This window comes from Scomber scombrus, chromosome 9, assembly GCF_963691925.1.
Source record: "Scomber scombrus chromosome 9, fScoSco1.1, whole genome shotgun sequence".
NCBI classification, from domain to species: domain Eukaryota; kingdom Metazoa; phylum Chordata; class Actinopteri; order Scombriformes; family Scombridae; genus Scomber; species Scomber scombrus.
Genome location: NC_084978.1, coordinates 17,128,073 through 17,200,161, shown reverse-complemented (window position 1 = coordinate 17,200,161; position 72,089 = coordinate 17,128,073). Strand labels below are relative to the sequence as shown.

General features: G+C 41.2%; 1 protein-coding gene across 1 annotated transcript; it reads right to left on the bottom strand.

Moving 5' to 3' along the window:
- Positions 1 to 20,758: 20,758 nt before the first annotated feature.
- On the bottom strand, positions 20,759 to 42,036 carry LOC133985559 (protein diaphanous homolog 1; the record flags this gene model as incomplete). Its single annotated transcript, XM_062425226.1, has 10 exons — positions 20,759 to 23,246; positions 32,967 to 33,056; positions 37,298 to 37,430; positions 37,932 to 38,097; positions 38,268 to 38,391; positions 38,645 to 38,774; positions 40,295 to 40,534; positions 40,935 to 41,036; positions 41,514 to 41,608; positions 41,925 to 42,036. Coding segments are annotated over 10 exons (1,377 nt in total), but the record flags the coding sequence as incomplete, so codon positions are not given.
- Positions 42,037 to 72,089: the final 30,053 nt, after the last annotated feature.

The following is a 72,089-nucleotide window of genomic DNA, read 5'->3' as shown; positions in this document are numbered from 1 at the left end:
CATGGAAGCCAACTAACTTCAGTGTAAATAAATGAATTAAAGATAACTTTAGATAAGTAAACAAGTGACACACGTAGACTAGTTAACTTGTGATATGTGTTGCGCATATTTTTGTGTTCATTTTTTCTCTTCTATCTTTTATCACCCTGTAAAGAAACAAAACAAAAAAAAAATGGAAATGTTTCTATCCTTCTGTAACCTCTTAATGTTCTTTTGCGGTGATTTTATCTCGTGCATTTGTGAAAGAATGCCTCTCATTCTCTTTCTGTCCATATGAACAAATGATTATAAATATTATATATGTGTAAGTCCGTCCGCTGCTGAATTAATACTACTCTATCCTGCTGTATTATCTTTCTTATCAAATGCTTAGCCCCCACGCTATACCCCTGTGTTACTCTTATTTTTATGCTAATATTTATATTGCTGTTTTATTTTCTCTTGAACACTGACATTTCAAATAAAAAGATCCTGAAATCATTTAAAATTGCTTGTGTTTGCTGTTTCTTTTATGTTCATGTGTTTCTATTTAATATCTTACACAGTATGCTGCTTTTCAGTAAGTTAACCTTGTGCATGATTTACATTTCTAAGACTATTCATTCATTAGACTCACCTTCAATATTTAAATACTGTAAGATCTAGTGTGCTGTGTATTAAAAATCTTTCCTGGGGCTTTCTGCTCTATGTGATCCACATTCCGCAGAGCTTTAGCACTCAACCTCAAGCTTTGCTGGATATGTTCAAGTAGTCCTTCGTGGCTGTTAGATGAAAAGGAGGGGGAAATGACATTATATGACTCTAAAAATACTATTTCTCCTCACATATATGTTCAGAATTAACAGACCAAGCCTGATTTTAACTATTCCCTTAAGACTTGCTACATGATGACCATGAATTGATCACTTTATTGTCATGCTCCTTCTGTTGATAAAATGATCCAAAACAATATGCAGTAAAATTTATAAAATGTTATTGTACGTAAGTCATTGCAGGAAGATTTATTTTGTTTTTGAGTAAAAGAGCAACAACAACAAAAAGTATATTGTTTATTTATATTTATGATCACTTTCATTTTGATGATGGAAACCTGGCACAGTTAAGACCTGAAAGACATAACATTCACTGTTGTTTACGTCATGCAAACAGGTCAACCAATGTGTCCTCATAGTGACAATTAATACAATTGAATCAACATATTTGGCATAAATCTGGCTCCAAATCTTTTGGCTGGGCAATCAAATCAAATAAAAAAGGGGTTTTAATTGCACAATATCTGGCATTATATAATGTGTGATGTCTGTCCGATACAGAGGACAAATGAATGGCACTAAGGTTTTGGGTAAACTATTAAACATGTCTATATCCATAAAGCTAATTCTCAACCTAAACTCATCACCACATCATACTAGAGCCACATGTTATTTATCTTTCCTCTAAGAGATCCTGGGGCCACTGCAGGGAACATAGTAGCCTACTCCAGCTCTTTATGCCTTTCACCATCTCTTACACAATAACATATAACCCTATAAATAGCCCATGAGACGTCACCAACCAAAACAAAAGGAGCAGACTTTAACGCACTGCTGCAGATGTTGGGGGATGGAAGGAGGGACAGAGAAGCTGGAGAGATGGCGACTAGTGCTTCATGTATCTGACAGCCAATGTAATTTCTGTAAGTTAAGGTGACTATTGCCTAAGGGGGCGAAGCTGATGCAAGACCAACAGCTATGAGACATTTAAGAGAATATCTGAAAAAGTTAATTTAAAATGTTCTAGTTTTAAAACACAATACTTTCCCCTTATTATACATAGATTCCTTCATTTTGGTAAAAAAAAAAAAATCTAATCATTATCATTGTACAATTTAATCACACACATACAAGCATATCAACATCAAACACTGCAGATTCACATACGCAAAATGGCTGACTCTTCTCACCCCATTCTCTCCTTGTATTATGTGGTTGCCATGGCGACAGTTAGCCCCTGCCTGGATGCTTTTCTCTGTTCTACACGTCTTCATTACAAATCTACGCAGTGGGCATTATTGGCTCTGCTCAGGACCTGGCTGAGCTGAGAGACCTGCAGAAGACAAACATATTCAGCCATTAGTCATAGCTGGCAACACTGTGAGAAGCATATGCAGGAAACATGGCAGAGCAGAGAGAAGAATATCCCACACACGCAGACACAAGTGGATGAGTCAGACATAATAAAGCACAGTGGGTTTGTCCCAGTTTGATTCACTGGAAGTCTACATTTTGCTTCCATTAGAGAGCTTTCCTAACAAAGAAAGGAAGTTGATGTGTTATTCATATGAGTACAATATGCATCACATACAGCTTGGAAATAGCTTTAAAGCTACTTAATCAGCTGATATTTGTCATCCTGTGACTCACAGAGACGCCCGCTGTCCTCAGTGTCCCCATGTTTCATCCATTTCCCTGAGGGGAGACCCAGCAGAATAGGGAGATTGTTCTTTTATTGCCCCTTTTACACCCCCCACCCTATCTCGCTTAATTAAGCACATTCCTGCTGATTATACACACTGAGATATACACAATACAGCAACACACACTCACACACAGGCAAGAAAACATCAAATCAGTGATGTATAGCGGGCCTGTCCAAAGAAGGGAAACTGTAGATGACCGGAACTTCACAATGGACTGCCTGTGTGAGGTAATAACATTAGTCAGACAGCCAGGACACAAGACAGAATAACCGGCATCGTCACATCCTGAATGTGACACATGTGCATGTAAGCAGGGATGTGGCAACCCACAGACACACAGGGTCAGTCAGTGAAGAAGGCACTCTCTCATACAAACACAGAAACGTATTGAAAAGCACATTTCTTGAATTTACTCGTAACCAAATTCTAATCTGATTTCATTCTCATCAGAAAACTGGGGCAGAAGGAAGAGCAGACACAGTGTGTGAGCTGCCAGGCAGTCTCAGTGAGAGGAAACAAGAATCACATTTCAGGCAGAGGAGGATCACATCTGAGCCTTTTAAGGAAAGAGCAGGATGTGATGTAGGCTGCTTGTGGCGGGACAGGAAGTGAGTTTCCGCGCCTTTTCCAATTTTTTCCCCTGTCAGAAGTCCAGCAAAAGGAAGAAACCCTCCCTCCTCCTCATCCTCCACCACTCACTTCCTTCCCTGCCCCCTCCCTCCCTCCTTCTCCCATCCTGCAGCTGTCTCTGAGCAGCAGCATGTTGGGTCACCACATGTTGGAGGACAGAGCAAGGCTCTGTGGAAATGCACACTCGCAACACAGCAGGGATAAAGACCAGCTTATCCGGACTTAACCAGGGAAGAACTCTGGGATGAAATATATACATTTATGCCACAGTAGACTTAACCAGGACCTAAATCCAAATGACACACTTATTGGAGATTGCATATGAAAGTGTCAGAGACCAAAGACAGAAACAGCAGTGGGTTAATGTGATTTCTCCTCAAGCAGAGCAGAGAGAGACAGGAAGTGACTCCACTGCTTTTTGGATGGATACTCCTTATAAAAAATTAACAGGGAAAGAAAGGAATTGGGTCTTTTTTTCCTCTGTTGGCTCACTCAGCTAGCTCCAAAAATACACTCTGACTGTCCTGCACGACAACAAACAAAGTAATATCCACTGATAGGCTGAGAAAAGTATAAACACAATTCATGTGCTAGTTGCTAAAAAAGAAATGAATGGTTTTACATTATTAATCTTTATCCCATAGGTTTACTAAACACACTATATTTACCATGTTTCTTACATAATTTCCAAACACCCTGTTGTCATTTATTATTTCAGCAGAGTGGAATGTGCCCAACAGGCAGAGTTAATGCAGGAGTTCAGAGATCTTTGGCTGAAAGAAGAGGAGGAGGCCATTGAGCAGGAGCACTGGAGCACTGGAGCCTGAACGTTGCTAAGGCTAACACTACCCTGATTTAAAGAGACACAGTAATGTGCTGGCTGTGGGCTCAACTAAATCACAGAGATGGAGCTGTGGCAATGTGGAAGAACACAATGCTTCCTTTCAAAGCAGCAAACCATTTTTTCTGTTCATCTGAAAAGCCCCCTCTCTACTCTTTCTTTCTCTAGCTCTCTCTGTCGCTCTTTCGCCTCATCTCCTCTGCCAAGAGCTCTCGCGCCTGTTTTCTCAGCTGGGAGGATGGAAATCAGACAGGGGGTAGACTGGGAGACAGGAGTGAGTATGGTTTTAGGGTGACAGAGAAAGCATGGTTGTTATGATTTTTTCACAGAGAAGATAGAAGGAGAGAAGTGTCCTTGCATTGGTCTGCAAGGTGTCATTTTACTAGGACACAAGTCAAGGGTCAAGTGCATAAAACAAAGATACGGTGAGGTCATGTATTCTGCCCATAGGTAGTGCACAGAGGATCAAAACATGAGGGACATTGCAACTGACTGTAATTTGGTTTATATTCACTCAGCAAGATAGAACAATGTGTTTTTTAAGGGGATCAAAGTCTTCCATCTGGTGCACTGTGGTTTGAGGGCATCCTCTACCCCCACTCTGTCTATACAGTCTCTCCAACACACACACGCAACCATAACCCCAATCCCTCTTTTACAAGCTGTACACCCAATAAGCACCCCCACCCCCCATCCTGCACTCTCACACATACAGCTACCACACCCCCGGCATAGTGCAGAGTATCTAATCCATTTCCTCCACCGCTGGGTTGTCATGGAAACACAAAATTCCCCATCTGAGTGACGAGAGAAGGAATGGAGCAAAGAGGGAGCAGGGAGAGAGGCTGAGAGAGAAAATATGGAAGGATGCAACCAAGAAATTAAAAAAATATATTTCTGCTTGTATTACACCACATTTTCATACTTTACGGCTCCCTGGAACTCTAGTGTGTGTGTGTGTGTGTGTGTGTGTGTGTGTGTGTGTGTGTGTGTGTGTGTGTGTGTGTGTGTGTGTGTGTATGTGTGTGTGTGTGTGTGTGTGTGTGTGTGTGTGTGTGTGTGTGTGTGTGTGTGTGTGTGTGTGTGTACACGCTTTGTGTGCATATATTAAATGTTGTACATTCCAGGACATTAGTTTGGGAAGTAAGTTTGTGTGTTCTCATTGGCCTACCTCGCTGTGAATGTGCAGCGCCCTCAGACATGCAGACATTGACACAGAGGCATGTCGACAACTCAGCGCCATGGTGACAGGTGTTGCCGCGGAAATGGTGCAGCTGCTGCATGGATATTTCAGGCTAATAAGTGTGCACTGACAAACTCCTTTCCCCTCCCCAATGCTTCACTCTGTTCCCTGAACCAACACTCCCCTGCCTGATACTGGAGGCTGGAATGCAAACTCCAAAGCCCATCCCGAGCATACAAGTGTGTTTATAATGTGTTATTACTGCTGTTTGATAAGGGAACCAGCTGGGAACCCAGCTGGGAACCCTAACCCTAACTCTAACCCTAACCCAAGTGGTAACAAGTGTATTTGGGAAATACACTTGTTACCAAGAGATAGATCCCCCTGTAATGTTTGCTTGAGTATGGAGGCTTGAGGAGGCCTAGCTTAGCACAAGGATAAAAAAAGGTGGAATTTAGCTAGCCAGCTGTTCAAAGTTTAAAAATCCACCTACCAGCAGCTCTAGAGTTGATAAAGTAACATGTTATATCTTGTTTCTTTCATCTATACACAAACAGTAATGTAAAAATGACAAGTGGGGCTAGCTGATTTCCCCTACATGCAGTTCCAATGCTAAGCTAAGGTTATCATTTCTTGGCTCTAATTTATACAGCATTCCATGTCATGGATGGGAAAGATAAGATAAGATGTATCTTTATTTATCCCCCTCGAGAGAAATTCAAATTGACACAAACAGTATAGTGGAAAAACCTAAGGGTGAAAGTGATAAAATAAAAAAATAATAAAAAAACATGTTTATGGCTTGCAAGTGTTCACATCATCAGACAACTCAAGACGATTGTATGATTACAGTGAGTGCTGAGTGAACTTTAAAATGCTGTGCATTAACACAGCAATATATCCAATATAGTAGCAGTTGTGTTTCCAGATGGAGTCCACACACAAAACTTGGAATTACATCAGAAAGTTGCATATTTGGGAGGCACTAGGGAATAACAAGCAAGGCCTTAACAGTATCTGAAATCAGACAAGGGGGACCATGGGAACATTTTAAAAGCTATATCTCACATTTCGACAGTGGTCTGAATGTTGTGTCAGTGGGATACGAGGGACAGGTTTTAAACCCATCAACAGTGGAGGACATTAATAAAGCTAAGAACTTGGGAGACCATGGGAAATAAACTCAAAGTATACTAAAGATTTAAACTGATCACTGCAAAGGATAAAAACGTAGAGGGAAAGACATACGCATTCCTACAGCAGAAGACCCATTTCTACATCTACTAAATAAACTAAATGCATTTTAAATTAGCGACAAGGGGATCCACATGAATCTGTATGGCACATAACTTTAAGCCAGTGATGAGAACATAGAGAACATGAACCACATTTGTGCCACTTTATTTGCCTTTTTGACGCAGTGCAGTCAATTGTGCACAATTAAACTTCTCGAGTCGGTACACCGTTTCAGTTAGAAATCTGCATGAATCATGACTAGCTTGTTTGCATGAGTGTGTGCATCAACAGCACACTGAGGAAACAACCCTCCAAGAGGATTAATTAGAAACTACTGCAGGATATTCTGAGAAATGGGGAGAAAAAAGGAAGGGGAAAAGAAGGGAAACAAGCTCCAGTGCCCTAATTTACTGCTCTCATGGCACGTCACCCACCCACCCTCCCGTCATCTCTTTTTGTTCTCCCCCTCCCATCACCTTCTCTGCATTTCTGTCAGCATACAAAACTCATTTACATGCTCAAAATCCTGTCATTTCATTGTCCCTTCATCCATTTCACCCTTTTCCTTATCTTTATTTCAGTAGCCCAGATAACCAGACTGTCTCTGCCCTAGATAAAATGGAGGTCTGTCAGTCTCCTTTTGTGACCCCTCCTTTTCTCCATCCATCCCTTCCAAGCCTTCCTCCCTCTCCCCCTTTAGTGACCTCTGTATTTCCATTGGAGGCGGAGGTGGAGGTCCAGAGAGCGAGGCAGCAGCTTTCTGTGTCACTCGTCTGTCCGTGTCCATAAATCTCAAATATTCATGTGCCTGTTCCGCAACGGCGCAACAGCAGATGATGTCGGCCGGCAACAGACTCACAGTTTCCATGGCAACCTCCACCATCCACCCCCTCCCTTCTCTGGGTGGTAGAGAGGCATGGCTGTGGCCGTGATCACCTCCCTGGCAACATGTAACAAAAAGAGGGAGACCAACGAGACATGTTGGCATCACAGGCAGATCACTAGGAGGTGAACAAAAAATGTAAGTGAAGCAGGGGGAGGAAAGGGAGAATACTACAAATAATGAATGTCGATTAGAGAGAGAGAGGTTAGACAAAAGGAAAAAAAATAGGTTTGGCGAATGTACATCAGACAAAAGGCAAAGGATGGAAACAGGGGACAACATCAACAGGATTCTCCCTGTCCTCCTGCCCTCCCTGACAGCCTCTCTCCTGGTGTCCTCCTCTGTGTCAATTCTTTGTCCTCTCCCCTCAATAAAGAAGCAGCCCAGCACAGGGACTGTAAGCTGCTTACTATAATACAGCTGTACAATGGCTTCTAATACTCCACTTTTACCCCCCACCCACCATGTCTGTCTGCAAAATGAATTGTAATGCAGCACACTGCCCCCTATCTCCTTGTATTTCTTTAAACTGGAAGTCACAGCACTTCACCCTTCCTTTCTGCAGAACTACGTCTCTGGAATAGATTCTAATGGGGCACTTGACCCATCTGTCCTTTACGTTAGCAGTATAGGGCTGTGACTCATCCTGCCTGCACTGTCCAGCTATAATTGTCCACCAATCTCCTTGTTTACAGGCCTGATCTTTTCTTCTCATCGCCTTTGCTGCAATCATTATTTCAAGCCTGACTGAGCATCATCCACAGTGTTTATTACCTTCTGTTTAAGATGCACTGCCTCTTCAGTGGCAGCTACATGCTCACAACTGTGTTGTCTTTGTCTGCTGTATGTGGGTCATCTCTATCACTGCATGTATCTATCCTTTTTCTCCCCAATCCCTAATTTTCCTATAGTAATGCACACCTTGAAAGCTTGAAGCCCAGCATATTATGAGAAACAACAAGCATTAGGGAATACAGGGGTGGAAAACATGAAAGAGAGAAGGGAATGCATAGAGGAGAGGAGGCTGAAAAACAGAGAAAAAGGGAAGGAAAGGATGAGAGAAGAGAAAGAGACATGACAGAGAAAACAGTGAGTAACAGCAGAGAGAAAGGTCAGGAAAGCAGACAGGACAGACAGACTGGCGGGAAAAAAAGAAAAATCAAGGGAAAAATGGGTATGGGTACTGTTTTTTGCCAGCAGAAGGTAAGTGTAACCATAGTTACCAGGCAAAGGAGTGATGTCATCGCCTCTATAATAGGTGCTTGGCATGGTGGGGGTATTTTGGGGGTGTTGCAGTGTGAGTCTTTCTTCACCCTCAGCAGTTTATTGTCTCACATCAGGAGAAAAATGGTGACTATCCTGTGAGTGAGTTTGTCTATTTGGAAATATTTGTGTCCTATAGCCATTAGAGATGATACAACATGATCACTGGCAATCCTACAGACATGTACAGTGTGCCAACTGCATTATCATTATCTTGCAGTTTTCACTCATCTTTCACACAGACTAAGCAACTGAAGCCAGAATGTCTGCCCCACTATCAGTGAGGAAATAAATCTACAATGAATGATTATTACAGTAATTATTAAATCATTAAGTCTTCACGCCTCTTCAGATTGCTTGTTTGGTCCAAGCACGAGTCCAATATGGAAAATGTATTAAATTTCAAGGATGAAGGATCAATATCACAGATCAAGGATAATATACTCAATCATTATATTAAACAGAAAATCAGCAAATCCTCACATTTGAGAACCTGGAACCAGTAAATGTTTAGATTTTTTTTGCATGGCAGATTTCTTCAATAATGGTTGATTATCAAAACAGTTTTGATGATTTATTAATTTTCTGTGGATAAACTGAGAAATTAATCAATATATCTTTTTAGCAATAAAACCTGCCAAAAGAGGAGTATGCGTGTGACTGTTTTGGCTTTCAGATCACAAGGGTAGACATGACAAACATCAGCACAAATTTTTATATAATTACATCATTAGCAAGAATGTGAGACTATCAATAATAAAGTCACTTGAAAGAATCAAAACCCATTTCTGAGAGCTTTAAATGTCTGCATCTATTAGAATCTGCCCTGTTTAACCTCTATATGTCACTGTGGGAGTAGACTAGGTATCTTCACCACATATTCACCCTATTGAGATGGGGGGATATTTTATATAGGACAGAGACAAACACACACACACACACAAATGAAGAAATGAATACAGGACACGCTTGCTCAACCTCATACACACACACATACATGCCACACCCAGAAATGTAATGCCCCCAGAGGAAATCAGACTGCTGCAGGCTCATCTAATGTAGGTCAATTGACTGACAGTTCCCCTACCTCCATCTATGTGTATGGACATATAGGGGGCAGGAGGGCAGGGCGCACGCACACACACACACACACACACACACACACACACACACACACACACACACACACACACACACACACACACACACACACACACACACACACACACACACACACCAAATGAAAAAGCAATCATTCAGAATAAACTGAACCATGTAAAAGACAAAAAAAACATACACGTGTGCACGAATGCACACATATACATATAGGAAACAGTAAACAACAAAGAATGATCTCAAATGGGTCAGGGGCTTAGACCCTTGTGATTACAGCCTGACTAGTCCAGACAGACAACAGCCTCGAGGGTTTCCACGTGAGCATCACTTCAACTTCTGCACATCAGTGATATCTGCCATTACTGCCCGACCACACCCCTCCCGCCTCACACTGAGGTCCAAAGTATCTTGAAAAAAAGATAAAACATTAAAGTTTTGACCCATCAATAAAGACTATTTATCTATCTGAAGCATTATAATATCTGGATCTTGAAGAACAAATGGAAGCAACTTATTTATGTATACATTTATGCAGGAACAGAATCACTGCCATTGTTTTGTTTACCACAATTACTCAGTATCAGTGACCAAAGATCTCCAGAGAGCCAACTTTCCAGCATAAACCTCAACAGCATCGCCCATCTTTTGTTGGATTAGGTGTATTTATTTCCATCTGAGTCACATGCTGCTAAATAAATCTTTATAAAAAGTGTAGGACAGAATGCTCAAACCAAATATTTTGACAGTGCTGACAGATCATTACAGAAATATTCAGACTGTTTGTCTTAGTGAGTCCACACATAGTATGTGTTTGTAAACCTATGACACCTCAAATCGGTCATCTGTGGTCACACAAAAACATTGTCAGGGCTGCTAACAACATTAGGAATGGTGGCTCACACAGGACTTCTCTAAAGTGCAAGGTTCTGACATTAATTGTGGCTACAAGTTGTCAACTATAAGCTGTGTGTGGGTTATAAAATATCATGTTTTTTGATGCAGAGTGTGCTGATGTGTACTGATATCAACATCTCCCCAAGAGCATTTATGTTTCAACTACAAATAAGCTATTGATGCCTCTGACATTAGAATTAGTTTACCATATGTGAGGAATCTACTGAGTGTAGGCATTCCTGACAGTCTGTCTGTGTGAGAGAGTGAAGAGAAAGAGCTATGGGCATGCATGTGGCTGTATGACCCCCGGTGCTTATTGATATTCTGTTTGCATCTGCCTCTAGCACAGCCTGCAGCACATAGACACTCCTCCCTCTCTCTCTCTCTCTCTCTCTCTCTCTCATATTTGGGGAAGAAATCCATTCCCAGAGAGACAATGATCCAATGGGATGAGCTGTGACATAGCCGATTAGGGATAGAAAAGGCACAAAAATATGAAAATTGTGGGCAGTGACAGGATTTTATGTGTGTTTATGTAGGTTCAGGGTTGTTGGGTGTTGCATGCCTCAAGAACTGAAGGGAATCTCTGCAATATCACAAATGATGACATAAATAAGCCTGCTGGTGCGTAAACGCAGGTTCCATGTGATGTTTCTAATATTTTCATCAGGCAAGTTGATGGCAGAAGAGCTTCCTTGCTATTGCTAATAATGACAACATACAAAAAGATTAAAATAAAGAGGAAACAAATGATGAGTATGACAGAAAAGTGGAAGAGGGACAGGGGACAAATTGCAAGAGTAAAGCAACCAAGAAAGGTAAGGAAGAGGCAGAAAATGAGAGCTGGCCTCAATGTTTTAGTCTCTCTTGGTTAATATATAAAGCACTGTCACACTTTTCTACATTTGCACAGAAAGCCACAGAGAGGCCTGTTTTAGATAATGCACAATTATCTTTACAAAAGCTCCATCTGCTCTTTAATGGGATTAAATGCTTAGGTTGTCTGTTTAAGGTGGATGTCTTCAAATCTTAGACACACACACACGCACACACAGTCCTTTTCACAACCCATATAACAGTAACATACATTCATTCTGATATGTTGGACATACTGACTTTGTCTGTTATGTGCACATAAAATATGTCTGTGCTTGTTTACTCAACATGGACATCATATTGTTTCAGTGCAAGACATGATTCACTTCCACATGAACAAACACACAAATGAGACACAAACAGTGGACAAAAGGGCAGAAAATTCAGATGACAGGTAGATATAGGATGGAAAGATAATCAGAAAAACAGGGATGGAAGGATGTGGAGAGCCAGGAAGAAGAGGATAAAGCAAGAAAGAAAAAGCTGACAATGATAAAGTGTTTATAAAAAGGTCAGGAATGCAGACACTCAAAGACAGAAAATGAATCATATATGGCAGACAGTGTAAAGGAAATTGCATATATGGAGAGAAACAGACTGATACAGGCAGCCAGTGTTTTTATCACGGCAGCCTGGTGCTTTTGGGTGACATATGTGCAGCAGTGTGATGATGGAGATGTCATTCAGTGGTGTGACGGCACAGCCAATCGGTTGACACTCACTGACCAATGTTAATTGTCTGCTAATTGTGTGTAACATGGAGAGTGTCATACAAGCAGCCGAGTAATTTGATAACATGAAGATATGATGACCGAGGCAGAGAGACTGATGGAAGCGGTCAGATACACTTTAACACACCAAGACACAGCCATGTGAATTTACACACTAACTTGCATGCAAATTCAGCATGATGCAAATAAACACACAAATTCACAGACACACCATCAACAAATATTCAAATATGCGTGCACAGTCACACACGTACTACATCAGTTAAAGCTCTTTTCTTGCACTCGTCAGCAGTCACTCAAACCCTGTTTCTCTGGAATGGTGCTTAAATGCCACAGTAGTGTGTATTTCTCTACTGAACCAGCAGGAAAGTTGAGAAACAGCCAGTCTAAACAAATGAAGTGAGGCTTTAATCCACAGTTCTCTGAAACGGAGACTGAGAAAAAGAGAGGCTTCAGAGTGTACAGCCAAGTTAAAGACAAATGAAACATTTATTTCAGCACCCTGGCAGTGCTACTAACAGCCAAAAATGCACACACACACACACACACACACACACACACACACACACACACACACACACACACACACACACACACACACCAAATGGGTCAGAAGAAACGGACGAGTCTGGTGAAGAAGAGATGAGGAAAGAGCAGCAGGCAGAATAAATACAGAAAATGAAAGGGAATGTTGTGTGTGTGTGAATTCATTGTTTTGTTTTCTTTCTAGCTGAGGTCACATCTTCAACATTCCCTCCCTCTCTCCCTCCCCCTCCACCTCCCCCTCCGCTCCAGAAGGCAGAGAGGTGGCAGATATGCTCCGAGGTTCACTTTGCTACCTGGAGACCGACAGCCTCCCTCGGCCAGCCAATCAGTGGCTGTGAAAAACAGCCTCCTGCACTTCCATTGGTCCACCACTCCCCAGAACTCATTCTGCTATCAATGGCCATGTCATTGTGTCGTCTAGCAGTGCTGAAGCCAATTATACTGCCCCCTTTCTTTGTTCAGACCTTTTTTCTCCAGCAGCACCCCCTTTACACATATAAGGGTGTGCGCACACACACACACATATATACATACACACATGCATCCCAGCTTCACAGAATGTCACAACAGGAGACTCAGGGAGTCTGGGAATCAGACGGAGCTGATCCTCATAGTAATGAGACATCATTGTAGATCCCATCACAGTCCATCCTATAGCCTTAGCCTGACTTTATCTACATCAAAACAATCTTAAACATTTAGATTCTAATAAATGCATAAAACATTTATATTTTACCTAAACCAAATGAAAAGTTCATTATATTTTTAAATGTTACTCTCAAACTTTAAACATATTATGCTGTTTGTTCTGATAAAGCAACATTTCAAATGAATTGCTTGATTTCTGTCCAATGGAAACTGACTGAGGCAATTTGCCATTGACACCTGTTGACTCAGACGCAAACATTTGAATGCAGCAGAGTGTACTAAAGAGTTATGCAATGTGTTTTAATTTTGGTTATCCAAACTAGTAAACATGGGGATGCACAGTCAATCTGAATCTTTAAACATTTGAGGCTAAAACAGTTTAGTCCTGAGGAAAAACTGTAACCACGAGGATACAAAATAGCTTAACAAACAATATGGCCAAATACACTCAAGTGTCTAATGTCAACTTCATGTAATTTTGCCCATCTTGCTCTCGGACGCTGATATATTAACTTTGACATTTCAGCTTCTGTGCAGTTCAACATTGAAGCTGAGGTAGAAAACAGAGCTTTCTTTGCTTTCTTTGGTTTCTTACAACTTGCTCTGGCTGACAAACAGGATGCGCTCACATGTTTCCAGAGCCAAGTGTGGTGTGTAAACACAGTCACAAGCATGACTGGAACATAAGCAAACATTTCAGACACACCCATGTAAGAGCACACCTACAGGCTACACAAATGTGCCAAACAAACACAACAAATGTTCAAAACACACATACATGCATGCACACACACAAATATATATATACACACAGAGCCAAGTCATCATTCTTCATTTCTTTCATTCACTACCTTCTCCACTGTTTGTTTCATTTGCAACTCTCATTTCCTCCCTGCATCATCCTCATCATCTTATCCGGATGTACCTGTCAGCTCCTCTTACAATACAAACACCAGAATCATTTAATTAAGAGAGAAATATTATCCAAAGAGGACATACTGTAAAAAGGTTGTGTTTCCTGTTTCCTGACAGAATTGTGTTAATCTTTGTATGGAAGGAAACGTTTAGTGCAGAAATATGAGATAAGTTTTTTTTTAATAAACTACAAACAACTGTGTTTATAGAAAGGTGGGAAAACAGATGAATGATAGTTAAAACTCTCCAGTTAAAATGAACATCCCACATTTTATCCCAGGATTGAATATGGGTAGAAATTAAGAGTTTTGCTGGATGATGTTTATGAAATCTGCTGCTGCCTAAATGCCTGCTGTGACTGGATAGAACTCTGACCATATTCATTGGTTCATATGGTTTCTGTTGCACTGTACATTTAACGTTACTGCTTACTGCTACTGTCATAATCAGACAGTTTCTTCTGAATTTATTAGTTCGTTTTTTTATGATTCTGTTCATACTATACATACAGTTATACTGACAACTGCTTTACATTTTGTGTATTGTTTTTTTATCTATCAATGTTACATCCCTTCTCTCTATCACTACCCATTAGACTATTGTTTATTTTTATATACATTACCAGTCAAAAGTTTAAACACTCAAGGATTCCCTTAATTATTGTTTACTATTTTCTAAATTGCAGAATACATCAAAACTATAAGAGAACACATATGGACACACACCTCGAAATCGTCACCTGAAATGCTTTTCAAACAGTCTTGAAGGAGTTCCCACACATGCAAACGATGGTCCCACTAAGCGCAGATCGGATGAGATGAGTAGCTGCAGTTTGTTGTGGTAGTCACGATGGTTAAATGTGCCTTGAATTCTGAATAAATTGCCAAGCGTATCACCAGCATAGCATCACACCTCCTCCTCTGTGCTTCACGGAGGGAACCACACATGCAGATACCATCCGTTCACCATTTCTGTATCTCACAAAGAGTTGGAACCAAAAATCTTAAATTTGGACTCATCAGACCAAAGTACAGATTTCCACTGCTCTAATGTTCATTCTTCCTATTTCTTGGCCCAAGCAATTCTCTTCTTCTTATTGGTTTTCCTCAGTATTGGTTCTTTTGCAGCAACTCAACCATGAGGGCCTGATTCACCCGGTCTCCTCTGAACAGCTGATGTTGAGAAGTGCCTGAACTCTGAGAGGCATTGATGCAGGCTCCAATCTAAGGTGCCGTTAATTAAAATTCCTAAGGCTAGTAACTCTAGTGAACTAATCCTGTGCAGCAGAGATAACTTTTGGTCTTCCATTCCTGGGGCGGTCCTCATGAGAGCGAGTTTCATCATATTTCTTGACATTTTCTAGATTGATTGACCTTCATGTCCTAAATTTATGATGGACTGTTGTTTATTTTACTTAGTTTAGTAGTTCCTGCTATAATATGGATTATTACAGTACTCAAATATGATTATTTACTGTATACCAACACTACCTCGGCTCAACACGACTGATCTCAAATTATGTCTCAAATACATTTAGGCGGCAAGAAATCCCACTAATTAACTCTTGACAAGGCACACAGGATAATGAAAACCATTCCAGGTGACAACCTCCTGAAGCTGGTTAAAATACTATCAAGAGTGTGCAAAGCTGTTGACACTTTTTTGTTGCTACATACACTACCGTTCAAAAGTTTGGGGTCACATTGAAATGTCCTTATTTTTGAAGGAAAAGCACTTTACTTTTCAATGAAGATAACTTTAAACTAGTCTTAACTTTAAAGAAATACACTCTATACATTGCTAATGTGGTAAATGACTACTCTAGCTGCAAATGTCTGTTTTTTGGTGCAACATCTACATAGGTGTATAGAGGCCCATTTCCAGCAACTATCACTCCAGTGTTCTAATGGTACAATGTGTTTCCTCATTGGCTCAGAAGGCTAATTGATGATTAGAAAACCCTTGTGCAATCATGTTCACACATCTCAAAACAGTTTAGCTCGTTACAGAAGCTACAAAACTGACCTTCCTTTGAGCAGATTGAGTTTCTGGAGCATCACATTTGTGGGGTCAATTAAACGCTCAAAATGGCCAGAAAAAGAGAACTTTCATCTGAAACTCGACAGTCTATTCTTGTTCTTAGAAATGAAGGCTATTCCATGCGAGAAATTGCTAAGAAATTGAAGATTTCCTACAACGGTGTGTACTACTCCCTTCAGAGGACAGCACAAACAGGCTTTAACCAGAGTAGAAAAAGAAGTGGGAGGCCGCGTTGCACAACTGAGCAAGAAGATAAGTACATTAGAGTCTCTAGTTTGAGAAACAGACGCCTCACAGGTCCCCAACTGGCATCTTCATTAAATAGTACCCGCAAAACACCAGTGTCAACATCTACAGTGAAGAGGCGGCTGCGGGATTCTGGGCTTCAGGGCAGAGTGGCAAAGAAAAAGCCATATCTGAGACTGGCCAATAAAAGAAAAAGATTAAGATGGGCAAAAGAACACAGACATTGGACAGAGGAAGACTGGAAAAAAGTGTTGTGGACGGATGAATCCAAGTTTGAGGTGTTTGGATCACAAAGAAGAACGTTTGTGAGACGCAGAACAAATGAAAAGATGCTGGAAGAATGCCTGACGCCATCTGTTAAGCATGGTGGAGGTCATGTGATGGTCTGGGGTTGCTTTGGTGCTGGTAAGGTGGGAGATTTGTACAGGGTAAAAGGGATTCTGAACAAGGAAGGCTATCACTCCATTTTGCAACGCCATGCCATACCCAGTGGACAGCGCTTGATTGGAGCCAATTTCATCCTACAACAGGACAATGACCCTAAACACACCTCCAAATTGTGCAAGAACTATTTAGAGCGGAAGCAGGCAGCTGGTATTCTATCGGTAATGGAGTGGCCAGCGCAGTCACCAGATCTGAACCCCATTGAGCTGTTGTGGGAGCAGCTTGACCGTATGGTACGCAAGAAGTGCCCATCCAACCAATCCAACTTGTGGGAGCTGCTTCTGGAAGCGTGGGGTGCAATTTCTCCAGATTACCTCAACAAATTAACAGCTAGAATGCAAAAGGTCTGCAATGCTGTAATTGCTGCAAATGGAGGATTCTTTGACGAAAGCAAAGTTTGATGTAAAAAAAATCTTATTTCAAATACAAATCATTATTTCTAACCTTGTCAATGTCTTGACTCTATTTTCTATTCATTTCACAACGTATGGTGGTGAATAAGTGTGACTTTTCATGGAAAACACAAAATTTTTTGGGTGACCCCAAACTTTTGAACGGTAGTGTAATTCAATGTGATATATTTAATAGTTTTGATGTCTTCAATTGTTCTGCCATGTAGAAAACATTAAAAATAAAGAAAAACACTTGAGTAAGTGTCTCCAAATTTATGACTGGTACTATACCTCCAATGGCATTTTTGCTGCTGTCTGTACTATATGGTGAGATGCTCAACTGTATTTTGTTTAGCTGGTACTTAATGTGTGCAATGATAATGCATTAAGTTGAATGTTATTTAAAAAGAAAGTTAATTTTACAGTTAAGATAGAATAGTGTGAAATAAGGGATAAAATATTTTCATTCCTTAAAATTCCCTTAAATATTTTAAGGTGAAATGTTATGCAAGAAATACCTGCAGAGACCAAAAGCAAACTTAATTCAAGGTATATCAAAGTTTATTTTATGCTTGTGCAAGGCAAATATTTAAATATGAAAAGGAGGCATGCATAGATAGGAAGACTTAAAGATTTACAATATTAAAAATGTTTATCCTCTTGTTTAGCTGCAGTATCAAGTTACAGGCACAGAGATACAATTTCTCCATTCAACAACATGACTAAATTCCAAGTGCAGTTCTCTCTCTCTCTCACACACACACACACACCACTTAGCCAATGATTTTGTGGTTGACATATGGAAAACACACATGCACACACACACATATGAAAACAGTCAAAGGCAAGGAATTTCTGGCCTGTTCTAATTTACTTTGATGAGGATCAGCTGCTGGGGAATGACTTCCTATTATTTCTGTTCTCAAAGAGAGAGAAAGAGTGACAAAGAGACACAAAAGCATACAAAAATACGATGCACAAATGTTTTGACTGACCGTCCTCTTTAGTGTTGAGCCAGAATCATTACTCCCTTATGGCCTCTGTGTGTGAATGTGTGTGTGTGTGTGTGTGTGTGTGTGTGTGTGTGTGTGTGTGTGTGTGTGTGTGTGTGTGTGTGTGTGTGCTTCCATGGACTATCGTAAATGATGAAAGAGAATCAGGGCTTTCTGGTTAAATTAACAAGGCCAGTAAATGAGGTGAAAGGGCAGGAGGAGCAGCTCAGATTCACAGTGCACAGCAGAGCTGGGGCCTCATTTATAAAATAGTGCCCTGGATTCATACCAAAAGTGTACATGCACACAGAAGCTGAAAATGATGGCCGCCAAAAAATAATCAGATTTATAAATCTGTGCTCAGGCAAGAATGTATGCATTTTTCCCTTTATAAATCACAATCTACTTGCTAATGTGCGCATGTGGACTTACCTCATATCCCACTCCTACACTTCCACAATTAACCATTATGGTCAATGCAAAATGAAAGTTCTATGAATACTAATGTAGTGATATGTTGTTCCTTTGGAGAACGGCAGCAGTAACAAAGTTTGAGAGGCTGACAGCTGCAGTAGCTGGTGATGCAGACAGTGCAACAAATGAAACAATTCCCTATATTAAACTAAGTGGTCAGATATGGGGGTAAAGTGACTGCACACTTTCAGGGTGTAGACTAGTGCAAGCACAGGGCACTAAAGCTAAACGTTTGGAATATGTTAATGTGTGTCTTTACTGTATATAGAGACATAGGCCGACATGACTGATGAGACTGCACACAATAATATTCATTTATATTTTCCCCCTGGTGGTAAATGGACTACAACTCTCAAGGCGTTTGACATAAAGCGACTTCCAAAAAAAGAACTAATTATTTTCTCAAAGACTCAGTGATGTCAGAGAGGAGATAACACCAGAAGATGCTCCATTTACGGTAAAAGGAAAGCACATTTTGTGAATGTAAAACAAACATTTTTAACATCATATTTTAAATAGTACACCATCAGATAAGATTTTTTTAACTCTGGCTGTAACATTTTTCATACGCTGGGTGCCTCATTCAACTTTTGCTGGGACATTTCATTGCTCAATAAACATCACAGACATAGACTGGTGTTCTTGACTCACAGGCAAAGTTTATCATCTTTCCTGACTTAGACTGACCTGTACATGGAAAAAGGACTAAAACTGAATTCACTTTTCAGGTGGATTGAACTTAATAGTACAACTCAAAATAAAGAACACAATTTACGCTCTTCTCTTTCCGTTTTAAATAAAAAACAGATGGAAATGTTTATCTGAACAAGCTGCAGCCAGTGAGAGTAGAAACTGAGACAGATTTAGGAGATGTGGATAGAAAGGTGTTCAAAGAGAGGAATTTGCTTACCTCACAGTACAAAGCTGAGGCCAGGGAGACTCCAGCTACTTCTCTAGGCCTGAATCTGCAGAGCTGTTATGACGCAGCATGGAATTTCTGAGATATTCCCAAACAGATGAGGTCAAGGCTGGCTGTTACAAGGAGATGTGTGGACTTTGTGATTTACTAAGGGGCCTGCCTGCATTACTGCTGCTGCTGTTTGTGAGAGAAGGAGATGATGATCTTAGTAACCTTCAGAGGCAAAACAGGTGTGTGCTTCCCCCTGAGTGGACTGAGTGCTCTATTGAAGACAAAACAACATCCAAACTGGAATGGAGACATTATAAAAGTGCAAAAAATCTAAATACCTCTTTCTTATGCTGCTTTTTGAAGCATCTCTATCCCAGTTGGGATGTTATTGATTGCATGTGTAAAGCAGGGCTTGGCGATATTGACAAAATCAAATAAATCACAATATGATATCGGCTTGATCAAACTGCAACAACATTGTAGGGATGGCAATTGGTGCTTTCATAAAACACTTAAGATACAATAAGATCTTTAATAAATAATGATAAATAAATTGGATATAATGACTAAGTAAGTAATGGCAAATAATAGATTAGCTAGAGCAGTCTGGTTCAGAATGACATCACTTCATTGTAATGCAGCCTTTAAAACCAGGAAAAGACAACACTTAAGCCACATTACAATATCCAATATCTAAGACGATAATATAATATTAATATATTGCCCAGCTCTATGGTAAAGAAACAGATAATGGGGAAAAAGAGAGAAGGTGACAAGACACACACACTCACAGACACACACTATTTAATACTTCTAAAGAGGGATCATGTCAAACACTGGCAATCAATGTTGGAAAATGTCTCTGGAAACCCCAGAGCCACAGAAAATCCTGGAATGTATCTGTGAAAATAACTCATTGCACTGTTTATTCATTCCTCTGCTGTTTTCTGGCAATAAAATTATAGTTTCAAAGTGCAGTCACTATCTGGTGATAGAAAAATATGACATGACCAAAGAATGACCCAATCACATCATTACATGACTTAAGACATATTTAATAGTTCTGGGTGGCAAACAGAATTATCATGTGCATTATTCTGTATATATAGAGCAATCTCTGGAAAACAAGTATTCGAATTCTCCATTCGAATATGTTAAAACAATCAACTGTAAAAATTAGAACATAGAAAAACAATCTCTTAAAAAAACAAAACAAATTATGGAACAAAAGGAATGACTCAAATTAGAAAATGTTTTATGTTCCAGTGATGTTCTGACATCCTGATATCCTTTTCATCCATCTTCCTCTTTTAATGTTGAAAATAGACACTTTTCAGTAACTGGTATGCATAATTACCTGGTATACTGTCCATCTGTATGAAGAGCAGAAAAGCAGTTGCGTCTCTGGTTTAAATACAGTTACATATTTTGTGCTTAAGAGCAGGCACAGCAATTTATGGAGCTTTGCACCTTATTGTCATTCTCAGTGTTACTGGAGAAAAATGAAGAACTAGCACATTTTTCCACATTGCCTACATTTGAAATTAATTTCTCCCATGATGCCCTTCAAATTTATCTAAGTGCCACTTGCACCATGTCCAGACAAGTTCAACTTTTATGCAATGTGTCATATAAACGCAGGTGTTGCTGAAGAAAAAATTGTGATTTTGATTCCTAAAAGATTGAACTTTTGGAGCCATGGCGATGTTGGCGACCACCAGCAATATGAAGCACTGATCTTGAATCAGTGGGCTGATAAATAGGTCTACCCATCCTGAGGCTGACTGGGTATCAGGGCTGGAGGGCACACTATAGTATTGTGTTTGCATAGGAATAAATATTGCATGGAGCCGCTGACATCACCGCTCAGGATTCCTGACAGATATTACGCCGCAACATCATGGCAACATGTATGCTGATGGCTACTGAATACAAATATGAGCAAGGCCAGACATTCAGCAACTACTGTTGCAGTTCAGCGGGAGGGGAAGTAGGTGAAACAACACACACATACACGCAGACAGACAGAAAGACAACTGAACAAACACACATACTTGTCTCAGCAGTTTTTTGGGCATTTTTCCAGTGTGCAATATCCTCAGCAGAAAGACCACAAAGCTGTTTATGAAACCTAGCATTTATAACAGCATGGTCGGTACCATACAGTAATTACAGATGGCAGCACACGCACTGAAAACTACATGCACTAACACACACACACACATGCATATTTAGAAACCCAATTGTGCACGCAAAACTAAATATAGACTGCTTACTTCACACACACACACACACACACATTCAGGCATGTAAACTGCTCAGGCTAGGTTTGACTCTGTGGAAGAACTTCCTCCTCCTATCTTGCTCTACTTTCGACTGGGGATTATGGGAATGCTCATGTTTATTGAATAAGCAGGTTTTCTTCATAAAACTGTTGCGAGCAAACGTGGCAACAGAGCTTAGACATGTCCATGTGAAACCCTATTTTTAAGTTTTACCTCATGCAAAAACACCTGTGAACTAAATCCCTTCTTCTTAAAAAGAAAACAAAGAAACCCACACTGTAACATACACCCGGTGATATGTGTTGTTGATAAGTGGTTGGACTAGTCCACACAAAAGCCCGGTGCAAAGTGTGGGCTGGACAAAACCTGGGAATGAAATGACAAGACTTGTTTTCTATTGGTTGGCACTTTTTTGAATAATAAATTTACAAACAGCAATGTAAAGTAAATCAGACAATTACAAAGCAATTTGTTTCATGGGTAACAAAAATGTGAAAAGCGCAATATGGTCTTGGCCTGGAACCTCCAGAGAACACTATGTAGAACCAGCAGGATGTGCCAAATTCCAGACATTCCCAGTCTAAATTTCTAAATAACCGCAAAAAAATGTTGGTTCCCTCCTGAGTAAGTCTTTGGAATCACTGAAGATGCCCTTTGATGGAATGATAAGTGAATCAAGTGATGCAGAGATGCAGAAATACAGAGAAACAGAAAAACACACAATACATGACCAGATATGTGCACATGCCGAAGAAAAGCTATTACAGTTTATGACATTGGCAAAGATCCAAAGACTGATGAGGGACACCCAGGGGCTGTGACATAGGTGAGAGCCCCACCCTCATTCACTGTCTTTCCCTGTGTCCTCCCATACGACACAGTCCTATCCTAAAAGATGGTCCCGTTAAGACAAGGGACAGAGATACACAGGCCTTTTTTCAGTATAATTATCGCTTGCCTTTTGACTCTAATCTCAGATTGAAATTGGTCCCTGGAATGTGTTTGGATATCACTGACTTTATGTGTAAAAAAAAAAAAACCCATTCAGCCCAGTTTGCCTAATTGGCCCGAGAGGAAGCAGCTTCCAGTAACTCTTCTAATGACTCTGCCCCCTCTTGTTTAGGCTCCTCCGTCTCCTCCATCTTTTTCTTCTTGGTGGGATTGCTTGACGAAGGCGTGTCTTCCTGCATAAGTTCTTTGGCCAGGATGTTGGTCACTGCATGACCAGCTCGTCTGTGGTTGGCTGGGGAAGAGAGTGAAGTACAGAGAATGACATAAATAAATAAAGAGACCACCATGTTTGTATCATGACAAGTCATTACAGATATGTCAGTGCATGCCATGAAGTGACATACGAGCAAAAGAAAAGACCACATTATCAGCCATATACTAACATGTTTCACTACAAATGAATACAGACAACCATTTAAATGAGTTAACACACCACAACACAAATGCCAGCTGTGTGTGTCTTCAAGAATGTCACAGGCATGTGTTTTGGATGATAAAACACAAAATGGATTCTTGCTTTCCATACAAAATACACACGCATGCATTACTATGGCACACAAACACACAAGTAGCTTAATGGTGTGGCTGTATATGTGTGTGTGGATTAGTGTGACATCTAGAGCAACTCGCTGCTTTGAACAGATTAGACCTACTCCACATGACCTCGACAAAGTGGGGAAAAAATGAGAAAAGAAAGACTGAAGAGAGACATTTATAGGAAGGAGAAGTGAGATGACTGGTGAGATGAAGGAATGGAGACGGTGAGTGTGTAACAGCAAAGGAGAGAAGAGGGAAGACGTGGTGTGAGACACCATGAAGAGCACAATGATTCATGCTGTTGGAAGATTAAAGAATGAAAATGAGACGAACGTGGAAGGAGAGAGAGAGTAGGGAAGGATAAAATATGACAGAAATGAGTAGTAAAATATAACACAGACAAACAGTGGATGCAGTGAGGAAATGTAAGAGATGCACAAGGATGGACAGAGAAACAGAGGATGTGTGACAGATTGAGGCCTGAGGATGCTGTCGTTTCTATTCTTCTACCTGCTTGCTGTTATTTCCTCTCTCCCACACACACAAACCAGCAGCCCTGCCTTTATCGCTCTCCCCCTCCCCTCTAGATCCTTTACCACTCTTCATTCTCTTGCGTGGGAGAGCAGCTGTGCATCAGCGGCCATTTTGAATTATATAGGTCAGTGGGAGATTGTGTTTGTTGTGTGTTTGCTGTTGTTTTGTACCTGATTTATGATCAAAACTTTTCACTCAAGCAAAAGATGGTACGAATAAAAAAGGCCGCACGCACGCACGCACGCACGCACGCAGTTATCACAAACATGCAGTAATGTAATGTGTTCCTGGGCTTCTGTTAAGAGAAAATGCTGTTTAATGTAACACAGTTATGATGCAAACAAATAGAAATACACATGCAAAAAAAACCCCCACAGTAACACAAACAACAACCCAAGACATAACACATGGTTCTCATGGAGGAAAAACACACACACACACACACACGCAGTTACCGAACAGGTCTCCAGAACTAGCTGTGACAAAGACACAATAGAGTCTGGGGAGAAAGAGGAGAAGGAGGATTTGGAGATTTAAGATCATGTTCACAGTTGACTTGTCTCTTTTAGAAGTGAGCCTTAGCTGAACAGATCAGCACAAACAGCTGGGGTGTCAAATTATCGACTCACACTTTCTTTGTGGAGGCATTCAGATTCTCCCCATCAAAAAACACCAACACAGTGAGACTTAAGCTAGTTCTCAGTCTTCTCACACATACTTCATATCTATTTCCATCTCTTTCTGAAACTCTTCCTTACTCAGAAACTTACTAATTAGAAATTATGCAAATGACCCAAAAACCAAGAGAAAGAGTGTGTGTCAAGTGTGGGTGCTGTTATATATGTATGTGCTCTGTGCCGAGCTTGTCCTAAAAAATCCGACCCGCAGAGAAAAGCTCTTCAAAGACTGTCAAACCCAGCTCCTCTACTCTCATCCTCCTCCACTCCCTCATGAGAGAGAAGACAGAGAGGAGGAAGAGAGACGGGGATAAGAGTGAGGATCAGAGGGTTGCTGCGTTGGAAGCAGCAAGGGAAAAAGATGGATTCTGACAGAAACCTGCAGATTAAAACAGTGAGAGGAAAATTCTCCAAGCAGATTTGCTCATTTTCTCTATATTTAAACATAGCTAGGATGTAGGGGCTCAAACAGCAGATACATAACCTGACAAAAGAGCACCACGCCGCATGTTCCAAATGTGTTTGTTATTTTATTGATTTGCCATTTGGTCAATCAAATAGTGAAAATGCCCATCACAAGATTACATCATCAGATGGTCGTCATAATCATCATTTTGTCCGACTAACAGTATAGAATGCAAAGACACTCAGTAAACCAGCAGATATACTGATCTGAGAAGCTTGTCTTTAAAAATGACTTGAAACAATCAATTGATGGCCAAAATGTTTACTGATTGATTGATTGACTAGTCAATTACTCATCTAATCGTTGCAGCTCTACATGCTCATCAAACAAACTACATAAGATAGTTTAGTTTTGTGCTAGTAGGCAGAGCTCAAGCAGCCCAGTAACCTTCAATTGAAAATGTAGTATATAAATAATCTGTAAAGAATCTGATGTTCCGACCAATCAGAAGGTGACTTAAATATGTAACTCAAGGGTCCCTACACTGATTTAACACATGAAATTCAGTTTACTGATCATAATCATTACTACTTAGCCTGGGAAAATATTTTTAGCATGTTTTCTATTACTCTGGAAGGAGTTTGCCAAAGTTTTAAAACAGATTGGGCAACAATGCAAAACTAAATCGCCAGAATATCCCTTTAACACGTGGCACGACAAACGTAGGAAATCTGCAGCATGTGTGTCGTATCCACAGACTAGCTGTGATGTTGACTAAATAATCCATGCACTTGGCATGAAGCCTGTTGTGCAGCAGTAGGAAATGAGATGCCGAGACTCACAACAAAGGTCTGTTTACTGGTGGCGTGAGACTGAATGAGTGTGTTTGCACACTGAGGGGCAATCAGGGGCACAAAGAATGAAGTGAAAAGATCATCTGTAACACATTACACTCCAGGAGACTCAATAATGAATGCCTGATGAAGGAAAGAACGCTTTGTTGAACAGTATGTGTGTGCTGCCTTTATGAAGAGAAAACACAGACACACAGAGATGAATGAGGAGAGAATTTACAGAGAAGTAAGTGTAAAGCAGCTGAAGACAAAAAGGTAACAAGGAACCAACTTAGTGGCTTTGATACAGAGAATGCCAACCTCCTCTGGTCACAGATTACATACACCTACAAACCCAATAATTATAATATATATATAGTTACAGGACATGATGATGGTTGACAAGGAAACAGCCATGTTTGTGCTCTTGGTTTACTGTCGGCACAGCAGCTGCAGTAAAGCCACAGTCACATAACAACATGGTAACCGTGCCAGGACTGGCATGATGGTGTACTTGCAGATGTAGGCTGAACCTCCATCAGTGTCTCCATCTTAGGAGGGACTCATAGTGCCCTCCTCAGGCTGCACTGAGTAACACACTGCTTCCCTGCACTAGAAGACTGTGGGAAACTGTGACATCATCTAGCTCTGCTATTGGCTAGTGGCTGTGACTTAGCTCTGCTGTGAGCTCTGATGGTGCATGTGTATGATCTGCTGCTCCTTTATTGTCTCAGTGGGCGTTAAGTATGCATGTGACGTCACACCTGCTTCAGTAATGGACTGATTGATGAGCATTCTCCTATTGGTCTGCATTGTCTCAACTGTGTGTGTGTGTGTGTGTGTGTGTGTGTGTGTGTGTGTGTGTGTGTGCATGTGCATCTGTGAAAGCACAGATCTTTGTAGGGGTCCTTCTTTCTTTTGTAAGAGGAGACTGTCTGCAGGGCCAGCGTGTGCCTCTCTTGTTGCTACCCCCTTTATCTTTGTTGCTCTGTTGTGATTGGTGCTTTGTCAACTAGTTGCTACTGTCATTGGCTGTTCTGGTAAGGGTCATGACCCAGCAGATGGGTCTATAGTGAGTGTTTAGACATGTCATTCCTCTACACACGAGTGGCCTTAAATTGGTTTAAACACTTACACACACAAATTAGGCCACTGTCACCAAGCTGCCATGTCTATTTATACAGAAGGACATGAACGAGCCTTGAACTAACAATCTGAAGCAAAAAGTCAGTGTGTGATATGTTAGAAAAAGTATGCAAGGATGTCTCTCTGTAATGTGTCTGTTTGGGTGTATGTATTGGTATGCAAACATCCAATTGTGTCTTTGTATTGGAATGCAAGCATCTGGTGTGTATGTTTTGTCTGCATGTGTATAGAGGGGGGTAGACAGCTGAGGATACCCCATGCAGTCTGCTCCTTCTATACAACCAGCACAAACACACACATCGTGATGTGAGGTACAGGTCAAAGGTGAGGGGGCATAAAGCCTCCACAGCCTCGTGGCTTTCCGTTCAGTCACACTGCTATGACACAATGAGCATGACACTACACTCAATAGGCTCTCAGCAGGCCTTTAAAATCGAGTTGGTGACGTTTGCAGTCCCCGCAGTGAACAGAGGAGAGAAATAGGAGGGGAAGGGAGGGACACACTTGACGTCATAAAGACCTAACATGAACAATAGAAATCATTACCTCCAAAGACAAAAGTAATAATACAATTGAGCTATTTCTGCAAGTGCTATTGTTATAAGCTATAATATATCAACATTCAAATATATTTTTGAACATTATTTCAAGTGTAGATTTTTTTTGTTTCGACAGCCATTACTACCCATTAAAAATTTAAACTCATCAATTAATTGTTCACAAACTAAACCTATAACATAATGCCATACAAGGTAATGTGATGTGATGTTTTAGGGCCCTGAGCAAACAGTATGTATTCAATTATATGTACTGTACATAACATGGTTACGTGGCACTCGGACATTTCATGTGATGGTGCAGGATTCTTTTTCAGGCTTTGTTTATTGTGTAACGTCACACGGGCCAACTGGAGTACAGATAAAAGTTTTGACAGCTGCAAAAGGTTTTACAATTTTTCAAACAACTTGGGTTCCATAAAACTTGTAACTTTTCAAGTTGCACTAAGAAGTTAATTACACCCTGTTATGATGATGTTCATCACTTTCATTATATTAGCATCAGCTTTTAAAAAAACAACAGATGTGTCACAAGCACACTATAACATTGGACAGGGTGAAACTACATATAATAAGTCACTCTTTGACAGCAGTATTGTTAGCTTTTGTTAAAAAAAACCCCAAAACAATTAATTTATTAATTGCTAGAGGATTATTTGTTTACTCGGCAGGACATTGCTCCTAATAACTATAATCAGTTTCTGTCAAAAACAGGACTGTAAATCTCCATGGAAGTCAATTTTCACTTATCGTATTTTTTTCATGATGGCTGATACCTGTTTTGTGTTGCATTATGGGTAGATGTATATACCATTGTGTCACCAACATGCCACCTTACAAGGGCTGTGCTCAAAGAATGCTACAGAAAAGCTTAAAATGTAATTTATGTACAATGGAGCCTGATGTGCACAGCTAAGCTTGCCATGCAGCTTGACAACTCGTCTTTCATGTTTATCATTCTTCTTCGTTTACCTGTTATTACCATGTTTGACAACACAGTAAGTCAAGAAAAACATAGAAACTTCATAGCACCTACACTGGCCTTTAGGCAAAGTGAATCCCCACCCTCACACCCTGCTGTGAAGGGGTTAGAGTGACCTCATGTTTGACATGTTGATTATTAAACATGCTTTATCATTTCCTTAAAAATCTTCCAGTGCTGACCAAGCTGAAATCTCACTCTTGAGACATTACATACATGGATGGTAATGTGAGACGCCCTCTAAAGACAAAACCTGGGTGTATAGAGTAGATGATCTGATCAGATGTTACATGCTGCAGCAGCTTGATGCATATATTTACATTTTTAATAAGAATTAGAGCAGTGCCCAAATAAAACTGTACCTGTTTGAAACAGGCTGATACTTGGCCTCTGATATTACTGCTTCAGCACACAGAAAAACTAATCGTGTTGATGTGATGTGTGAATGAGTACACCAACATGAAAGAAACTAATATTGTATTATAATCCTATGTTAAGTGCAGTAATAGTACATCTTTTCTCATTCCAAGAATAATGAAGGCTGCATTTAAAAATAAAAAAATATAACAGTTTTTGAAAAAATGTGCATCCTAAAATAAAGCGAATCAATCATATTAGGCTCTTATTTTCCATGGCTTCAGTTTGGATAATTTGAGTGGGTATATTTGCTTAAAGGATTTGTGTTCATATGATACACACTGGTTCTGAACTTCCTGTGGGAAGCAGCCCAAGAGTCTGTCAATTCTTCATTAAAAGCTCAGTTTTCACTGTCTACTTTTCTCTTTTTAAAGCACAAAACAAAACAAAACAAAAAATCAGAACCGATTATTTTTTGGTGAAAACAATTTGTGCAGTGACTTGAGGGTTTAATGAACACTCACACTCAATATTTTCAGTCATTTTCCCCCCATTATTTGACTCTTATACACATCATTTATTCATTTCCAGTAAGGTCCTAGGCAATTTCCAAATCATCAAATTTTATCCTGAGTAAGAGTATCCACTAGTAAAACTTCAATTCCCGAAATGCTCCATTTACCACATCAACACTCTGCTCTTTTTACTCCTGGCCAACAATCACCGCACTCAAGACACACAGTGTGGCAGCTTGCAGTTCACTTGTTTATTCAGAGTTTATTAATATCAAAGGAAGACTCCACCTGCGTTCCTGTCTGGGTTTTTCAAATAGAAACCCTCACTCAGCCGTTGGCAAAAAGCAGTGACGTTGGTTACAGCCAGAGTATTGATGCTGACACAGAGTTACATAACTGATATTGATTAATTTTCATCAATCAGCTTTTGGAGCAGGTTACTGCTCTGTATTACGACTGATTTTTCTGATTAAACGTAGTTACAGACTGTTAAGACCTTTGGGGAATATTTGTAAATTGTGATTTTGGGCTATATAAAGTTAGGGCAGCAACATTCTTCTACCAGATAAAAAGTCGGAGAAAAATGAGGTCATTGAACGATTGTAGTCCACTCCTCATCTCTGCTGGAGGCTACATTAAATGCCAATAGCATAACACATCAAAATATGTACAGTCAAGTGAATTGAGTCTAGTTATACTGTGGGTGGTGCAGGCCTCAGATTTTGATGAGCAAGACCTCCGTTGACACACAAGAACAACCTTTTCCATTATAAAGTCCCACTGATTAAAACTGTAAAATAAAACTGCTTCCTGGATACTGTACTATGATGTTATATACCTGGCACAGAAGAAATTAGGCCTGAATTTTATTTTCAGATATCTTTTTCCACTTTTCTGCACTTCATGCAGCAATTTTTATAAATGCTTTATGGAGTAAATACTTAAAATACTCTCTGTGTGTATATGAGCTGGATAAGAATGTTTTAAGCCCACTGATGGAAGCAGCCTGTGGCCCCAGTGGTGCCAGACATATATCAGTTGAGCCAGTCAGGATGTGCCTCCTCCTCCTCCTTTAGCTTTACTAAATTAAGATCTCTGACTCAACCAACCATGAGCGTGCACATACACACATTCACAAAGCCAAACATAAAGACACTCCTATTGTGTGGCTGAAAGATTTAAGGTCCTTCCTGTACTGTAAGAAGAGATGTGAATCACTCGAAGGGAGCAGCCTTTAAACATCAGTGTAGAAAATATAAACTGCCAAAAAAATTGCCAAAAACCACAGCAAGGCTTCACACCCTCCTCATTGAGCATGGAAAACGCTGAACTTAGGCAAAAGAAAACAGAAATGACAAGATTGGCAAAGAGATCAGTCAGGGAGGAGGCAGTAACTAGAGATGTGATATATATAGAAAGATATACAGCTACTTATATTTTCCTACTCTTTCCTACCACAGGCGTGTTTGCATGGTGAAGAATGCTTTCTCTCCATTTCTCTCACATATGTTCAGGTATTTCCTGTTAAGAGCGTGAGGTGGCCAAACAGTGCTATGGGTGACTGACTGAACCCTCAAGTGGGCCCCATTCTTTCTGTTGGTCTATCCCCACTCCCTCTTTTCCCTATACTTCCCCTTCTTACTGTTGGCTCAGACAGTTTAGCAGTGATGAGCCTAAGCTGCTTGTCATTAAAGAGTTTTTACTGCTCTTGGAGATTGTCTCAGTATGACATAGTGGACCACTTGTCACAACCTCTTTTACTGCTGTGCACAATTACAGCTAAAAGGCTGTATAAATGCATTTAGCAATAGTGAAAAATGAGGATAGAAAGACCAAAAGAAAGAAAAAGAAAAAGTAAGGAAGAGGCAGAAAGAAAGATAAATAAAAAGTTAGAAAGAGTAAGAAAAAGTTTAAAAAAGAGACAAAAAGAAAGAGCAAGAAAGAAGACAGAAACAAAGACAAAAAAATTCTACCCTCTCATTCTGAGCTGTTCCACTCTAGAGCACTGCTTCACATCTGGCTTCTATTGAGGGGAGGATTGGGTTGCACACGTTCTTCCCCAAACTCTCATTTGTGTGAATACTTCACACACACACACACACACACACACACACACACACACACACACACACACACACACACACACACACACACACACACACACACACACACACACACACACACACACACACACACACACACACACACACACACACACACACACACACACACACACTGCTCTCTCAGTTAATGGGCACTGGACACTTTCCCACTCACATGGTTACACACACGTTTCCTAACACTGGGAGTCATGTTACAAAGTCACAATCCTGACAGCTCACATTGCTTCTAATGTTCATGGGCTTACTATCACATATTATCCACTATACTTGCTGCATATTAGAGTTTCCAAAAAGAAGATAAAAAGGAGAAAGATACTCTAGTTTCCAATTCCAATAAGGGAATGTAAGTACATTGAACAGTGTGACAAGCATTATAGTGAGGCACTAACCTGATTACTGGACTGCCTCTGCTTCTACAGACTGAACACAACATAGCCTAAATGAAAATCAATACAGGTGCACAGCTCATCACATACACTTCTGAATGGCCATTTTGAGTATTTTCTCACTACAGATTTTAAGCCTTTATAATTTCATGTACAAAACAATCAGAGTAAATTACACCTAAAACTGAAACCATGTGCAACCTGTTATGTGTGTTAAGGACATTAATGAGAAACTTCGATGTTGAACACATCCCTCTTGACAGTTCCATTTCCATAACAAGATATCCACATAAGACCAAAGTTGACATTAATGATCGTTGTTAGTCAATTACATGTTTCCAAAATGAATCTACAGTGTTTTGAAATGATACTCATTTTCTCTAAGCTTTAGCCGGCTGACCAAACGTGTCTGTCCACTGTCTCATCCACTTCCTCAGACTTTCTACCCACACTCTGGTTTATCCTCCATCCAGTCATATTCCTCTTGTATTTTCCGACTCCACAACCACACACTCACCAGTTGCTCTTCATCTCACTGCCCACACCAACCCTTAGCACCCTCCCTCTTGTCTTGTTGTTGTGCCAGGCACTGGTGAAGCTGGCTTTGCCCCCCGTAACCATGGCCAAAGACCACTTCCACAATCACAGTCTCCGAGCCATGCAACAGATGGGACAGAGACAGAAGAACACAAACAAATCTGTTGTTGTGTTTTGACAGAGGCAGAAAGAAGCAGAGAGACGGAACAAATGAGCCTCATATGCTCCATGTGCTTCAGTACTGTATGTAGACCATACATGTGTGTGAACGGAAACAGAAATCTGTAAATCAAGACAGACATGGCACCTTGAAACATCTGCAAGTTTTGTGAAGATTTACTATTCTGCTTGTGTGTGAGTACCTGCTTGCCGTGGTCCTCTCTTTCTCCTGAAAGCAGCTCCGGACTGCAGCGCCTCCAACAGGCCATCCATGATACCAGTTTCATCACCCTCTGTAAACATATCAAAACAATAACATCAGCAGAGCATCAACAAGCACCAAATTAAGTCAACATGTGGATTCACATTTAAGCTTTTATATATGGCACACACAACACTCCACTTTTATGTCATTTTACATCAATACAACACTGAAAGACACAGTCCAAACAACATGGGAATAATTAGGGATTTTGCTAAGCCATCTACCTATCACTGCTTCCCTCAGACACGCCAACACACACGTGTGTGCAAGAGAGTCATTTACCAGCCACGTGGACATAATGGCAAATTAGCTACATTAACCCAGATAAGCAGTGACCTAGTTTTGCTACTGTCCCTGCTAAAAGATACACACTGCACTTTAAAGGCGATAACACACCCTTATTGGGAAGACACGCCCACTGATGCCAAACCAACTGCATATAGACAAAACATTAAAATGCCACAGAATGAAAGACTTATTGTGGCTTATAGTTAAAAGTCCCCTTGTATCCGTGTATTTGTACAGGTATAGTTTATATGGGTGGTCTCACTGATTGTGTGTTTGTTTATATCTGCATCTGCTTGTGGTAGCCTTAAAGGCAAATGGGGCCAAACAAAGGGGTGGGGGGTTAGGATTTACTTGATGGAGTTACTGGTGTGTCTTAAAGTATTTGAGTGTTGTCAGGATTGTTTGAGGGGAAAGATTCAGTGGCACAGCTCAGCACTCAGGCAGATGGTTTTAATTATTTCTATTTGAACCTGAATGGAGACAGAGGGGTCTGGAAAAGGGGGCAGTGGGGTGGTGGGTTAAAGGTTTATGTCGTCACCTCCCAACCCCCAAACACAAACATAGCTCTGCTCACACATACACACACACACAATATTTAATCCTGCAGTAAGCCATGCAGCAGATGGCCTATGGTCTCGCCTGTCACGTCAGAGAAAGTCCTTACACTCCCCAAGCCTTCCACAGCTCACATACACCCCTCAATGTCCGTGTCTTGGAACTGCACAGAGTGATGTAGGCCATGTTCTTCTCCTTCCGGGGAAACACATCTGGCACATTTCCACTTACACTAATCACATGGTTGGTTTAAACCACACAGACACTCAAACCTATTTGTGAATATGTACTGGAGGCAGAAGTGGAACCAAACAATGACCTGGCTGTGTATAAAACAAGCTCATTGTTGACCCAGTGAACTTCCAACTAAAACTAGAAAGTCCTAGGGCCAGTGCACTGTGTAGCATTATACACACAGCTCTATACTGTGTCTGTGTATGTGGCTTTCAGCAAAACTATATGATGAAGCTATACAGGAATCTTCTTTCATAAGAGGGAAGATTTACAATGTTTGGTTGGATTAAGATTTGTAACAGGGCTAATTATGTTTTTAGATTATGTTGATAATCATGTGTTCTTTTTTTTTTTCTGTGGAATAGGCATGTGGTTCATAGTGTTATCGGCAATCAATACAAAATCAATGTTGAAATGACCTAAAAAAACAGTGGTGGCCAAAGTTTGACTCAGTACATTGATGGACTGGATTTTGAGTAGCATAGACATGCTCACACACACACACGCATGCACCTACAGTAAATGATACACACAGCAAGACATTGCCTGCAGCAAGTAAGAACATAAGACGGATTAATTAGTGTAATAGCATTGGATCATGAGCTCTTAAAGGTGTCTCTCTGGATCTGATTTATAATGGATGCACACACACACACACACACACACACACACACACACACACACACACACACACACACACACACACACACACACACACACACACACACACACACACACACACACACACACACACACACACACACACACACACACACACACACACACACACACACACACAATCTGGCACAGAGGGCAGCATCTTGAGTGGAGCAATAGCACCCCTAATGGATGTTTACACAATAACAAATAAGAACAGATGATGGAAAAGAGAGGAGTGACAACTACCAAAAGAAAAACAGAGAAAAATCATACAAAATGAGAAAGAAAGACTTTGTTAGAGAGGGCACAGAATTTGCTTTTTCCTAATGTGCCATGATTGTTCCCTCTTTCGTCTTGAGTGAGACATCAGGCTACCCAGGCTTATCCCATCTTATCCCCTCTCTTACTCTGTGCCTTTCTCCTCTTCCTCCTCTTAGCCTCCTTTAAGAGACAACAACACAGTCTAATCTCCCAAGAGAGCATCTGCTGTCCTACTCTCCTCCTCTTTACCTTACCCTCCCCCACAATACTCACTCACTTGCTCTCTCTGTGTGGAGCACGAGCCCTCCTAGTGGCAGTTCCCATAGCAGCATCTGTGAGGGTGTGTAAACCACACATGCACACACCCTTTGTCAGCTATATAAAAATACACAGCCTCACACCATCTTTTACAGACAGTACTGACACCTAGCTGTGGAAACAAGGAACAGTCAGTTCCCAAGTAGTCTGGCATATATCCAAAGATGGGTGTATGACAGCCAGGGATGGATTTGTTGCTGATGTAGCAGACAGCCTTTATCATATCATAGGAGAGCAAAGATCTAGCTTGTGAATTTGGACCTATGGGTGTGGCATCTAAACACTGCCAGCCTGGTACATTGAAGCCTGCAATTTTGTGTTTCATGAGAGCCAAACAACTTTAGTAACTGACTCAATATTAAAAAATGAAATAAGCTTTACAAAATGTTAAAAATTCTACAATAATTACCATCACATGCTTAGCACATGTGCAAAGAGAGGCGCCACTGAATGAGTGGCTGTCTGTCTGACTCACATAGGAATGGCAAGGCCACAAACAGCACATATTCACTGACCTTCCAGGGTTAAACAAACAACTGGGATATCATGTTTACAGAGACAGAAAGTGAGAGAGAGGAACATTCAGTAAACTCATGAGACATGGTATGTGAGCAGACTGGTGGGAGATAGAAAGAAAAAAAAGAGGAAGAACATGCAAATGAGTGTGCAATGGTCATTCACTATGAGGGTTATAAACAAATACAGACCAAAGACAAGGTGTGTGTATGTTGGGTTTGAATTTAAATAGGGGGTGTTGAATGTCTCTAGGCTACAGAGTCAAATATACCACCTGTATGTAAATGATCTCTAGCGAGCTTATGCACATACACTCTAGTGTTTGAAGCACTATTATGTTCCATTCGTGCATGCCTATAGAGGCTGAACATGAAATTTGACTACTTTACTTTCTCCCACAAAACTTCTGCTCCATGCTTTAAACACAGAGGCAAACTATTCGAAGTGGAGTCTCACAGTGCTTGCTGTGTGTTTAAATGGCCTTTAAATGAACGACACACACAGGAGGAGGGATGGAAAAAAAAGAGGAGAGGGAGAGATGGAACAAAAGCAAGAAAGAGAGGCGAGGAGAAGCCAGCTGGAACATGGAGCACTAGGAGAAAAGGCCAGAGACTTTTTATAAAAGAGGTTCACAAAACAGACACACATTCTTACACAGACACACACACACACAACACAGTGCAGAAATACTTTGGCCAACACAAAGTTTCTTCAACACACAGGCAAAGCAAAACAGAAACATTCACAAATAGATGACAGTAATGTTTTAGCACACAAACATCCACACGCAGAGTGCACTGTGGCAAATTTTGACTGTGGAGTCCCAGGAGAACCCGACTGGAGCCAAAGCAAGGAGGAATGTACTGAAACTAGGTCATAGTCTGAGGGAAGGGAGAAAAAGTGCCTGTGCATAAATGTGTGTCTGCAATGCAGGATTTTAGTGTTAACTCTGTGTTTACAGGGATAATTGTTAGCATGTGTGTTATACAGGACACTATGCTGCCAGTATCTTTATAAGTATAACAGCATTTCATAGTAAAGAGGAAGAGTGAGATTTTTTTGGTGATAAAGAGATTTAGACCTCTTTTCAGTTATCTTACGGAAGCAAATCTCTCGTTCACCAGAAGAGTGAAAAGAGGTTAAACAGAGTCCTTGTGTTCTTTTTCTGAAGAGCTGCATTGTTGTTTGCTTCAAAGCACAGGTCATCAACATTAGATTAAGTATGGTTTATAAATGCTGATGGGGCTTTCTTTCCCCCACACACACACACACACACACACACACACAAGCACAGACACACACACAAACACTCCACAGAAGTGTGGACTCTGACTGCCCCCAACTGGTATCTGAAGGAAATACAAATTGAGGTGTGGAGTGAGTTTCTCTCTCTTTCAATCACATGAAGGTTAACAGTTATGATCCAGCAATTGTGACCTGCGTTGATGTCAAGGTTCTGCTTCCTCTTGAGTTTCTCCTCCTTCTCCTTCTCTGCCTTTTCCCTGGCCAGCTTGGCCTTCTTGATCTTCTCTTCTGCCTCCTTCCTCTTCTGATTCTCCTTCACTGCTTGCTGGTGGAGGGAAGAGTGGTGGGGGGTGATAGATAGGGAAAATGTCAGACTGTGTGTGAGCAAATAAAGGTTAAAATTCAAAATTCAAGAAGACAGATGTGTGATGCATCTGATGGGTATCTGTGTATGTAAACAAAAGCTAAAACCAGTGGATGGCGGTTATCCACGCCAACTGGTAAAACAAGTTACCCACCTGCGGGGCCTCCTAAATGGCACATTTACAGTTGATGTTTAAACTGACAATATATTCACATTGCTTTCAATTTAATATTATGTCAATACCAAAAGGTGTGTAGTCTCCTATTTCTCATCTAGGTTTGACGTTTGACGTTTGTCTTTTATCTACTCCCCCCCCCCCTTACTCTTATGTACATGTCTTTGTTCTGTATGTGTAAGAATTCAGTTTGAGGGTGGTCAGAAAAGACTGAAGACACCAGCCTATGTTTGTGATAAATCAGGTGTTAGGTTTGTATGTTCACATGCTCAAACACACATACACACCTGGAACATGTTCTTAAATGTGTTGAGGTCTCCAAAGACGTCCTCTACGGAGAGTTTTTTCGGGTCAAAGACAAAGTACGCTCCCAGGTCAATATACTGCTTCTCCATATTCTTATACATCAGATCCAGCTTCTCATACTGCTCATGAGCAGTGGTCACAAAACTGTGAAGACACGGGGTTAAGGAACATAGAACCAATATATCTATGATTTTACAAGACACAACGATTCTAATTTATTATGCTAAACTCTGTGGATCGAATTTTTATACAGGATTACTCATTTAGGTAACTGCTGAACCATTATATTAAAAACATAATTGAATTAAGAGGATATGGACATCTTCTCCACAAACTGGTCCTTGTCACTCTGTGCAGGAGGGAAGGTTTCTAGATCTTTCTCCAGATTCTTGATGTGACGTCCCATCAGTTCTATGTTCTTCTGAAGTGTCTCTGCAGAAACTACAGGAAACATAAGGGAAACATTAATGATGAACAGCACCTACATAATTGGCTTATGATTTATTGTTGTACTTTGTTTTCATATGACTAAAAGTGCAGCTCTGAATGAAAAAGAAGCTGAGGAAAGGACACTAGAGGATGGGTATGCAGTGCTACCAGCTGAAACAGTGGGAACACACTGTAACAACAAGGATTGTAATAGTTTATACATGGGAACAGAAATCTACAGAGGTCAGTTAGATGTCTCATGTACCTCTGCTGGCCTTTTCCACATGGATGAGCTCGTCTGGAAAGTTCATGACTTCGGGATACTGCTCCTGGCACACATCGGCAAGGAAGTGGAGCAGCGTCTGCTTCAGATCAGCTGATTTGGTGTCACGCAACTGATTGGAAGAAGAGTTAGTTTAAATAGGGTACGCTGAAAAGGCAATCGATCAGATATTATTGAATGTCTGTCGTGCTGCTAGCATTTTGCACATTTCTCCTGGCAGATATGTGTAAAATGAATAAGCAAGTAAGAATGAGGGCCTCCAAAATTCAGACATTTACAAAGAAGTGTCTCTGTCGGTGATGCCTAATCTATATTCTAAAATATTTAAAAAAAATAATACATCACGGATATGTATATAAAAAGGATATTATATTAAATCAGCTTAAGTCCATCTTTGAAAACTTAACTTCAATTACAACTCATCTTATCTTGGTACCTCAGAAACCAGAAGCCATTTTGAGAAGACATAAGGGGAAAACCTTTGCATCTTGTTGTCTATCTATAAACAGTACATGCATTTTTATATAGACCCCCCACTCATCTCATCACTCACATAAGATAAGGATTGTAGTGGCCAAGGGATCACATTCTTTGTTTGTTTATATCAGCTGATTATAAAATCCATATATAATTCAGTGTATAAAATAAGTGAAGCCAAAGACACTAACAGTGAATTCATAAAGTTTTTAGTCACTGAGACTCAGTCATCTTTCACTCAACATGTAAACTTTGCGGAAGTACAACATGTGTATAGTTAAAGGCCTTTCAAATGTAGTCACACGGTTTTCATTGTGTTTGTGTGTGTGTTAGGGCTGGTCGATATGGCTTAAAAATAAAATCTCTGATTTTTTCGCACCAAACTCGATTCAAGATTTTAATAGATTTTTTTTTCTTTCTTAAAAACAAACTACAAATGACAAAGAAATTATCAATAAAATATTTATCTTATGCTTTTATTTTGTTTTGATTTTCCCTTTTGGCATTTGAACAATCCTCCAGCTCTCTAGCGATCCTTTCCCGTGTGCAGTTGTACAGGTTAGGTAAGGCCACTTCGGCTAAATACTAGCGGCCTGGTAGCATGTACTTGGGGTCGAAAGTTATCAGCATGTGGATAAACCCTGACTTTTCCACAGTATAAATGGGCACCATATTTTTAGCAATATGCAATGCGACTGCATCAGTAATAGCTTTCCAACGGGTCACTTTCTTATCAAATGGGACACAAGGTAAAAATGAATCCACTAATGTAGACTGTTTTTCAGTTTGGTTTTGTGGCGTCAGGCCGCGAACAAACCACAACTCACTGCAAACTTTGTTTGAAAGCTGTTGCAACTAAAGGTAGCAGCACGACAAATTTATTTTTGCACCTCTGAGGTGCGTATAAGTAGCGTTTTTTTAGGGACGAGCTCATCCCTGCTTGCTGCTATGTTGTGTGCATCTACAGAGAGGCAGGGGAAGGGGTCAGCCCACTCTGACTAACGGGAGCCCAAGGGGAGCGTCGGTGGTGGAAGTTAAATAGAAAACTGATTTTCATTAAAAACTAATCGTCCTTAACTACAAATTTGAATTAATCGATAAAATTGATTTATCGCCCAGCCCTAGTGTGTGTATAGTGTCTACACTTTATTTTACCTTGCACAGGTATGACATGGAGAAGCCGAATGCCTTGCCATTGCGGGAGCCGGCATTCATATAGTTGCCAACGAGGAGGATGATCTCCAGCAGCTTGGAGAAGGACTGGCTTTTACTTATCTCCTCACAGGCTGCTGTCACAGACACCACATCTGGCTTGATGTTGTTCAGCTGCTCCTCAAACTGCAACTTAAACAGGATTGCCTCAAGCCTTGGCATCAGGCGCTTCACACTGGACATCTGGAGAAAGAAAAGGAAGTGGGGGATTTTGAGACCTCTTCCTAGTATGATTGTTGTCACATAGATTGTGTCACATGACTATGTGTGTATGTGTGAGATTGAAGGGGATTTTATCCATTACTCACATCTTCCACAGTTGAACAAAGCAGTCTGTGTTTAACAGAGTGAACATTTCCTGTGTCTAATATATTGACAACGGTATGACTCTATTTCAGAATTTCAATATTTTCCATGCTTCATTTGCCATTACACTGATTTCCCTGCCATGTTTGTGGCTAGTCATTACCAAGTCAGCTGCAAAATCAACTATATATTTTTTTATTAAAAAACAAAAACAAATCTGTGTTTTTTCATGTGTGTGTGTGTGTGTGTGTGTGTGTGTGTGTATGTGTCCCCTCACCACTACTCCAAACTGCTCAGCCTCAGCCAAGTCTTCATATTCATCCTTCATCTCTCCCAGGACTTTCAGCTGCTCCGGCGGTGGTAGTTGTTTGATCAGGTTCTACATGGAAATGAGAGCAATATATATACATGATTAAAAAAGGATATAGTGACACTTGTTTGTGTGACTTACATGCGTCACAAACTGCTTTTTGGGCAAGACATGAGTTTACACACAGAAAAAGAAAAAAAAAAATCTGAAAAATACTCTTTTGTTCATCCCACTGTGAAGGACAATAAGTGACAGGGTTTAGCTAATGAGTATCAGCCTTGAAGCTGGTTGAGATTCAGTTTCTTGCTGAAGGAAACATAAGTGAGGCTTTCTGTCATAGGAGAATACTATAAGCTCACTATTTAGGCTCATTAAATTTCACTTAAGATGTTAACAGCTTTGTACAAACTCAACATATTTAGTCTGAAAGACACCACAGAGAAATATAAAAGGAAACAAACTGTTTACATTTTTGTCATAAAGGATGAATTAATTGAATGGATGCATACATAGAACTTTATACACCAACACTTGGGGGCTCTGTACCTGAACCATGGACTCGTTGAGAATTTTCTCATTAACCTCCAGGACGGCGTTCTTGATCTCTTCATAAGGGATACGAAAAGATCCCAGGAAAATAGCTATACACACACACACACACACACACACACACACACACACACACACACACACACACACACACACACACACACACACACACACACACACACACACACACACACACACACACACACACACACACACACACACACACACACACACACACACACACACACACACACACACCTTTTGGTCAAACATAGGTTCACTCAAATCAAATCCGGACTTAACGGAATATGCAATTTTTGTAATTACATGTTCACTAAAGGAAAGCAAAAAGTGATAGTATGAGTATGAGTATGAGGTATTCAAATGGTCATCTGCTTGTGGACTTACAAAGGTTCTGTGAAATCTTGCCGTCAAGAACCTTCAGCTCCTTCACCTTTTTCTTCTGGGTCTGCTTCTTGTCATCTCCGCCGTCCTGCTCCTTTTTGGCTGGGTAGGTGAATAGAGAAAGGGAGAGGATGGTCAGCAATATTTAGAGAAGGACAAAAGAATGAGGCCACTTTGTCAGAGCTCTCATTTCCTGGTAACTTTTTTTAATGTAATATGCCCACAGCAGGATATGGACAAAATACTGCTGAATAAAAAGGACAGCAGTGCATTCTTTAATAGAGTAAAGTGGATACGAGGGATGGATGGAGGGACTATGTGATGTCTATAAAAACTGACAGACTTGGCACGGCATTCCCCTTTTTCACTCTCTACCAACTGTATGGTGTCAGGAAGGTGTTAGGATGATTGTATCTGTGGCCTTGGGTCGGATGAAACTGCCATGAAATGGCTCTAACGCTGGGGAAAAGATGCCCCTCATGTGTGTGAGCCTGGTAAATATGGTTGGACATTTGTAAGCTGTAAGGCATTTCACTTTTTGTAGTTAGCCTACACACATGCAGAAACAGAACATCCCATAACACGCTCACACTTGATAGAAGCACTTCATATTAACGTGTTGTGACAAGGTCAGGATTGTGACTGTAAGGATGTGTCAGTGTGTGGGGGGGAATATACGCTGGATGAAAATTAGGACTGAAAGATGAACAAGCACATGAGTTTGACCACATAACAGCCCAGTGGACCAAAGCACATTGGATTTAAGGTCAGCACAGAACTGGGTGTCACAGTTGTCCACTTGTTTCATTCAATATTATCTGATTACTCATACTCAATTTCCTCTTTATCTGACAATGCAACACACATTTGGCATGTCCCTGTTAGTGCTGAAATTAACAGATCAATAGATAATCTGTTAAAGACAAACCTGATAATTAAATGTAATCATTTTCTGTAAACTTAACAGATGTAAGCTGTTTCTCTCGCTCCTTTTTCATATCATCATAAATGAAAGTAAATCAACCATAGATCAAGCAAAATAAGACACTGTTCTGAGCTGAGGTAATTTGATTGTCAATGACAAAATAGTTAATCATGTATATCAATTGATAATTAACATTATTGTTAGTGGTAGCTTTAGTAGTGATATAAACAATAATGCAAAAGTTATTCAAATCAATCTTAAAACCACTAGTACTGTTCACACAGTATGGGCATCAGCCATTTTTCATTCCTTTGTATTTTCTTTGTCGGTTTAAGTTTGATGAACTCTGGAGCATGTCTGCTGCCCACCATCTCTGTTAAGACTTTTTTCTTTGTCTCTCTGTGTCCTTATCCTATCTTTGTTGAGACCAGACTGTTACAGGAAACAACAATCACTTTCTGGATAACAGCCAGCAAGAGTGCTACTACACTAACAACAGTATGAGTGTCTTAAATATAGAGTCAAACAATACAGATCGAAGCCAACCTCAGTGTACTGAGCAGCCATCCTGTTTCCACTGCCTGGTGATGACCTCATGTAATGACAGAGGCTAAAATGGACAACAGGTAGACTATGCATACTGAACGCTGTATAATAACTACTAAATGTTGACATATTTACACTCTTAAAATATAACCTAATAGTTACACTATTTTAATGCAAGTTGTAAAATATGAGGAAAACTATATACCGAAACCCAACTTTCTATATCACATATATGACCTTTGTTTTTCACTTCCTGGCAGTCATAATACTATCGTCCTTCACATTCTGTCCACATCAAATTGTTTGCTTGTCAATTAATGCCACATCTAATTCTCTCTCGGAAAAGTCTCATTCAGACAGCAACACTGTAAGTATTCTCTGCAGAGAATGCACACACATTGAGAGAGAGAGAGAGACAGAGAGAGAGACAGAGACAGAGAGAGAGACACAGAGAGAGACAGAGAGAGAGAGAGAGAGAGAGAGAGAGAGACACAGAGAGACACAGAGACAGAGAGAGAGAGAGAGAGAGAGAGAGAGAGACACAGAGAGACACAGAGACAGAGACAGAGACAGAGAGAGAGAGAGAGAGAGAGAGAGAGAGAGAGAGAGAGAGAGAGAGAGAGAGAGAGAGAGAGAGAGAGCCACTACAGCGTTACAAATCATCCATCCGTCCATATGTCCAGTCAAACAGTGCTTTGTCTCAGTGTGAGAGGCCAATCATGTGGACAGTCTGTTAAATACGGTAGTGTAGTCCAGGCCTCTTAATGAGCTCATCATCTCTGCATTTAGCCATTCAGTTAGAACACTCATACACACAAAACAGCTAGTCAGTCAGTGGACTGTGGCCTCAATAAGTCCCATTGTTTCACCCAATACCAGCCTTAGTTTTCCCCTTATGAAACTCTGCTCATTGACTCAAGTATCACTTCTGTCAAGTTTGTCTCAAACTCTATGGCAATATGATCTGTTAGATGTGTATATTTCCACAGTTTCCATATGACTTGTGTTGAGTATAATCAGCTGTGTATCACTATGGTGAATCAATAATACCATTGTGTGTCCAACACTACAGCTGTAGTCCCTGCTGGGAGTAGGAAACTAAAGCAGGAAGCAAACCATTACACAGACACACACATGCATGGAAGGAAAATCCATGAGGACAGCTAAGAGGAAGATACATAAATATCTTCGCACAAATACATAAACACAACAAGTCACAGCTGAAAGGTTACAAAGAGACCCAAAGGAAATGACTAGCATCCAGTGATAAACATCTTTAGACAGAAAAACAAACAGGGAGACTGACAATGACCTAAAATAATGCACTTCCTCAAGACGGTGGCATCTAGAAAATGGGAAAAATAAAATGTATGAAACTTAAAAATAATACTGAGAGAGATTAAGGTTTTTATTAGGTCTAATAATAATTATAATAATATCAGCATGAGATTAAACCCCCAGATCAAAAGGTCTCTCTGTCCACACATACACATGCAGACTTGTACAAAGACTTACAAATACACAGGCTACAGCAGAGACACACTTTTAATCTGGATAGCAAATAATCTCAAGCAGGGACAATCCAGTTAGTCCGGGACAAGATCTTGGCCTCATGTCAGTGGGTCAGTGTGTGTGTGTGTGTGTGTGTGTGTGTGTGTGTGTGTGTGTGTGTGTGTGTGTGTGTGTGTGTGTGTGTGTGAATTTCAGAGAGATGCAGAGCCGGTCAGGGAGCATGTGTGTATGTGTGTCAGTGCATCCGTGCTATAATAGCTGTAGAGCCAGCTGCGCTCCAGCCAATGAAATCAGGCTTAGCTGTGTTGACATCATGGCTGATTCATAAAATGGGGTCTGGTGTGCAGATTGTAAAATGGCTGCTCGGTGGTTTCCACACGCACAACCGGCTCATTTCATTTATGAGCCAATGGCACCTCTAGTGATGGCTATGGAGCACTGCACCACGTTGCACTTAGTCATTGTGGGGGAGCAGAGGAGATGACAGAGTCAGGACACATGTGTGACTAGACACACACGCACGAACATATGAACACACTTGTGGAGTGCTGACATCTTAAAATCCACGTTTTATCGTCCCAGCTGCCTTTTTGTTACACCGTCACACAAAGAAGGCCCCTTTTCTGAAAACAAATCACTACCACCCCTACTTACACACACACACACACACACACACACACACACACACACACACACACACACACACACACACACACACACACACACACACACACACACACACACACACACACACACACACACACACACTTCTCTTTCCCTGAATCACCTCCCCCTCGTATTTAGCCTCCCTAACAGCTGCTTGGCACTGAGAGATGATGAAAAAGGGGGGTATGTCTGTGTGTGGGTGTGTGTGTCTGTGTGTGTGTGAGCGTGCACAAATGCATGTATGTGTGAAAGAAAAAATAAATTCTTCCATTTCAGACTTCTGTTTTTCATTACGTGGAAAGGAAAAAGAAGAGATGGGAGGGGGGGGGGAGGCGATGGGGTAAACAGAATCATGAGGAGCCAAGTCATGCAGAGGTCTCTGTCAATATGTAACTACGTGTGTGTGTGTGTGTGTGTGTGTGTGTGTGTGTTGGTGTGTGTCTGTGTGTGTGTCTATCTGCACAAAGAGGAGTCTGTTTATCAGTCAGCAGACCTGAGTGTGTCCTTCATTCCCCCCCCCCTCCTCTTTTATTCCCTTCCTCTCGTTCCCTCACTCCTTAAAAGGAGAAAATGTGTGGTTAGGTGATGGGTAGCCAGGCTTGGAGTGAAAAAAAAAGGAAAAAAGAAAAGTAAACACATGGAAAGAAAGAAAAAGAACAAAACGTAAGAACGGAGAAAGACAAACAAAGAGGAAGAAACATGTACAGTACACTTTCATCCCTGACTACTCTGAACTATTGCCCAGACTCAAAGAGTTTCAGGTCCACCTAGAAAACATCGCCCTTTTCTTTTCTAGTCTTTACATGCAGTCTATTCATCCTCTCATCACCACTCCCTGCATGTGGAATGCTGCAGTTTATTTTTAACCCACTAAAAGCTTTCAGATGATGTGCTCCATTGTATATCTGTGGCACCACTGTGTTTTTCACAGGCCCTCTGGTGGCAAGATAGGAGAAAAGAATAACATTAACTTTATATAACTTCAAACTAACTTTTTTTCCAGACAGCATTCCAGGGCTGGAGATTGTCTAAACTGGAACGGAGGAGGGGGTTTAAAGTTTCAACATCAATATCTGTGTGGTGAGCAGTTATTTGGAAAAAAGTTGCTGAAGTTGCTCAAGAGAAAGAACCACACTGAGACACAAACACATCTTTTGCCAACGTTTAACTTTAAGACTAAATACATCTCAGGGAAGTAGAACATCTTATGATTTTTGATTTTACTAAAACTACTTTAGGAATACTCATATATCAGCACTTAAAAGGAAATGAAAGAAAGAAGTGAGGGAAAGAGAGGAGGCATAAAGTTCTTTGTCTGAAGTTAACAGAAGGCCAAATCTATGGCAGACAGAGGAACAGCTGTAGCTTTCGTCCCTTTAAACTTTAAATATCCAACATTCTGTCACCCTGAATATAAGAGAATGTGTGTGTGTGTGTGTGTGTGTGTGTGTGTTACGATGTAAGTGTGTTTGACAGAAGAAGAATAAGGGAGTTTCCACGGTAACCTCGGATCTGAAAGAGCCCCTTCATCCTGTTTTTCTCTGTGAAAGGAAACAGGGAGAAAAGATTCCTGACTGTGTGTATGTGAGTGTGTGTGTGTGTATGTGTGTGTGCGTGTGATTGTGTGAAAAGGACCAGATGGCAGGGTGGGGCAGAGAGGAGGGGGGATGGAGGCAGGATGTGGGAGGGCCTGGATGCAGGGGGAGGGCTTGTGGGAGGGGCTAGGACTGTGCTCACTTGCGCTCCCCTGGTGCATTAACAGTGTAACTGCAACTTTGATTTTTCCACTGACCCAAGTTGGATATTATATATATACTATATTTGCTGTAGAAACATAAAAAACAATCCAATATTTTTACTTATCATACCTAGAAAATCAAATCTTAAGAATGTAGTTTGGCTCTGCCAACAGATCATCAGACTTTGCTCTCACTAACACTTAAGAGCACCACATTTCTGAAATGTTGTTTTCCATGAGAAGTTTTTAATAAATTATTTTAATTCTCACACCTGTTAATAAGAACATGAAAAATATGATTTTATCATTAAATGATCTTACAAGTAAAATTACATGTATATACATCTTCTATACATATTTTATTTATTCAATTTAAAATGAACAACAAATAACTGCCTTTGTTTTTTAATTTGAGCAAAATGGCATCTTGTGCCCCTATTTAAAAGATCAAATCACTCATTTCTAACATATGAATTACTAGTATATTTGATCTGTAAAGTTTTAGTCCATGTATTAAATGGTCTGACAATTAATTTTAAAAGAAAAGTAGACTGTAAACTGGTATTTTGAATTTGGATTATGGGGCTATCCCTTTGTTTACTTTTGGATGAGAGACACACACAATCACATTACAATACTCACAAATCACTATGTTTGTTTTTACTCTGCCTCTTAATAAAGTACAAAATGTACATGGATTTTATCTAAATGTGGTGACTACAGGAGGCAAAAAGTGTGGCTACTTCAGTGAGGTGACTGTTTATGTGTGGAGTCACAGTGCCCTCCATTGGTGAAACTTGTGTACTGCTGCTAGTGGGTGTATGGCTGGCAAAACTCCTACACCTGGATACACTGTTTATTACCTTCACACTCCATCTCACTCACCATTCAGGTTTTGTGTGTGTGTGTGTCAGAGAGGGACACAAAGTGCATACTGCTTGTATATTTATATGTGACAGTGGAGGAGACAGAAGTGGAAAGTATGTGTGCAAATGTTTGGGGTGGGGTCAGAGGGGACACAGGTTTGGAAAGTGTGTGTGTGTGTGTGTGTGTGTGTATGAGAGAGAGAGAGTGTGTGTGTGTGTCAGTGTTGTTCTCTCAGGGCCATTCTGACCTCTCTCTGCTCTTCTGGCCATGAAGGTCTTCAGCAATGACGCACACACGGCACGTAACGGCATCGCTGATGAGACACACATACACACAGACGCGCACACACACACACACGGAGAATGCTGGCTGCATTGCTGATAAGGTGCATTACAGTTGACACACCGACACAGCACTACCTTGAACTCGGATTCGCACTTGCTGAAACCACACAAACAGCCCATAAATCCCTATAGCAAATAACAGAGGACACAGACAGACCTCCCCCCAACACACACACACACACACACAGACACACACAAGGAGAGGTGAGCTGCTATGGTGTGCTTATTAAATCAGTCCTATATCAGCCAGTCTCCTTGGGACAGCAGAAAAGATTTACTACAGCAATTACACTAGCTAATTACAAGGAGGAGAGATAGAGGGAGTGAAGGAGAGCTACAGAGTGTAAAGGAGAAGGGGAAATCAAATCAAAAGGAGCAAGAGCAAATAAAGGTGTGAAAACTGAGATGATGAGAGAGCATATAAAGAGGAGAGAGATAGGGAGAAGTTAGTTTAAAGGACGAAGACGACAACCAGGTGACCTTGAGCCATTCACAACACCTGAGCTGTGAACAGAGTACATGGAGACTACATGAAAACTGAAAGGTTCATTGTCAAACCTCATGAACTTGCTGTATGCTGTTGTGTGTGTGTGTGTGTGTGTGTGTGTGTGTGTGTGTGTGTGTGTATGTGTGTGTTTGTGTCTGTCTGACTAACTGAGTGACTCATTGAGGAAGTGAGCGTGTAAGTACTTTTACTGTGGTACTCTGGTAGTCTGTGTGGTGCTTTGGTGTTTGTTATTCACAGAGTGGATGTCCTTGACGCTGCACTGGACTTCACAGTGTAGTGCTCCCTCTACGGGGAGGATAGTGAATTACAACATCTGGCTGGCTCGATCGCTGTTATACTGGGTAATAATCAACCCCTGATCACCGTTCCTTGTGCTGTGGAGGGGGCTTTAAGAACAGCTAATAACTTGATACTTTATCATTCTCACTGCACCCCCACCTTGCCTTCACACAACAGGGGGGGCTCACCACTAAACAGATGTTCTTAGTATGGATTCAAGGTCTTGCTCATGGACACTTCAGCCTGTAAGAGGCTTCAGCCCAGGTTGTGCGATCGTACAGTGCCAGCTGTTGGCCAAATGTGCTGGCATTTTCCGGCTTGTCAGGTAGACCGTCCATCCTAACTGCTCCTATGACATACGTACAACCATGCAGAAAGTCTCATTTACATGAGCACAGAGGTAGAAATGGAAACTTATAAATTGGGTTTCTATCTCAATTAAAAAGTTAGATGAACTCTAACACACATGGACCCCATGAGGCACATTTTGCCCTGGGCAAAAAGGATTAGGTGCTGCACTCCTGTCAGCCCTCAAATATTCATTTTTACCTCATGGAAAGATAGCAGACAGAGAGCGAGTGGGAGCAAGAAGGAGCAAGTAAAAGGGAGAGTGTAAAAAAAGAGCATGAGTAAGTGATGGAGAGGCACTTTATGAATACAAGCAGTTCTGACTTATGCAAAGCAAAATAGATGAAAGGAGGACAGAGAAAAATGGAGGTCTACACGGTGTCATGCCATGGAGGACAGTTAAAAGCTCATCGCAGGACTGGAGCACACACTCATCCTCTGTTAATCCCTGGGTTTCTGTCCTCTCGTCTCCAACCATCCATCCCTTCATTCGTCTTTATCTCTGCTTCAGTGATGAGGACAAAGGAAAGCACTCACTCATTTGCTCCCTACTTCCCCAGTTCTTTCCCCCCTCCCTCCTTTCTCCTTTTCTTGGTCTCTTCAGGCAACGCTTGCAGGCCTGATTAGCAATTGTGACTTGACTGCGTGGTGGAAAGATTGGCACACATGCACAAACACACACGTATACACATACACACATATGTGGCAAAGGGGAGGACAAGGGCCAGCTCTGCTAGGTCTAATTACCCCTTGAGCAAGGCCCACAGACACTGAGGGGGATAGAGAGGAGGAGGGAATTTTGCCTTTTCTAATGTCAGCCATCGCTCGCAGGACACACACACACACACACACACACTTGAGAAAGTGTATCTGTCTGGAGGCAAAAAGATTGGGCTGTTTTCTAGTGCTTGTCACTATGGAATTTTCTTTTCAGACAACATGTTAACATGACCAAGTAGAGAGAAGAGGAGGAAAAAGAGGACATATATGCATACGTATCTCTTATATTTATAGAGCAATACTTGAGGAGAGACAAAGGGGATGTAGAACATTCGTGAGGAGAGGCAGTATTGTTTGGGAGAGACTGGAGCAAAAAGGATGAGAGGCGAGAATGCCTGCTTCCCCCCAATATACAGTTCCCTGCTTGAACTGAAGTTTACTGTATTCTATTTAGTACTTTGAAACATAAAAGAACCCCAAGTATTCAGATCCTGAAATCCATATTGCACTGTGAACACTTCTTTGCATATGTGTATGTGAACCTTTCTCTTTGTTGCAAATGCTTTGGGAAAACTACTGCAGGTGTTTGAGCTACATCAATAACACTGGATCATAGTAAAACTCAGTAGCTGGAGGGGGATGACAACTATGATCTGGCAACCTCCACTCCTGCGTGGGAACCTGGTGGAAAAGTCTCTCTCATCAAAGATCCACTGGGGGGCTGCAGGGTTTCCAGTTTAGGAAATCAGTCTCACCCCATCCCCAAATGAAGAAAAAAGCCCCAACCCACAAAATAAACTAAACAAGAGAAATAGATATTTAAACAGAGAGACAGACGTGCAAATCCTCTCCGAGAACATCTGTCTGCTGGCCTCTCTCAGGAATTGACTGTGGTTTAGGCTAGACAAAAAGACACACGCATGCACATAAAGGCACAAACAAATACACACAAGTACACACCTAATCCCACCATGTGCTTAGAGAGCCATCAGGGGATGTGTTGCCAATCAGACAGCTATGTGAGGCTAGGAGAATGAAAACAATCAAGGAACAACACAATATGGCTCAGAGTCTGTCACGTGTTTGAGTGAGTGACTGTGTGTGTGTGGGTGTGTGTGCGTGTGATTGAGTTCACAGATTCATACACACATAATGCCAACTAGAGACCAGCCTCCATCCTCACCCAACGTATTCCTAGAGGTACCACGTGGGTGGATTTTGTGGATCATCTGTAACTAAAAATGACTGACAGTGAGAGTGGCCCGGCCAGGAAAATAATCAATATTTTAGGATTAATTGCTTATATCTTCTCCTGTGCTCATGTCTTTGGACAAAAGAGTCTGCAAAATGAATGTAATATACAGATTATCCACGTTCAACCTGCAGGCAGACATGGATGTGGTCTTTCTTTTATTATTTAAACAAATGTCAAGAATCTCTACAAGAGCTGCTACAGATGTTGCAGATATACACACAGGTTGTAATAACAGAATTTGCCTTTAAGGTTTGACACCAAGTCAATATAATTCTCCAAAACACAGTGTAACTGTAACACAAGACTGTGTTTTTTCTTTATTCTACCTGTTGTTTGTGCTGTGGACTTGTGACCCAGCATGTGTGTGTATGTCTAGCGAGCTATCGCTCCACTCTCTATCTTGTCTCTTCTCACGGCTCAGTGAGTGTGTCAGTCTGCATTGGCCCTCTTTCAGAAGCTACTGAGAGATGGCAGCACCATTAAAATTTAACCCACTATCTCACCACTCACCACACACTGACAAGAGAGGGAGAGAGAATGGCAGAGATAGCCAGAGAGGGATACAAGGATATAAAGGCATGTATCTAACCACAGATATACGCACACACGCAACTGCACACACATGCTCATTCCAGAGGAGTCAGTCAGATGTGATAGCAGGAGATGGGGAGCGACGGAGCGAAAGATCCTATACAGATGGAAAGTAAAGAATAAGATGGAACAGATTACCCATGAAAACCACACACATGCACACACATCTGATGTATAGATGATTACGGAAATGAGTGACATCAATTCAGCAGGGGAAATGGAGAATGTGTATGGGCCTCATGTCCAATTAGTCTACAATAACCCTCTTTCTCAATCCACACTTTCTATTGCTTTCTCACCCATCAGCTCCAGCTTCTCACTCCTGCATAAGCAATCCTCCTTTTCTTTTCGCTTCTGTTCCTTTCTGAATCTATCACTATTTCTGTTCAATACTTTTTGACACATGGCTTTTTCATTTTTCTGTCCATTATTTCTTCTCCTTGCTTTCTGACTCTCTCTCTCCCTTTCTGTTCCTGTCCTTTCTGCCCCGGTGGAGTGTGGGAAAGCAGGGAGTGCTGGGAGGCCTATGCTCTCTTAATTAAGAAGTAAGGCGGAACGAGGCCACAGTTAACAAGGACACACACACAGAGACATTGGCATTGCTTTACTTGTAAGGACTCACATTTTCTACAAGGCCCTGCGCTAAACTTAATCATCAGCACCACATGCATGACCAATCTCCATACACTCAAACAATAATCGAAACCCAATTCGAACATAAACCATAAAATCAAGTCCAAATGTTAAATTTACCTCTTGAACAAACTAAGAAAGAGCCAAAATGCCCTTACTCTGTCTTCAATCTGAGGGTCTACAACTCAAAGTCTATAGACACACACACATACACACAGACACATACTTTCTTCTTCTTCCACACAAAACAACACCTAATCAGTGGCTGAGGACCTGGGTTGAAATCTGCAGGGTTAGGACTCAATCAGCTAGTGCAATCAGATGCAGGACACACATGCACACTCACTCACAAAGCTACAATTACACACAGGGACGACACACACATTATAAGCCGCTGAGCTGACGGACAAGAGGAAGGCCATGATATTATTCCGTCTACCTCATCACCAGTGTACCCACACATACACACCCAGAGGAGGCGGGATGGAAGTAGCTATTTTGAGAGTGCGTGCGTCCGTTCGTTCTCTGCGAAGGTGACTTTGGGCTGGCTGGAGTGGTAATTGGGTACACATACAAATGCCTTTTTCTTCCTGTTCCCCACGTTCGCTTCAAACTCTCCCACCCACCCCCCCTCCCTCCCACCATGTTCCCTCTCTTCCCCTCACCGCAGCCCCCCGAACGTGATTACATTTCCGACATGAGTGAGGGGTGAAGAGAGAGAGCAGAGGAATGAAGAAAAAGTGAGAGAGACAGATGATTGACTTGAAAAACAAAGACAAGGTAGAAAACAGTTCTTGCACCGGATAGGAAAAAAAAAAAAAAAAAACAGAGGCACACACGTACATTCATTAGCATTTGCCCCCTTCACACAAAAAGGCACACCTATATATACATATATATCATTACTCAGCAGGGGAGCAAAGAAAAGTGGAATAAAAATACATGAAATGTCACTCAGACTGTCACCCTTATCTTTCCTGTTGAGACGCTTACACACACACATACACGGTGCAACGGCCAACTCATTTCCTCAAACGAGTGACATTTTCTCTCTCTCTCTCTCTCTCTCTCTCTTTTTCTCTCTCCTCCTGCACTCCGTCGCTGTGGTGATAAAATTAGCATTCCTTTCGTTCCTCTGCTTCTCTCTCCCTCAATGGCTGGACAAGAGGTGAGGACCACAGGGACGGAGGAAAGGAGAGAGAAAGAGAAACAAGAAGAAAGATGGGACTAAAAGAAGACATTAAAAGGAAAAAAAAGCCAGAGAAAGAGATGAAGATTGAGAAACAAACACTGAGCAGCGTGTGACAGGCAGAGAAAGAGAGGGATCGTAGAGACAAAGACAGCAAGATGCGATGAGAAAAAGAGAGAGAAATACAGAGAGTTGACAGGATGCAGACTTGTGGAGAGAGTAAATGGGGGGGGGGGTATACCCTCAAGGGATTATTATCACCATGACAACCCTCTCTTGTCTCCTTTGCTGTCCAGTTGCATGATGAACTCCTGCTACTTTAGTGGACCCCAGCATGGATGAAATATCAACACACAATCATGGCCTGATAGTCAGCAGTGAAATAATGAGCGGTACAAAGTTCTAACATACTTTTAATAAATTAATGTGAAACCTGCATTTTTGAAGAAGCAATGGGGACAATATACAATATCTATGAATTAACAGGACAGTCACAGCTGAACCTGCCTACCTACTGCTCCATCCATGTGGGCGGGTGCATAAATTCGCATGTGTGCATGTTTCTACAGGGACAAAGGCCTACGGAGTATAATTAAAAGCCAGAGACACAGAGTCCTTGGAGCGACTGCAGCAAGAACTTTATGGTGACAGGAAAAAAAAGTGGGAGGGAGAAAAACGCGTGCACACACACACACACACACACACACACACACACACACACACACACACACACACACACACACACACACACACACACACACACACACACACACACACACACACACACACACACACACACACACACACACACACAAAAAGAAATGGAAAAGTGACCTTTAAAAACACAAGAGTGAGACAGAGAGATAAGAGAGTGTAATGAAAGATGGGATAGTGAGACATAGAATGAATTAGATTATGCTGAATTGAATGCGGCAAAGAAACAACAAAAAAAAGTGAGAGAAAAAGGAGGAAAGGGAGCATTATTGGACTGAGTTGTTTGTGGGGGAGGGCCAGAGGGTGGGATAGAGGAGGGTAGAAAGACAAGACGGGGACAGGGACAAAGACGACGACGAGAAAGCAAGAGAATCCTAATCAGAAATCTGAAGAACAAAATAAGGCTTCCTGACAGCAAATGTCAGCTCAGGGAGGGGAAGCAGATGGAGGGAGAGAGAGAGCAAGACAGAGAAAGAGGGAGGAGGGGAAAGGAGGGGAAAAGAAACATTCTGATGAGACAGGTGGGGTAGGAGTGATGGAGACACTACCCCATCACTGCTCCCTTCAGGAGGAAGGAATAACAATCTTTCTGATGCTAAGAAGCAGCACATCGCCAGGAAAGATATTCCCCATATCCCACTGAAGGGAAACAGAGCCGTCAGGTCAGGCGGGTGAATCCTCATTTGAGAGTGTATATATGTGTGTGAGTGTGTGTGTATATGTGTGTGTCTGTGCCTGTACACTAACACATTCACTACCTGGCTGGGAAATGTTGCCCTTGAGCCAACCTTGACTGCTGTTTCACTCTAGCTAAGCTCTGCTTTAATTCCCAAATCAAACGGCATCTCTTTCTCTCTTTCCTATGTTACTTCATCACGACTTTATGGTGAGACAGGAGCTGAACACGCTCACAATGCAGCTGTCTGCTTTAGCTGTTCAGTACTAGTGCTTCAGTGTTTTTCCAGCAGAGATACAGAGCAGAAAACAAGGGGAAGATGCAGACCAGCAGATGTAACTCATTTTTCCGATTAAAGGGAACATCGCTTCTAAAATGCGTTTCCTTTTTTTCCCCCTCCAAATCATTATAGACAGATTGATGAAAACTAGTGACAATAACACTAAATACATATACAGATTCTCTGTTTATATCATTTTAAGGATACTTATTACCCACAATCCACACCTGAAAACGACAGAAAAGCAAAATTATGTTTATAATAACATTTCAAAATGTTGAGCTTTAAGAACAAGGCAGTTAATCAACCATTACACCTAGAAAACTGAAAGTGATATGTCACATCTATATCTCATCTACAATTCTATGATTAAGGTGACTGAACTGCGGTCAGTCTTGAAAATTTAAACATCCATCTGTCTCATTAAGCCAGACAAAAGCCACTAGTTAATTAGATAATATATGCATTATGTTATGAGGAACATGATCGTTGTGAATCTTAAAAGGAAATTAAACTTTAATGAGTTAAACAGTTCATTAAAGCTAACCTAAGGTCAACTGGGTAGAGCTAAAGGGGAAAAAAATCACAAATTCCACTACAGTGGGATGCTGCACAACATAAAGTTTTCAGTCTGACAATCTGATTATTAATCTGATTAAAGATAAACTGTTATAATAATTCCCATAAAGAAGAGTTGGCCATGTATTAGCAATTAATACTGTATGCCATCTCTTGCAGTAGAACAGAAAACAAAGAGTCAGAGAGAGACATGCTTTCTGTTCATTCTTTCTTTTCGCTACATATGTACAGCATGTGATTGTTTGTGCTCACACTTCTCTTTTCAGATGGCTACAGTGGATCTTGCCACTTGAAATGAAAACCGTCATGCAAATTTTATGACTTAACACAAATTCACAAAACACAAAAAAATCAAACTCTAGTCGAATGCAATTGACAAACAGGTGGTGAATAATGAGAAATTGTGACACCATCCCAATTAATTTTTTAAGCATATAATACTTTAAACTTAATTAAGACCTCCAGGATTCTGAGCTGTAAGGCAGATTGTGCTGCTAAACTATGAAGCTCAAGCTGTTGTAATGAAGATCTATCAATATCATTTAATGGTTGTCAGTCATCATTAGTGATTACATGCCAGAAATGTGTCACTATTAGAGGAGGCTGACAACATATGTAGCTTTCACAAATAAACACTGAAATGTCATGATGATATTTTACTTTGACGATATGCTTAATGAGAGAAGGTGCATTTTTCGTCAATATATTAACCTATGTATTCCAAGTGTGTTGTGTTTGTTTCTTCATGTTAAAGGTGTCCTGTGGAGTCTTCTGGTGAACTAATGACTTATGTTTACATTGAGTGCTACTCACCAACGTACACTGTGTTTCCTTGAGGTCTAACAAAAGTGTTGAGTAAATTTCCTCTCTCATAAAACATTTACCAAGCCAATCTTTACATTAATTTAAATCCTGCATTGTTCACATCCATGTTTACCAGTCCTCTTCCTCCCTGCCTTTGCTTCATTTTTTGGCACGTTACAGCAACCTGTAGATAACTGGAGTAGTGTGAAACCATTGGCGGTACAGTGTATCGCATCACCCATGCCAACCTTGTGTATGTGAACAAGGCAAATAAATCAGAGACACGCTGATTGAAAAAACAGCACTCCAGAAAGTCAGAAAAACCACAGGGTACCTTTAAAAGTTGTTCATAAAAAAGAAAAAGAAAAAACAAAACAAAATATATTTTGGAGGGTTTTCACACACGGCAGAGAGAAAATAATTACACAGATAAATGTAATAAATAATGAGTTTAGTTTAATAATATTTAAATCAATTAAAAATATATATGTTGGGCTTTATCTACAAATGCTCAAAAGACATGATAGGTTTGTGTTTAAGTGTTGAGAAGTTTAATTGTAGCCTGACTGAAATAGTTCCAGTCGTGCTAGAAGATTTGACTATGCTCACTGGTATGTATACAGAATGCATCTGCTGTTCTATTCATCCTTGTAAGCTATAAAAAATTATGTGATAAATTCAGATGACAGAAATTCATGTGGCATTGCATGCCATTACATCACCATTAGAAATGGAAATGTGGGAAGATCCGTGGCATCCACATTTTCCTTGTAACTGTACTGATATATTATAAAGCCTACTTTCATTTAAAATTAAGAACTGTAAATATGAGGTGCATCTAGATATCTTAATCCAAATATAATCACTGTTCAGTACATGTACAGATTTGGATTGTACATGAAGGATTAAATGTGTGAATGAGAGGGGATGGAAATCTTGACAATTATGGAAATATTGACAATTATCTGAATGTCCCTTTGGATAATAGCAGACATTCATCCCTGAGCTGTATCTCTATAAGAAGGTCAAGAATAGAAAGAGGTTATCAACTACTTAAAAAGGTGTCCCTGCATTTCCTCATAAACCACAGTTTTAACCGTCTTCCTTTGTAAGGACATCTTCCCAATCACTTGTTCTCTCGTTTTTTTCTCTCCCCTCATCTCTCTCTCTCTCTCTCTCTCTCTCTCTCTCTACACCCAGTGAGTAATGGCGGGAGCAAAGGATAGTGGCAGAGAGCTATAAAAGTGTAATTTGCTCCATTTTCTTCAGGAAACCAAATTCACTTTCTGTCCTGCGTTACAATCTGTTAACATTCAGATGGCCAGCATTGCAGACAGCGCATTATCCGCCTACACTCGCTACTAATGACCCTCACAAAGACACATGCAAGCAAGGAGAACAAGGACAGACAACCAATAAGTGTGTAAAAACTACAAAGTATGTACACTTGCATCTGCACACGTAAAAGACTCCAATTCTGGTTGTAATAGACTGAGAAAGGGCAAAAAATGGGAGGGAGAAGGCAAGGAGAGAGAAACTATAAAGAGAAAAGGTAGATGGGATGAAATTCTGTTCAAAGGCTAAGTATGCTTCTCTGAATTAAATTAAATAACTTGTTCAATATCACTTTTTGTCCCTGGAGAGAAAAAAAAAGAGCTTTCTCTGCTGGCCCACAAGCCTTTCTCCTCCTCTAATCTGTCTCTCCTCTAATTCTCTCAAAGTCTTGTTCACATGTTCTTTTTCCAGCCCCTCCTTCCCTTCTTCTTCCTCCTCCTCCTCTGTTAAAACCTCCCAAACTGTTGGTCCCCTTTTTATTCTACCTCTTTGTCTCCATCCATCCATCCCTCACTGCACGCCAATTCTCTCTCACACTCTCATCTCATCATCCCACCCTCACAGCAATCCTCTCCTCCTCTCTTTTCTATCCCTCTCCTCCATTTCCACCACTCCTCTCTCAGGGAGCTAATAGCCTCCTCCTTTGTTCTTGGAGAACAGCGGGGAACAATGGTGGAGTGGGGCTTGTCGTTGTGGCAACAGGCATGAGACAAGAGAGAGAGAGGGAGGGAGACAAAGAAGAAAGGCAGAGAGAGAAAGAGCAAGCACAGAGGGGATGCCGGTTGTTAGCCGGGCGGCAGGGAAGCGAGCGCTGGCTAATTACACTCGTTTCTATGCACACCGCAATTAAACCCTGATGCACACATACACCGCCTGCGCTCAGAATATCCACTGCCAGCCACACACACACTCACTCTGCAACATCAGAGAGAGAGAGAGAGAGAGAGAGAGACAGAGAGAGAGAGAGATGGCAAGAGAGGAGGTGGCAGAGAGTCACATAGGGGGAGGCTGGGAAGGGAGAAAAAAAAGAAATGAAAAGAAAAGTCTGAGGCTATTTTAAATCAATGCTACTGTTCTCTCAAGTAGCACTGTAAAAGTTCATTAAACTTCTAGCTCAAACACAATCAGCTTCATCAACTCTATTCAAATACTCCAAGTTGACTTAAGGTATGAGCTGTCTCAGTGACCTCATCACACCCACATATTCTCCACCGTAAAAAGGGTGCAGTATACGACGAAGAATTTGCTATGTAAAGATATAGTGAAGAATGAAATCACACTCCCTCCATGTGTGTTGTGATCTGAGCCTCTCTGTTCTTTGTTTTGATAGCTGGTCCGGCCGCACGTGCATGTTAGTGTATGTGAGTATGTGTCCTCCTGCATCTGTTTTCAACATGGCGGCTGGGTCACAAACTTTATCATAATATAAGCTAAACAAGTACGCTAAAATATTTTAATGAAAACATTTGAGGCGTGAAATGGACAATGCAGGCCATACTGGATCAGCACTGTTTAGATTGACAGTTTGATCTGAATTTGGTGAGCTGTCGGTTCAACGGCTGCTTTATTATAAACTTTGAGTAAACAAGGTGCGCATTTGTTTTGTTCTGGTCTGAGATGCTGGTGCTATAGAGCATCTAGTGGAGATGAATGTCGCAACTTTGATGTAATAGTTACCACATATCAGCTGCCTAAAAATTACTGTATTGTAACCAGTTGGCCTTGGTTTCAACACTCAATAATCACGAAGATTCTTCCTCTCTCTGTCTTTCTTCAGTTATATTCCTCCCACTCTGCGTCTACCATCGGCTCATTTCTATCTATCTAATCAGCTAATCTGCCTCCATCTCTCCACAGGATGATCTCCCTCTCTCAAGAGATGAAGAGGCTTAACTTCACACAAATTAACAAAGTGGGAATATTGTAGGGAGAGATAGAGATAAATGTGAGAGAGAAAGAGTGAGAGAGATGGAAATGGGGGGACTTAGATCCAGGTCACACTACCCTGTAGGGTAGAACTTACTCTGTCTCATAAACACCCTTCCCCAGCTTCCTTCTTCCTTCTATCCATGCCCTAACACTCTTTTCCATTAACACACGTCTCGGTGAAACATGTGTTCCATGCTGTCTGCCTGCCTATTCTATTATTCATGCAGTTTAATGCTTGCCCAAAGTGTGTGCATGTGTCCGTTAAGAGAAGTTCAGTTAAAGAGCAGGAACGTGTCACTACATGTGTGAAGGACCAACTGATGAACACAGTGTTGGTCACACACTCACACTGAGCTTTCCAGCGGAAGAAAAAAAAAAGCTGCCAAAGAAAGTGCATGTGTATGTGTATGTGTGTGTGTGTGTGTGTGTGTGTGTGTGCCCGTGTGGCGTGTACATGCATACCAATACGCACACAAAAAGCACAACAGCATGAACACACACTCGCACACAAACGCAGGCTGCCAATGAGGCAGATGAGGAGTGAAAGGAGTCACATTAAACAGCCAAACTTGTCCTGTTTCGCTTTCATAGCCCCAGTCCATTTTCATAATGTATTAAAACCACCGCTGAGAAGAGAGGGAGGAGAGGGAGACATGGAGAGAAGAAAGATGAGGGTGGGGGTGTTACTCATAGAGAGAGAGAGAGAGAGAGAGAGAGAGAGAGAGAGAGAGAGAGAGAGAGAGAGAGAGAGAGAGAGAGAGAAGAGAGAGAGAGAGAGAGAGAGAGAGAGAGAGAGAGAGAGAGAGAAATGGAAAAGGAGGTAGAGGGGACAAGAAACATTCTCAAAGTAACCTAAAGCTGGTATATGTACGGGGCTGCGAGGAAACAAGATAAGAATGAAGGGAGTGGAGGAGTTAGAAAAGAGAGCTCGTCTCAGAGGCAAGATATGGGAATAGAAAGTGTCTGATAGAGGCATAGACAGATTAGGGAGATGGATAAAAGGAGATGGGATGCACTGATAAAACAAGTATGGATGACAGCGAGAGATGGGGAAGATGATTTTGTCACAAACTTTGATTGTGTATGTTGCGAATGCATGCTGGTTTCTTTGTGTGTGCATGTCTTTGTAGTGCTGAGTGTGTGAGAGTGTGTGTGTGTGTGTGGTTGCATGGTGGCAAGGGGCAGAAGGTTCTCTGTTTCAGCACCAGCAGGCTGATGAGAGTTTGGGGCCAAACAGCCTGGAGGCAGAGCTGGCCTTGTTTCTCTCTCTCTCTCTCTCTCTCTCTCTCTCTCTCCTCTTCCTCTCACACAAACAGACAAACAATCTCAAAACCAAACCAAACAGCCACTGTAACAAGCTGAGCATTTTGAACTTTAAACCTGATATTATAATATGTCTAATACATAGAAACAGCTGAGATGTTAAACTATTTATCATGAATATGCACTTGTTTCATGGATAACTACTTGTTAATAATAATGCATTTTAATTAAACATATCTTGATGTCAGGCAAGCAATTTGTGTACTGATACTTATTACACTCATATAAGTGGAGTTGCATGTTTTAACCTTTAAACCTTCATTGCGCGATATTTTTGACATTAATATTGAATCAGATGATTCCCTGTAATATAAAAGCGTTGCTAGTTGTACTGATCCTACGGAGAATTCAAAAATGACATATCTGTGCAGCTTTTAGATCATTGCTGTGGTTCATCAGTTTGTATCTTTGTGTCCTAATAGCGCTCACTGATTCTTCTCTTTCATCTAACAAGCTCACACAAGCCAATTGTTTGCTACCTGCTCAGCACAAAATAGTGGGGGGCTAAAGATAATGAATGTCTGAAGAAAGTCAAACATCTGACCAGCTAAAAAAGACTCATATATTTCTATTTAGAGTAAAACGCTCAAGGCTAAAAGGGGGAGAGCCAATTTTGAACCTATGCACATCAGGTGGCCAAAAACACCAATGAAAAGCCCATGTTGATCTGTCGGTTGCATGTGTTAATATGCAACAGTTTACCAACAAACAGAATTGGATTAGCTGACAGTATACCAAGGTTTTTCTGCTACGGGATGAGAGATTTTAAACTTGCTTGAGGTACCAATCATAGCGACCACCACGTCAGTGTTTTTCTTCTATGACAAAGTTACATTATTGCCATCAGTAGAACTGTCAGGAAACTACAAATGCGATGTGTTTGTGTGCTGGGGGGAAGCTCTCTAACTCACATTAACTCAAACTATCCTTACATTATCCTCATCCTGTTGTGTGGCTCAGGGGTTTGATTTTCTGACAACCTCTGATATGTCATGAATATATTAGTATATAGTAGCCAACTCTCCAGCCATTTTACACCAGCATTATTACAAAAAGATAGCTTGTGCAGAAATAAAAACCTCAGTATGCTGACGGATTACTTAAATAAACCATCTTTAAATACCCTGCTGAAATGAACAGAAACAAATAGATTGTGAGAAGGTAGGAAAACAGTTGTCAAACATTAGAACAAACACTGAAAATGGATGGTGGCAACAATTTATGGTACATGATTTGCAGAGGCGTAAAACATGCAGTGCATTCAGTATGATCTATTAAATGTCTAATAACTTTCAATCAAATCTACAGGGAGCGAATGGAACAGTGACTACCTGCTTATTGGTTGGAAAGAGAGGAGTTAAGAAACCAGCCGAATACGGGCCGAGGCTTCAAAAGCCCATATCTTCCAAGTCAATGGCGTGAAGGCTATCTCGCACACACCTGACAGAGACAGAGTGCTGCTAGTAGTGCCAGAGGCAACAAGAGAGAGGGAGGGTGGCAGACAGTGAGAAAGAAAATGGAAGGAGGGTGTAGAAGACAGGCGAAGAAAGTAGACCAGGAGAGAGAGCATAAACCAGAGGCATGAAAAGAGAGATGGATGGATAAGGGTGAACACAGTGGTCACAGGATGAAAAATACCAAGTCTATTATTGTGTGTTTTGATGGTTTGAATGTTTGTGGCTCATTATGGAAGAAACTGACAGAAGGAGAGTTATGCAGTGTGCAAACTGCCTCCAGCGAGGACACATCTGGACTCGCCAGACCACTAAACGCTCCGTCTGGTGGTTTGACGTGGCGGGTGATGTACTGCAAGTTGGGTGGTGCTTGGTTTTAACTCATCTATTTTGAAAAAAATGGCGACCCAGTCAAAAACTTTTTCATTTTACAGCTAAACTAAAATATGTTTATAATCACACTTGAGGCCAGAAACAGAATCTCGATTCATATTTGATCCGCACTGCCAAGACTACAAAGTCTCATGAGTCAATGGTGTTACACTGGACAGACTCATTTGCATGAACTTGTGTCAAATTATGTTTACGTAAATACAGATATGGTGAACGGTCCATCAACTCGCTGTACCATATCCATCATGCACTGCGCAGCCACATCTCCTGCTCTCTTTAGAAAATAAAGAAAATTCATCGACTTCACATACATCATCGAATCCAGTCTGTGCGCTTCATTACAGATGCAGCATTTTGTAGTTGTGTGTTAAGAGGGCTGGCGACTGATAGAGGCACAGCGTTATAAAAGCACTAAGAGCTCCAGCAGCCACACGCTAAAAATTTAATTAGGCATTAATAAAAACAATATCATTACTGTCTGCCTAAGGAAGTATCAACACACACCTAACTGAGTCTGGCAGGCAAGCACACACACAAAAACACAGTGTAAGAAAAACATGAAGACAAACAACCTCATCGTATTTTTTCCTGTTTTTACTCCGTCTCCATTTCCCGTTCACCCTCCCACTTATTGCCTTTCATCTATCAACCTACCTTTAGAATTGTGGGGTAAGATAAAGCACAAACAGAGTATGGACATAAAGGTGCACACACAACCACAAATGAGCAGCTAAATTGGTGAAGGAGTGAAAAAGCAGGAGGACTGAAAGCATCGTCTCAAGGACAAAGGTAAGCCACTCAAGTCTTGTCTAAAAGCAGAGCTGCTTCATACAGCAAAGGGGCTGAAACTTGAGTCCAGCAATTGTAAGTAGCGCGGCTCCCCAGTCGCACTCTTCACCACACAAATAAAGAAAAACTATGAAAAATGGGGAGCCAGACCCAAAATGGACATCCAGAGAGGCACACCTGAATGCCGTAGTCTTCTTGAAAGCGTAGCCGAGCTATAGAAATCTTTCACACTCTTTCTCTCTTTGACAAAGCACGGCTGGAGGGATAAAAGCACAGAATGAAAGCCTACACTGGACTTTAAAAGATAGGATAATGGCGGCACAGAAAGCAGAAAAGAGAAACAGAAAACAAGGGCAAGGAGAAGACTGAAAAAGTAATTTTATGGATGCTCCTAGAACATATGGGGGAAGGAAGTTGAAGGGAAAGAGAGTGTGAGGATGGATGAAAAGTAGGAGAGGGTAATAAGTAAGGCACAGAGTAGGAGGGAGAGAGGGCAGAAAGGAAGTAAAAAGAGAGAAAAACTGAATGAAAAAGTAATAAAGTCAGAAAAACATAAAAATTACTTTTCTTTTTTTTTTTTAAATTTTGAATAATCCTTGCCCTATATACACACTCCAACAGAGAGCTGTATGTGCACGGGTGTGCACGCATGTGAACGGATCACGCACCGATAACATTACACTCCTTAATTCCTAATTAATCCTTCTAAACTGGCTTATGGTGCGGAGCATGACAAGGCTAGGATTCCACCCTTTGCCCTGATGACGGTGTGTGTGTGTGTGTGTGTGTGTGTGTGTGTGTGTGTGTGTATGGTGTGTGTGTCTCTAATGTCACTTTGCTGTTTTTCAGCTGACAGTCTCAAAAGGCCAGCCTGTCCTCAGTTACATGTTGGGAAATGAAGCTGACAGACTCTGAGGTCTCCTATGACACAAACTCACTCGTTCACTTACACTCTCTAACACACACACACAGACACACAGACACACAGACAGACACACAGACAGACAGACAGACAGACAGACAGACAGACAGACAGACAGACAGACAGACAGACAGACAGACAGACAGACAGACAGACAGACAGACAGACAGACAGACAGACAGACAGACAGACAGACAGACAGACAGACAGACAGACAGACAGACAGACAGACAGACAGACAGACAGACAGACAGACAGACAGACAGACAGACAGACAGACAGACAGACAGACAGACAGACAGACAGACAGACAGACAGACAGACAGACAGACAGACAGACAGACAGACAGACAGACAGACAGACAGACAGACAGACAGACAGACAGACAGACACACACACACACACACACACACACACACACACACACACACACACACACACACACACACACACACACACACACACACACACACACACACACACACACACACACACACACACACACACACACACACACACACACACAATGTCTCTCGTACAAACACAAGCATACACACATACACAAATGCGCAAAGAGTCTAGAGAGAGTTAAGAGTCCCTAGACCTGTGATCCAGGGACTCTAAAATACTTATGAATTATTGTGGCGAGTGGCAAGAACTCTTAGGAAGAACTCTTAGCATTACTTTACACATTTTAAGTGAGGACTCTTGGGGGATATGTGCTTACTCACATTAACAGACGCAGGTCCCCTGACACACACACTTGTCCTGGTTTAAAAGCTGCCACATAAACTGTCCCATGTGATGTATTCTGCATTACACTGCAGTCTGAAACACAACTAGAGGGCTCCACAGACAAATACTAATGAATTCATTTTATGTTCTATTGCACTTTGTAGATGAGCTGAGGAGTATGTTTTATAGAATATGGCTTTCATTTCTGTTCACTTCTTTAATTTTTTTTTGTGACAGACTTGGAAAGGCTATATTTCAGTAGGAGTAGACTAACATGATTAATATCATGTGTACAGTCTCGAAAATAGGGAATGTACAGTTTTTGACACCTAAGTGGATGTAGTAGTGATTGCAACATACTGTGCAAATGTGGGGGGTACTGACCCTAGAGTTGCGTGGCGTACTGTGTATACAGTTCGTATACCTTTGTCACAGATCACTCCCTCTCTGCCCACACTTCCCAATGTTCTTCCCAGTTTTGACTTTAAAGTACCAGGGGGAAAAAATCTAATCTAATCTAACTGTAGTGGACTTCTACTGTTTTTTGAACCTCGTGACTTTAATTTTAGTTATTTGATAATGTCATGAACCTAAACACTAACCTTTACCACATTTTTGCTGTTTCATACAATAACCCATTGTAGAACTGTTGACTTGAGCTCCTTTAAATGGTCCAACCACTTGATGTTACTGTATCTGTGTTAGTGTACTGTTTGGGTAGTGGAGAGCACATTTTCACAAGCTGTTAGCTACATTTATTTTCATGTTGTCACTGATGAAATCTCATCATGCAATTAAGAACAAAAAGGTGAACTTGAGCACCTTCAGTACACACATGATACGTAACTACAGAGAGCACAATTTGCAAGTCTCAAGTAAACCTAGCAGCATTTGGATCACAGTATAAAATAATAAGGTGCAACATATTTTACTGTGTGTTATTGTGTGTACAGTCTGTGTTCTCTGTGCTCATTAAACTATGCTCTGTCTACAGAGAAGATAAAGGGGTGGGGGGCAGAAAGGGGAAGTAGTGTGATGGATGGATGGAAGGGGGGGGTCACAAAGGGATAGATGGAGAGAGTTGGGGGGGGGGGGGGGGGATTAGCATGCTTTCATGCGTTCTACGCCTCAGTGGAGCACCACGGGGCTTGTTGATGCCTCTAAGTGCTATGCAGTATTAAGCAGACAATCTCTAAGGAGGCCCAGTAGCATAGTGTGTATGTGCTGACTGACCGCTAACTGTGTACAGTTAAGTACCAAGCCCCAAATAACCTATTTGGAGAACAGAAACAGGGAAGAGGAGAGATTCAGTGGAGAGCCAAACATTGTGAGAAGAGTGAGGAATTAAGATGCTTGCTGTGACGTGGTTTGCCCCTCAGAGAGGAAAAGCTGAGAGAAAGAATGCCACTGAGGAGAAGAGAAAGTTTAAAAGGCAGAGAAGAAAGGTCTCTGTCCATCCCGCCTGTTCTCTCGCATAATGTTTACTGACAGAGGAAACCGTATGTAGGACACACATCTCGATCAAGTCACCTTTTGTTAAAAGCAGCAGCGTCATCTCTCCTGCAAAGAATTCAGCTATAATCAGCTCTCACAGCATCCAGCACATCACAATGACCAACTTGAACAACTGGACTCTGTGTCCAAATCTTTCAGTTCACTTTTCTCACTGTCACGCTCTCAGAACTGACTTAACTCATTTTACCTCACCTTAATCTCCTTCTCTTCAATCACTCTAGTTGCTTCATGTCTCTTCACCTCTTGATCATTTGTCATTCCTTCATTCCTTTCCTCACCGCTCTCTTCAATCGTACACAAATCACTTCTGCCTCCATTCGTCCTTCGCCGAGCCTCATTCATTCTCTGCCTCTCCTTCACTCTACCCTCAATAACGCCATCCATCTTCTCATCTACTGAACCAAGATTAGTCTCCATCCATCTGTATCTTTGATAATAATCTCTTCCGCTTATTTTCTAAAAAAGGTAGCTGCAAGTGTCAGAATTTCATATTATTGTAATCTACTGCTGAATTAAATAAATAAACAAAATAAAGAAAAATAAAGTTTAAAACCTTTATAATTTACCATAATATTGAAAACTTTGTTCTTATAGCAGACGCAGAATGCAGGTGTGAACCCATCATTGTATAATTTTTTTTGTTTTTTCTGGCAAACAGTGGCCTTCATGTTTGTTTCATTCAACTGGCTTCAACCGAGCAGCACACTTGCTATCATAAATCCAGCTCCCAAAAATGTGCATTTCCCCACAGTGTTGGCAAGCTTTTTATCTTGCCTGGGTTAGCCAACTACCTGGTGAGCCCACAAATAACTATGTTTTTAGTAGCATTCTCTCATAAAAGCTGCATTGCTTCATCGAAAGTTACCCACATTTCCTCAAAGCTTGGGAGAAAGGGAAAGCAGCATGTTTGTTGAACTACCCAGAACACATTACAGCCCTGCATATCCTCAAAAACGTGCATGTAAACAGATTTTGGTCTTTATTAAACTTTAGTTTGATTTAAAATAATACAGAGAATACACCAGTTTAATTAAGATCAATGTTCAATATCTGCAAATACTTGTTTTTATTGTTATTTTATTATTATTGGTATCATTTGCAATACTGTTAGGATCTGTTGCTCTTGCAGTATTTAACCACTACCTTCTTTGAGGCTGTAAACAAAGAAAACAGTGAGGAGGGAAAACTTCAGAGAAAAAAATCAACATGAAACATTGAAAGCTCAAACTCTCTGGGTTCTTCAAAAACTTTCCATAACAGACTTGAAAAAAACATTCTTGGAGAGATCTTTAGAAGTCTCTGGCGTACCGCTCCATTCACCCAAACAGAGGAGAGTTGCTGTTGATGCCATGTGCATGCACAACGAGCTGTGAAAGGCTCACTGCAAATCTACAGTATATCAGTTCTAGCAGACAAATTACTTATAAGTACACACTAAACAAAAGACAGGAACCCTACACATGCGAAACATACAACATAAAGGACATTATCTCATATTCCGGGGCTTGTTATGTATGGTGTAATTTAACTGTATTTGAATTTAAATGGCACAGCTTCATATCCTCTTTCTGACTACATTTGCTTTCACTGCATATTGAGAGCGTACTACACTGCTATTTCATATTCATGCCACAATGAAACAAGAACAGGCAGAGCTGATTTAGCCTCAGAATATGGTCAAAACACTGCTGAGAAACGATTAGAGAATCCCTTCTGGTTTTTGTCACTCCACAAGCTTTGTTCAAGTTAAGCTAGTATTTGGGAGGAGGAGTTCAGGCGAAGTTGGACTCAATTTTCAGGCCCAGTCAAGCTCTGTGGCCCCTCTGAAATGGTACAACTCCAAAACCCACTCACTCAGATCAATACTTAAAGTAATAAGTCCATTCACACAATGACAAATGACTCATCTGCTTTCTCTCTCTCTTTGTTTCACTGTTACTCCCCGATGCCCTGCTACCATCACCCTGCTTTGCCAGTCTCAGTTTCACCCTGCAGTTAATCTGCTGGGTGGAGTGATGAGAGCTTGGGGAACCAACCGGTGGAAGATGAAGGAGATGAAGGAAGAGCGGAATGAGTGGAAGGGGGAAGAGGATGGGGATTGAGAGATGGCCATGCATTATTGAGCATACAGAGTGGGGTTTTTAGGGGATAAATGTGAAAGCGTGTTTAGGGACAACCTTTTCCCTCCTGCCTCCCCCGCCTTCTCCCTTCCTTCATTCCTTGCCCTCCCTCCAAATTCCTTGCCCTCCCTCCAACTTCCCTTTCCCCATGAGGATGGCCACATCTCTTATTCAGTGGGGAGGTTAAAAATTCAAAGCTGGAAGGGAGAAGGTGAGGGGGGGAGAGTACCTGAAAATGGTCAAAATGAAGGAATGTCTTTAGGGAGTTTTCTCAAGTGCTAATCTACAGAGCTCCTTGCTTTGATTAGGCGCGTGCGTGCTTGCGTGTGTGTCGAGGGGTAGGTGGTGGTGGTTGTGGTGGGGGAGTATGAGGACGGGGGTGGGGTTAGATGAATAGAGAGGGAGAGGAAGAGAGAGCAGGAAAGGGTGTAGACGTACACTTTCATGCAGTGCAGTGTAGTGTAGCACACAGCATGGTGAAAAATTAAGGTGCCTGCAGGGCAAAGCAGAACCCACGTCTCACAGAACAGGACACATGCAGATACTGAGTAATGGAGAAAGGGCTTCTGCATGCAAATACACACACATAAACAGGATAAACTATAAGCACAAAGACATAGGAGCAAACCAACTGTAATTGACCACATAGTATAAACACACATCATAATTGTACTCATGTAAACTGTAAAAAAATAAATTAAAAATGTACACAAGTCTAACCTCTTCTTGTGCCAACACATCCATGACACATACATTTCGGTGCAGGCACATACCATAAGATGGTTACTTGTAGCAGATTAAGGTCAGAAAGTGGAGCACGGTCTGGCCCACCAGGCCTTGTAAATGCCATCAGTGTCTGGTGTAAATGCCACTGGGTTATCCATATTACACATAGCCTCCACAGCTAGAGACCAGGGGCCAAGTTACACCACTGGCAATAAAAGCTTGTCAGGTTACAACACACGCAGCTCACATACAGAACACCATGGCCAAGCACAAAGGTGCGCGTGCACACATATGTAGAAAAAACAAGATAATATATACTTTAAGAAAGTTGGTACAAGCTTGGGTGAAATGGATAGCTTCAATATGTGTGGTTGTGTGAGAGCCCTGAAGACATGGCCTGAGCCATCAGCATAATGGGGAAGATATAACACCACCCTAATAATTCACTAGCTAGCTAACACCACACCAGTAGCAGCTCAAGGCTACTGTTAAACAATTCGACTGAGATAGGAGCTCTGGACTTTAAAGGACACTTTAAAATGCCTCTGTTGCTACCATCTATCTTTTCTCTTCTCATTTTACATCTTGCTTTATCTTCACTACCCCTCCCCCTCCTACTCCTCCATCATTTTTCTGGTTCCATCCCTCGTTCATTGTCTCTTTTCATTAGAACCCCTTTATCAGACAGAGATAAGAGAAGAGAGATGAGGAAATCAGGAGAGAGAAGAGGAAGAGGAAAGGGAGGAAGGGAGATGGGGGTTAATGCTCCTATCTTGTCAAATACATCTTTGAAGTTGTTGCTCTTTGCCGCTCCATTTTTTTATGTGTGTTATCAGTGACATCAAAGTGGGCTAAGTCTCCTGTGTGTGTGTCTATGTGTCTGTACGTGCTTGCGTTTGTGTGTGTGTGTGTCACTGCCCTCAGGGATAGGTAGCTAATATGGCAAAAAATAAATGTTAAGTCAGTTGCAGGCAGCCACAGTCAATCTGCACTTTTGGCTATTACTTCTCTTCTCTTTATCTCTCCTTTTACTCAAGATTAACATGCCTTCTAATCATAGATACCACCTCAGTGGCTTCCCTTCCTACCCAATACCATCAATATCAAAATTAAAGGAACTTCTGCTTTCATACACCTGACACAGACACACACACACACACACACACACACACACACACACAGACACACACACACACACACAGACACACACACATCAGAAAAAGAGAGGAAGAGGAAAGAGTGTGCTGCTGTGACCAAGAGGAGCAAAACAGGATAGGAGTGGGTGGAAGGAGTGTAGGTGTGCATACATATATCCCTTCATCCCATCTCTCTTCATGATTTTTTTCCCTCTTGGCCTGGGTGAAAAGAGACAGAATCGCAAACACTGGGGATACTTAGCATCTGTAACAAGCTTTTCAGCTTATCAGCCAATCCCTCAATTAAACACACATACTCACAAAGATTACAAACGTACACTCACGCACATACATACACACACAGAGATGCTCTCAGCCCCTGCTCAGCTGTCATATCATTGGGAACATTTAAATGGTAATGGTGTAGGGATGAGAGATTGGAACGCTGGCTGGCTGGCTGGCTGGCTGACCGACTGGCTGGCTGGGAGAGGAGCCGAGTGAAGCGAAGAAGGCCTATTCCGTTTAAAAACAGGATAATCTCCAGGAAAGAGAAAAGGCAGCAAGGAGATTAGGCACACACAGCGGTAATGCTCCGGCATGAGTACACTTAGCTCAT